Source organism: Aplidium turbinatum, chromosome 3 (assembly GCF_918807975.1).
Source record: "Aplidium turbinatum chromosome 3, kaAplTurb1.1, whole genome shotgun sequence".
Lineage (NCBI taxonomy): Eukaryota > Metazoa > Chordata > Ascidiacea > Aplousobranchia > Polyclinidae > Aplidium > Aplidium turbinatum.
In genome coordinates, this window is record NC_137474.1 from 46,229,803 (window position 1) to 46,296,543 (window position 66,741).

Consider the following 66,741-nt stretch of genomic DNA (forward strand, 5'->3'; position numbering starts at 1 on the left):
TCGACCAATCATAATGATCGATTTCAACCAGATGGGCGGAGCTTCAATCAACTCGGAAATGGATTGGTTGATTCCCATGTGGGTCGTTTGTGCAATTTAAACCAATCACCGACTTCTAATAACAAATTCAAAGGTCAAAGGTCAGAACTATTTCTATTTCAAGGTCTGTTACTGACGTTACGCAGGCACAATGACAAAGTTAATCTTGAATGCAATTGTTTTGTGAAGTCATAGTTGAAACAATTGCTGTCTGAAAGGCTTTTAACTTTATTTTTCTTCACAAACAAAACATTCGAATCAACTTGATCCTACTAATTTTAAGCCGTTAACGTTTATCAGTGTCTGCAAACATTTTACTTTTAATGGTTTAACTTTGGTCCCTGGCTAAAATTCTCCCAGGATATTGTGCTATTAAAATTGTTCCTACTCAGGGCTTAGCGAGGCTTAGCTAGTGTTTGATTTTGGATGAAATCAACAATAATCGCATTAATTGAGGATTTGCAATACAAATATCTTCTCGCCTTCGTGTTCTATATTGACCTAATGATTAATAAGCCCCAGCCCTCATAGTCGGCGTGGTTAGTCACCCAAAGTCAGACATGAAAAGCTCACAGCAAGTCAATGACAACATATGGTCGATTTTACAGCAAAACAAACATAGCGAAAAGTTAGAACTACGTAAACGACGCCTAATTTAGTTAACAAAAGTTACTTTCGTTAGAGCTGGCGTTTGTTTTGTCGCACTTTGTAAGACATTACCATATATGGTTATTGAGAAGGGCACTGGTGGATTCCCATAATGATGATGTACTTGTGGCGTCAACAATAAATATCGATCGCTAGACACTTGAAAGTTGAATGGAATTCTGAAATGAGAAGTCACTCGGTCGCTTGGTTGTTGAAGTGGAGAGTATTCTGTGAAAGACAAACATAGCGTTTGGAGAATAAATCAAGTTTATTTGATTCGTTGTAATCTTGGAATAGAAATCTTCAATTTTCGGTTAAATTTTTGTGAATCAAAAATTCTTAAATAAGCTGCGAGCATTGGGAGATGTTTTGGCCCTTCCCCAACCCAGCTGCCCCATTAACCCCAATCGTGCCCTCAGTTGAGGACTCAAAGGTTGAAGAGTGGACGGTTGAACTAAAATTTAGTAAAGTTTGCAGGCTCGATTCACGCTTGATTGATCACGCCGATGAAAGCGCTTAGTTCGCGTCGGTCAATTATTTATTTTTACCCCAATTTGCTTTTCGTATAAACCACAGCAAACGACCCGACGCCACCTCATTCGTCTTCCACTCATGGTGACGTCACTATTGAATCAGACAGGAACAATGAGAGATGTTGCTGATTCATGAAGAACACCACGTGGATGATCGGTGGGTTGCTGATTTATTGCTTCTCTACGTCGATCAAACGTAAGGCGAATTGGCGGCAGTTGTTGTCGAGAGCGCGATGGAGTGGACTTATGTGACGTCATAAACAATGTAACTTGTGTTTTGTTTGATGTGAGCAGAGGAAATGTTTCGCTGAAAGGCCGATATGGAAGCGATTGTTTAATCGAAATGTGGTTGAACAAAATTTCAATTTTTTTTCCGGTTCCCGATTGGCGCACACGTGAAGCCATTGAACATAATTATTGTTCCCACTGCGGGTTCCGACAGACGCGAGGACATTGTTTTAACACCCAGGTCCATTGAAGGATAAATCTCTTCACGATAAATCTAATTCAGTTTTGTACCAGAAAAAATGTTTTTGAATTTTCAAATTGAAGAAAATAATAGAAACACAGAATTCAAACTGTGAGCGGTCCCACAATACTTATATCAACTTAAACATTTTAAAAACGTTTACACATGAACAATGAACATAAGTTTAGTATAGTTTAATTTTTGGAATGTAAAAAGAAACATTATTTGAATGTATCTTATCTTCTTCAAAACTTATTCCAACAAAAATTTTTGTTTTGTTTGTCTATCGTCACAGTTGAATAAAGCCACAAAAAGTTGTTCAAAAGTTTGCATTGGTGCATGCGTGCGCGTATGTGCGCGCGGTGGGTAAAAATAACAAGTGAAGGCGACGGTTGGAATGATTGTGTGGAACAATAACATCATTTCGCGTTTTGGTTCAAAACATCATAAATCATCGTTTCATTCGGAAGCTAAATTGATATTGAAAGCAAAAAGATCTCATCTGGCATTACTTCTATCCCATTTCAATTTGATTATTTTCAATTATCGCACAACATCGCTGCAGTTATGACCTTATTATGACAACGTAAGTAACAGATATCCATTCATGATTTACTTTCATCAAGCTAATCCGTAAGAAAACTTACTAATCTCCCCTGCAAATTAGCCAGCAGTGAACTCATTACAAGTCGCATCTCAAGTAGCTGCGCGCTGTTGAGTTGTTAAGTTGATCCATTTAATCCTTTTTGCCACCAAGGCTGACACATCCAGCAGTCGTCGTTCAGCGTTTGTGCGCGATTTCGCGTAATTCTTGTCGCTTATTTCGATATTGCAATGATAGTTGTTGTTATATTGTTACGTTGGGTTTAAGTTGATACGAATGTTCACGTTATTACGTCACAAAGGAACTATGGAAGCAACTAACGACCGGTCACGGTTGAGTGGCGTTTATAATCCAGGGCTTTAGGGGGATTTAGAAGGTGATGTTGTTGTGTTTTGTCCTCTGTGGATCGGATACCTATTAAGTGGGAAGGATTAAATGCGGTTTTCAGTTAATCCGAGGCCCACGAAGTGGAGTGTGAATGACAGTCCTGATAAGTACGTAGTTTTTACGTTAGAAAATATCAAGTTAAAGCAAAAAATTAAAACAAATCTATGAAGTGCTAGGAATGCCACTATCTAACATACAACAATAGTGCTTACTTTTTAGAAACAACCCAGCAAGGAAATCAAACATTTTTAGATTGATTCCATTCAATGCATAAAATAACTGACTTGAAGGCTGGAAAAATCTACTTTCAAAGACAAATTATAGCTTATTGTTTATCGAATAAAAATGCGTTTAGATTGAAAAGCTATTCCAGACGGTGGAATAAGCTTTCTCCGCCTAACTATGAGGCTTAAAAGTGATATTATGAGATGCAAAGTTATACAATTTGTTTTGTTTGTTTTTATTAATGGTTACTCTATCAAAGCTGTGCAGGGTTCCAAAGATAAAAACAATTTTAAGCCATTTTCAAATTAAACGCCAAAATTATTTTCTTTAAAAAATCGCAACTGGCATTTTTGGATCATTTGTTGCTTTATGTTTGCGAAAGCTGATTGTAATTTGTGACATCATAATCATTTATTGTAATTAATGCCACGCGGCTTCCAGGGGGGAGGCGGTCATTGTTTGAAGATGCATCGTTTCTTCAGACTGGAAGAATTAAATATTGATAAAGCAAGTTGTGAGTAACACATGCATCACTATGATCACTAACAGTCACCACACAAAGAGTACTAGTGTGATGTCACAATAGCAGGTTGGAGGCATGATGCTTCCACTAATTAAGCTCTCTAGAATCAGCGATTGATAAGTGAAAGTGTGAAGAGAGTTCAAAACAATATTTTTAAAGATAAAAACTAAAGTATGGCTGACAACACGAAAATCAGCAAAAAATTAATTGCTCAGAAAAACCCTGCGTTGAAATTTTCAAATCACTTAACAATTGTTAGCACATTAAAAAACAGAACTGCCACCATAATTTACACAAGCAAAAGAGAGGCAAGTAATCAGCATCCCGTTTGGACTAAAAAGAAAAAACGAAATGATTGCTTTGTACTGTGTAAAGTGTTGATGTTGTTTTGATATTGCTTTGTACTGTGTAAAATGTTGATGTTGTTTTGATATTGCTTTGTACTGTGTAAAATGTTGATGTTGTTTTGATATTGCTTTGTACTGTGTAAAATGTTGATGTTGTTTTGATATTGCTTTGTACTGTGTAAAGTGTAGAGTAAAGTGTTAGTTTGTATTCGCATGTAGTGTTAGAAAGCGCTTGTATTGCATAAACTAAAGCGAGCATTAAAATTGGTGACTTTATTAACACAATTCATAAACATTGTAGCTTGATTTGATGTAAACGAACGTTAAAACTATGCAAGAACTCTGCATGGTTCCCTTGATGGATGTGAAGACGACCGGGCGCACACCTTGGGTTGACCTTTGGCTGTACCTGGAGGTGATGGGGCAATCAAGGATTAATGAAATTCCAGTCAAGCAAATTCTTTGGTTCTGCTTGGGCCACCTGTTCTATACTGCTTCAACGATGAACGCGCGCTGCACGCAGGCTAAAATCAATTGGGAAAATTTTGTGCATTTTGAAAAAAAATGTTAGTCTCCAATCAACAGTTCTGTTGTTTATGGTGCTTTGAAATTTCTCGATGCCATTCACTATTGTTGTAAAACAATAAAGCACGCGGGAACTACTTAATTCCTTGTGAGATAATCGCTTTGTGGCGGGGAAGCGCGTGCTGTGGGGTACATGGTCAACATACTTTCCAGCAACCGACCTTGCCATTAAACACCCTCCACAATCGTCATCTTCATGCGATTGTGATGCAACAATGCCAACTCTGCGTTAACGAATTGCAATTGTTGAGTAGGTTAAGAATTATCAACATGAAGTTTTGTTGAAAAGTTGTTTTGTGGCAACTTGAGCAACCACGAAGCGACCTTGCAGAAAATCGAAAATATTTTCCAAAACTTTGCAGGAACAATAAAGAACGTGTTTCGTAACAATAACCGAGCTGCGGACGATTGTTATTTCGTTTGATAACATTCGTTGTTTTCACTATTTTGTCACAAAGTCAATCTAAGTTATGGTAATCGCTTGATATCACGTCCATGGGATTTATCAACAAAGAATATCAACAAAGTTTCAGAAGCTCTTCCCCCGCCCATCAATTGCCACAAATGTACCGTTACAAAGCTCCATAGCTCTTTCGCGCTCACTAAGCGGTTTTTACGGTTTAATTCGTCTTCAGCAAGCACTATGATCAAATAAACCAATAGTTCATCTTCGAAATGTCAGTGATGCTTTATTAGCCACGTTTTAGCTTCGAAAGAAGTCGAGTGAATATTTGTTCAGTTCTGCTGGGGTGAACGCAAACAGAAGAAACTGCGCTAATGAAGTCTCCCCTTACATCGGCACATTGTCCTCTCCATCACGTGTCACAAGTCTTCTGCATGCGTTTATGACCTCACAATTAAGCAATTTGCCTTCAAGCCCAAACACTTGTGAAGCGATAAAGAACAAGTATAAACAAGCGGAAGAATCCTTAAAAGATTGGGTTTGTGCATCAGCCTTTACAAATGAACCGATAAGAAACGCTTTTCTCAGAAAATCATATTTGCTGTTTGAGCAATCTGCTGGACTTTCTTCCGAGAATTAATCACAATTAAGACACAGGTGTACAAAGAAAGATATTTCAAAGAATATTGACCAATCAGAAGCTTCTGAATTAATGAATCGAAACACTGGAAATGATGATAATAAATGGGAAGAAAATAAAAAAAATGTTGATTTATTATCAGATTACGTCCAATTGCTGTAAAGCTTTTGTATCAAAAAGTTCAATCCATTTTTCTTCTTGCTGTTGCTTTCACTTTCTATTTGCTCACAGTACGTGCTTGACAACTGATTAGCTATTTTCACATTCATTCAAGGTGTGAGCAGGGGGTCACATTATCTTTGCCTTCCCATGAACAGTGATTGAATGACAAGTTTGATCTCTTGTGCCGCTTTCTTTGATCCTCATCTTGAACAGCCTACCGAATGAAATTTATAAAGTTTCTTGTAGGCAAAAGAATTGAGAAGCAGTTGTTTTGCGGCTTTCGAAGAGTAATTTGGTGAAGACGGAAGATATCGAAGCATTAAAACAATCTTAGCTCATTTAGGGAACAAACTTTCAAATAATACTGTCTACTATTAATAGTGCCCTTGTTACAGCTTAAAAGCTTAACTACCATTGTTGCATTATTACATCATTGCCAGTATTGTACTATAATATTGTCTGTGTTGGCAAAGCATTAAAAGAATGTGTGTTCTGCCATAAAGTTTATGAAGTGATAAAATTTAAATCTTGCTAAACAAGTAAGTAAATATTGAGTGACAATAAACATTACTGTTACATGTCTTCAGCAGATGTCTAAAATTTGATGGAATCTGTTAGAGGGGCTCAGATGATGTTGAAACAACATTTAACGTTTCAGAATATTTGGGGCATCTGTCACTCACGGTTGTGCTGTTTGAAAGCGCCTGGTTATGCTCGAAACCAAAGAAATTCTGACACAAGAGGCGGCGAATGGCAATTCCGATTTTTGTTGTCACTGATCCGGACACAGTTTGTTTGTATTCAGCAAGTTGCAACCCTGCTCTTGTCTTGTAGTTTGCAGAATTTCTGGGGTGGCGATGAATCGCACATTTTAATCTAATAACATGAGTTTGTTTTGTGTTACCGCGTCAGCAACATGAGACACAGCTAATCGATCATTATAAATTTAATATCGGTTTGTGGTCATGCAGGGAGATAATTATTTGCTCAGGTGTTGAGAGTCATGTGCAGTCATGCGTGACAATGTTGAAGCACTCAGAAAGGTTTCAAACGCATTAGAACAGACACAAACTTTTTATTAGTTTTTGAGCTATTTTGTTTGGAGGAGTATCAACCATACAAAGATAAATTGCTGAGCAGTCTTTTAAAAAATCTCAGAAACTATCTTCGACTGTTTCAAATGTTGATTCTGTGTAACCTACATGAAAACTCGAAGTACCAGCAATATATCAGACCAATTTATGTAATAGTTCTTCTAAATAGTCTTCATGATTAGAATTATATTGCACGTTTTTGTTTCAGAAAAAATCGAAACATATGGGCATGGCCAACCACTTGCTGTAGCAACATCAAAAAGTAGCAGATATCCCTTGTTGCTCACTTGCAAATGGTTGTAAGTTTAGAAATTGTGTTAAAATGAAACGTTCAAGAACTACATCATCATCATCATCATAATCCATCGTCGGTTTGTTCCCCACTAGTGGGGGTGGCCGATTGTTTCCGCGCAGCAATTGTTTAAATCAACAGCAACTGTGAAAGCGCCGGCAGCTTTTTTTGGTCAGACACTTGATGGAGCTCAAACACCCTTTACTTGCAGCATTCCTACCACCTGCTGGTCAGTTTGAACAAGGCCGTATTGGAAATGTTTTTTTGTTAAAAAATTTGCAAGGAAAAACTTGTGTATTGTTTCTATTGATTAAAACTTTAATGTTGAAATGAGTCGAAGTAAAGTTATATTATGCCACGCAAAGTATTAATTTAAAAAAATCGGGAATAAACAGCTCAAACCACCATTTTGACACACCCCATTAACCCTGATGGTGAAATTATTGACCTTTATCGTTGGTCGTCATGGAAACTACTGGTGAAACAACCTTTCATTTGTTTTGCGAATGTCATGTTGTAAAGAATTATTGGGAAGATGTTTTTTCTTGGATATCAGCAAAACTGAGATATCCTGTTATAGCTAATGACCAGTTGATTCTGTTTGGAACTGTGAATTCTAATTTGTTGAATTGTTTACTTTTATGCGCAAGATATGTTGTTTATCGATGCAAATATGCCGAAGCTAACCCGACGATTTCCCAGTTTATTCAAACGGTGAAAGAAACTCGGCAATCAGAGCGAGTGATCGCCGTAAAGTCTAAGAATTTGAAAAAACACCAATTGAAATGGAACCACATGACATAGATAGTTTGTGAACTAGAACTTGCATGCATCTTGTTGATGTGCTGATGAGTACAATATTTTTGTGTTTGTTATCTGTGTTGTTATTGTTGTGTAATAAAAAAAAAAAAAAAAAAAAAAAAAAAAAAATATATATATTTGTTATCTCTAGATCAGAGGTTATCTTTTTAAATTTACAAACTCACTCTTTCTTTTTTGATTCAGATTATTGACATTTGTTGATTCTGCAAGGTTATGTTTTATTGCAACTACACTTGCTTTTCATATTTTTTCAGTGTTGCCGATTCAAACTTTCGCTTTTCATGACGTATTGGCAGAAACACCGCTTCCTGGAAAATAAGTTCATGCATGAGTAATCATAAATGTGCTAACTTTGAAATAATTCTTCAAATTATCAATTAACTATCCAGCTAGAATTGCATCTGACACAAAATTTCTGGCAGGGACAGTTAAATATTTGCCAACCACAAGCGGTCAATCGGCATCTGGATCTGGAAAACTACGCGGGAGTTTTGTGACGTGATGGAACATAATGGCCACACGACCAAGGCGTGTGGATTAATTGAACAATGAAATAAATAGACTTAACAGGGCGGGCCTCACACTCTATCATATAACGATGGCTTCCGAAATGAACCCAAAAATAAACATATTTTCTCAGGTTTACACTCATCCAAATAGTTAGGTTTACACTTTTCCAGGAACATTCTTGAGCTGCTTCAAAATACAGTGCGGTCATTCATAAAAGCTAAAGCATGAACATATTAATACGAATAATGTTGTCAAAAAGTTTTGGTATAAAATATCTCACGCATACCTGGAGCAATGAATCTTGTAGAATGACGTGAGTAACTATAGAATTAAAAAAGAAAACAAAATATGAAAATCGGATTTGTTTTTATTTGATATAACTGCCCTTAGATATTTCGACCAACAAACAAACCTGGAGGCCCAACTATGCGTTGGAAGCGCAAATAAGGAAAACTCTGTACTTCGACACATAGAATATGACAAGTGATGTCGGAACGTGTAGTGGAGTATAACTCGGTGACGCATTGCGGAATAAAATGACCAAACTCCTGTCAGTCAACCCAAGTCCAACGATTTTGGTGGAAAGTTCTAATCAGGCAAAAGATACTTTTAAGATTTGATTGGCTTAGGTTGAAAGCCATAATGGCTGCGCGATCTATTAGGTTGAGCTGGAATTTAATTTAAACTCTTGTCTCCAGGGTACCATTGCTTGGATGCCATTCTCCGCAAAGCTGGAATCGATTTAAAGGATTTAAACTAAAGATCAACCTGATCCTGTGCTTTGACTGGATTAGCTTGGTGTAAATGTGTTTACTCTTTACGGTGTGTCAATGTAATTTAGCGTTAGATAGACTAAAAGAGCAGTAGAAAGCATATCACTGATGACAGATACAAGGCCTTGGAGATTGAATGGAATCTCCCAACAGTGGCCAACCTTGGGTTGCTGGCAGACATGTTGACAGTTCGTCTATGAATAAACAATTGTCACCTATGAGGCATAAAAGAAAAGACAACACAATAATCTGGTTTTTAAATTAAACAAAAATAACAACAAACTTGCATGAAACTGTTGTACCAAGAACAAGGTTGAACGGAGATTATGTCAGATGCTTATTCAATGACACTCAAAAGAAAAAGAACGTTACCTGATAAAATAGTTTTAAAATATTTTATAAAAGCAAACTGTTTGAAAAACATGCACTAAATGAAAGAAAAGTAATTTCTGAAATTGTTTCTAGTTTGTTGCTGCAATTTTGAGAAAGAAAAACCTAAGCAGATGTGGGTAAACCACATGGATTAAAATCTTGCACTTCAAAAAAAAAAAATATATATTTAGATGGGCTATATAAACTTTTCGGTTAATCTTTTGATTTTAAATCTGTACTAAAAATATTATCAACGTGCGTTTAAACAAAGGTATAATCTATCGAACATTGTTGACAATATTTGTACAAATACCAGGCAAACGTTGACATTAGAAGGTTTGCTCTGTCTTGAAGCCAACTACGGTTTGTGTTCAAACCATCTTCAGTTCGCTTAGAGGATTAACAATCGCTGTTGCAAACAAAAGATTTTATACCCAGGATTAATAAAACACGCAATTCTCTTGGAAACTTTGTATGGGAAGACCAAGCCACTTATGACCTCTCAATGGGCTTAAAACAACAAATGATTTTTCTTGTTTTGCCCACTCTTACGAACGTGACGTCACAATGTAATCAAAAGTCTTTGAACGCCACACAAGGTCGCTAAAGAGCTACTGTAACAGTGAAACTATCAGGATCAGTACTTGCAACGGAAAAGTTGTTTTGGCTTATGAAAATTCCGACTATTTTGAGCTAAGAAAAGATAAGTTGGCAAAGCAATGGTTACACGATGCAAATTGCTAACCATTGAATAAATGCTGGAATGCTAGTTGGAATAGTATTCGTCATACAAAATATGTATTAGAGCTTCGCTAGAGAGTTTGTCTTGTTGAACCATAGGCATACGAAGCCGAGCAACGTGATCAAGTTTAACATCTTCAAGTTTATTACATTTACATAAACATAAAACTACGCAACAAATTAAGTATCGAACGTTTTCGACATCACAAGATGTCCTCTTCAGGAATAATATTCATACAACTTAACTACATCGGAAAAAATACAATGGTTAACTAAATCTATAAACAGAAAAAGACAAAAACTGCACAGTACTTCTGACTAGCTCAAACTCAACGATATAGGCTCCACGAGAATCAAAGGTAACTGCATCAAAAGGTGTTAAACAGATCACATGATATGGTGGAAAGGCAAGGTGCGAAAAACCTTTGATGCAGTTACCTTTGATCAGTGCTCTCACTTTTAGGGATTTAGTTCCAAATTGGAACTTTTAGCCTCTTTTAGGGACACATCTAGGGATTTTGATGATCTAGGTATTTTTTAGGGATTTTTTTCAATTTCTTGCAGATCGTATTGTATAATTTGCTAATCAGTAAATTCTGTTTTGTTTCATTTTATGTGATATGAATGTGATTTTTGAAATCATGTCACCATCACTTGTTTCCTTGTGGTCAGTGGCCTGTTTGTTTCTTTTTTCGCCACTATACACCAGATACGGTAAGGTTTGCTTTTAGACTAGTGGCCCAGGGTTGACCAGCAGCACCACTATACCAGGCGTTTATTAAGTTGCCTTATCGCCAGTGAACACATGCCACAAAGTGCACCAATGTTGTGAGGCAAGGAACTGATTAGAACTGATTAGAAGGGATTAGAACAATTGCTGCGCGGAAACAATCGGCCACCCCCACTAGTGGGGAACAAACCGACGATGGATTATGATGATGATGATGATGAAGAAACTGATATGTACGTTAATAAAGACAAAATTCAGCATCCTACCGGATGAAACTACGGATGTTAAACATCCGCAAAACAACTGGGCATTGTTGTAGTCTTTTGTGATGTCGAAGGTATGTTGGCTTGGTTGGTTTTGAATCTTTATCCACGGACTGACAAAGCCTTGATTGGTTATTCCTGGTAGTTTCGCATACTGGTACTTGTAGAGGCTCTTGACACAGGGCCGGTTACCGAGATTAGCAGAGTGAAGTTTTCCGATTGTTGAAGTGTTGTTACCGGGGAATTATTCCATTCACTAGGTGCCGCTGAATGGAAAGCAGTCTCGAAATACATTGCTCAAGCGCACACCCCGAGAGTCGAATAAGCACCAGGTGATCTTGAGCCCTGCGCGTAACCACTGAGCTAATGGGGCGGACAATGTGTGTGTATGTGTGTTAAAACCCAGTTCTTTGACCTTGGAGAAGTTAATAACAGCACAGCAAAAGGCATATACAGTAGTGCAATCAAGCAGTCACTGAATGACAAAGGCATACCAATGTGCAACATTGTCGGATACACATCTGACACTGCTAAGTAATTTTTGGCAGCAACAGTGTAGTTGCCTTATTAAAGAGAGACTATCCCGATGTTGTGACAATGAAGTGTAGCTGTCATATGATACATTTGTGTGCAACTGTGCATCATATGCATGCCGAATTGAAAATAGTGTTGAAACGATTGAATGAAAGGAAATGCGGTGGGCTACATTTCATTTGAAATCCAATATAACGCGCTAATTATGTTTAGGGATTTTTCATGCCATCTAGGGATTTTTTGACATAGCTTTAGGGATTTTCTGGTTTTCGTTTGTGAGAGCCCTGCCTTTGATTCTCGTGGAGCCTATATCGTTGAGTTTGAGCTAGTCAGAAGTACTGTGCAGTTTTTGTCTTTTTCCGTTTATAGATTTAGTTAACTTATGGTTCTGATATAGTTATGATAACTATAGCTTATGATGACCCCGTTTTAGGGTGACACAGGCTGTGGAAGCTTTATAGATTAATAACTATATTAGATTATGTAATTTGCTCTGCTTGGCTTTTTTCTTGACCTTGAGCACTTTTTGTAGTAATAATAATGTTTATGCGTATTAATAGTTAAATGAATGAGATTGTTTTTGTTGTTTTTTATTACACAACAATAACAACACAGATAACAGATAACAAACACAAAAATATTGTACTCATCAGAACATCAGCAAGATGCATGCAAGTTCTAGTTCACAATCTATCTATGTCAAGTGGTTCCATTTCAATTGGTGTTTTTTCAAATTCTCAAACTTTACGGCGATCACTCGCTCTGATTGCTCAGTTGCTGATGTTTTGTTTTGTGGTGTACATAAGCTAAATTATTACAACAACATATGGTGGCGCAGAGAACTATGCTGCTGCTAACCGCCAATGATGCCAATTATATTGAGCTCTTTTACAATTGCGAGCAGGTTTTACTTGAATAAAAGTTACGCAGAGACATTCGGATGGAAAAGTGGAAATCATAACGTGGCTAGCTACGTCATTGATCAAGTGACGTCACACGCTGCAATATTACTGGCATCAAGAATTATCATGTATCTCCTTATGCGTGGAATGTAATGTTGGAGTACCGGTAATGGAAAAAAAGTGCAACCATAGTCTGAAAACGTTATTTTTATCATATTTGCCTTGATATGGTCTAGGCTTTTCACCCCTTGCTCCTATTAATAATGATGGTTTTTCATTATAATTTTTAAGTAGAGTTGTTGAAAGTAAAAAAAGTTTTAAGGAATTCTTTTCCACAAAAGATTTTTCTTCTTGGTAACTTTCGAGTTAATTCTAGGACAAAATATTTCGTTTCTTTAATAAGATGCTTTCATATTGTCTAAGTACGCTAACAATATCACTGCCCTAAATTATCTCCATTGCTCTGCCTTAGAACAAATAGCAATCGGTATCACTTTAAAGTCTTCGGTACGACCCAACCAAGAATCGAACTCAGAAGTGACTCCAAACGCAACGGCGCGCCACCTAGGGAGAACTTCTAAAACGAGCACAATACTCTTTGACGATGCTTATACGTTATTGTTCAGGCATTTCAACACAAAATGAGCATCTTTGAACAGATTAAAAAGACAATAAATGTTTTGACTCAAACAATGCCATAATTGTCGCCAAAATTGAAGTAAAGTCCTTCAGGGGCAATTTTCCATCTACCCAGTTAGTTACTGCTGCGGAATGCCTCTTCGCAATCTTCAAAATGCTTTATCTCTGCACATCTGCCACGATCAATGCGTTATTGCCAACATGACCACATGCCACATCTCATATCGCATATAAAGAAATAGCTGATACATGTAATTTCAGAACAAAAAGCAATAAACTTTTGTCCTCCAGCTTTTTATAACTTCCAATCTAAGATAAGATCATGGTTATAAAGGTTGTGTCAAAAGTTTACAGCAGCGCCTATTTAGAAAGGCAACCTTTTCATTAATCGTTGTTTTTGAAATAGAAACACTTAAAGTCATAACCCAGACATTGAATCAACGTAAAAACAACAAATTATGCTGTCAGGAAATTCTACAGCCAAATGTGACGTCATAAAGACTATTCTTAGTTATCAACTCTAGGTGTCGCTAAAGACAATCATGGCACGGAAGAAAAAGGGAACAAAACAATTCCGATTCACCTCTTGTCGCTTCTTCTATGCATGAATTATTATCAATCAATACGGCGCAAACAACATAAAAAAAATCACAACTTCCCAAGAAAACTTTGCAGCAGCCTGTTGCAGCCTTTAGTTGGATACAAGCAGAGAGATGTGACACTGAAATAAATTAAAGTAAATTGCTTTGGCTAGTTTCCAGCAAGAACAGCAAAAAATAAGCCACCAGCAGCAGAGCGCAAGCATAACAGAAGATGCATTGCAATTGCATGGTTTATGTCCGCCACGATAGCTCAGTGGTTACGCGCCCGGCTCAAGATCACGTGGTGCTGGTTCGACTCTCGGGGTATGATCTTGAGCAACGCATTTCAGGATTATTCTCCATTCAGCGGCACCTAGTGAATGGAATAATTTCCTGGCAACAACACTTCAATAATCAGAAAACTTCACTCTGCCAATCTTGGTAACCGGCCCTGCGTCAAGAGCCTCTACAAGTATGCGAAACTACCAGGAATAACCAATCAAGGCTTTGTCAGTCCGAGGATAAAGATTCAAAACCAAATCAACTAACCATGTTTGGTACGTTTTTTTTACATCAACAAAGAAGTGAACACAATACGGAGCAATATGATACAAACTCTTCCAGGGTTGCTACAGCAAGCCCAAAATGAGTGACAACGTTGGCAGCCCACAAAGTCATCGGGATACCAGTGCCATTCTTGCACATACAAAAAAAGTTTGACAATCTCTTACAGCAAGTCCAGATGGAAAATGCCAACATACGGGCATAGTGTGCGCTCATTGGAGTGCTAGGTGGTTTATGTGCTCACTGAACCTTTTTCACCTTTCATTCAAGTTTTCTCCCAATTAGCAACTTTCACAATGCCATGGAATACACAATATTACCACATTATTCTAACGGAACGAATTGCTGTTACACCGTGACAATTCCGATGGGCTTCATGTGAAATCGGACATCACTCGCATGCTTCATTAACTCCAATGACAATATTATTATGACTTGTCAAGTCTTCTATGACAAACCATGACGCTTCATATCGTCACAATTGCATTAAGACGACAGAATTTCAATTCATATGAACAAATCAAAACATAATATTGGAAAGTATGAAGTTTTATTAGAAAACAACTAAATAAATATATGATACGCCTTCTTTGAAATATTTGTCATACTTTTGTAACCTCTCATTTCATCAGGGCACCACAGGACGATGCTACAAGCACAAAGAGGTCGGAAGAATCACCTTCCCATAAAGCGAGTTAGCTTTCATGGAACCATTTTAAACAATATGTTGACGGTTGCGCTTCGACAACTGCGTTAAACCAAACTCATCACAAACAGTTGGTTGTAGCTGGTATGCTACAGCCAACTTTGTGTGGCAATAACATCACTATTTCTAATTTCGAATGGTAAAAATGTCTGTAACGACTAACAAAAAACGACCCTAAATTCAGTTCGAAATGACACAAGTGTTTGCAATAAATTTAGCACATTTAGTATTAGCACAAACATGCAGATCAAAACACATCAGCTGGTCTTCAAATGCATGGATTTGTTTCAAATGTTAAATCGTTTTTGTTTTCCCATCTCAAGTTTGGCAAAAAACTAGCAACCCTGAGTATCGTAAATGGATATTACTGTGAAGAAATAACAAATGGTTGTAAGCTAACATAGTTATTTATAACCTCAATAATTGCAGTTACAACAGCTTGTCCTTCCGTACTGCTGCACATTTTCAACTAAACTAACCTTATTGTTAAGTTTTTGTGCGTTAAATTAACAAATATAATCAGTAGATATAGTTTTGTTTAATTTACTGGTTTCCTTTCCAGTTCCTAAGTGGAACATATCCTCTCTCAATAAAACAATAGTTCCCTACTAATTCATGCGGTCCCTGTTTGAGAACCACAATACTGACTTAGACAACGATGAGTAGATTCGACTTTACAAAACTAACCTGATACCAAGTGGTTTTGCAACATAAAAAGGCGTATACTTTTTAGATCTGAATGTCGCTCATAACTTATGAAAGAATGCTCATGTAAGTATTTTCTATCGTTTTGTTTTTTGATTTTCTTGATTACATTATTCAGGCTAAGTGCCAAAAACCCGACGAATAACAAACCAGCATTTGTTACAGCTTCAATGAAAGAAGAAATAACAATTTTACAGCTCTGGGATTCAAGACCATTCAAAAGCGGCAGTTTTGGTCATTACATCAGCATTTGTGGATGTTTGTGACGACAACAATCTAGAAACTTTGAAGCAAGTCCATCAGACTACAGTAGTCCCTTGGTGGAAGTGGCATGAGAAATGTATTCACTGGAATCTTATTGAAAGCTGTAACTTTATTTTCAAATAACCCCATGTGAAATGTTAGCAATCAAACTTAGATCAATTGTTCAAACTTCAACATCCGAACAATGTAAAGTAAATACTAAAATCAAGTTGTTGATAAAAAATAGTTTTTCACGTTTAAATTGCTTATATTAAGTTATGAAATATCCGCTCTCTATTGCCACGATGTGGTGAAACAACCAAATGAACGTGGTGGATGTGGTAAGCAGACAAAAGTGAATTGGTAAGAGGTAATCTTGATTCTTTTTCTACAGTGTCTAAGTTTTTCTAATTTGATAAAACGCAGTCCTTAATGGAAAGCAACTATTAGTATATCGGTTCTGACAAGCAATTTAGGCTACATTGTTGAATGGAAGATCAAACGATGAAAAATTTCATGAACTGATGGATTAGAAGACTTGATATGTGAAACGGAAAGAATATACTGTATATTGTTGCATCTCATTGTGTATTAATTATTGTTTTATATACCGTACAATAATTATACAATAATAATCTACATTACTGCATGTTATTGTTGCAATTGTATGCATCTATTCTCCCTGATCTATTCTATCCATTCTAACGTTGCTCTTATGCCAAAGTGTCAACGCCAAAGTTGGAGACAACTTCTGATATGAACAATTAGGGACAATTTGTTTGATGTGACGCAATAATCAGTTTGTTTCCTACCACGCAGAAATGCAACTGATCTAACGCAGTCGTTAAATATTGAATGAGGCAGTATGGCAGTATGCAGAAAACAACTTGAAGAATCATCGAAAGTATTTTGCCTACATTTTGTAAGGTGAAGCAAGCCTGTCTGTAAAATCGACAAAAATGTCTTTAAAAATTGAATGAGGCTGTGCACCAGGCATTTAGTTAAATAACATGATGTACGTTCTTCTGGTGCAAATTAAGCTAAACTATCACAAGATGTATGAAGTGATAATCTGCTTGCATTCGGACGTTTTGTCAATCAGATACGATTGACTTCTTCAGGGAGCTAGACCAAGTAGTGACTACCTGTCTATCACGGCAAAACAGAGGACCATGTTGCTGAAATCAACTACATGCAAACATGCAAAATGAAATTCAACTTTTCCACCAAAAATTATCGCGAGAAAATCTTATGCAGTGATTTGGAAAGCCTGTTTCCTCCGAGCAATTCTTGTTTTCTGTTTTTATCTCTCTTTTTGCATTTACCATTATTTGATATTTAAAAGTTGCTAATGTTGCAACAATAAGTCGGACAATTTGAAATTTCTCAAGTAGCCTGATTTGAAGTTTTCCGGTTAAACATTAAAAAATGTAGAAAAATGAAAAGGTTTGCAGCCTTGCAGGATGTGAGTGGACATTAAGCGTTGAGCAATGAGCAATGTGTGAGCAATGAACATGTGCTGTAGTCAGAGAATAATAATATCCAGGTGATGACTTGTATCGGGTGACTGAAGCGAGTAAGGCTATCAAGTAGTGCTCTTAGTTTCACTTTACTACTGCACTACTACAGTGCATCATATTAAGTGTTCTAGGGTCTCACCAGGTCCAGTCTTCATCAGTAAAATGCATTTTCTTATTTTACTGACGTTTTATATGCAGTGACACGTTTTTAATTCGCTTGGCACATTCTCCGAAGCATCAAGGTACGTAACAAAAGAGAATTGTCAGAACAACAACAAACATGATTGAGAAGAAACTCAACGACTGACAAACATCCTGACCAATACGCACAGAAGTGAACTAAAAATCATCTCATCAGCAATCACAACCCAAAAACGTCATGTAGCCTACTACCCCGAGCTAGATAAAATAACAATCTTTGTTGCAAATGTTTCATCAACGCCATCAAGGGCCTGGATATAACAATAGCAGTTTCACCAATATAATGACAGCATCTCAACCATAACATGAAAGCAATACTAGAAAATCTGACGAGTTCAATTCCGAGGTGGTTGGTGTTTCTGCTTCTGGTGTACAAAAATTCGATTCCAAGTAAATTTTTGTGTTGTTTTTGCGCAAAGCAGTGGGGGTTTAGGGTAATAATACAGCTGAATAGTAAGAGTGATTTAAAAACTGAGAAAAACAATGTTGCTAAAAAAACCTTTGGTTGTGGAGTTACAATAACTAAATCTTCTTCGTCGTATGAGCTGTTCTTCCGGACTATATGTTTGGGCATGATATCATCAGCCACTCGACAGTCTCGTCATCCAGGGCCTTCAGTCCAAGCGTTCCATGTGGTGGTTGATGGATTGGGCAGTCATGGACGACATGATCTACTGTCTGGTCTGTGCCACCACACTCGCATCCCGGTGAGGGAGCCAGGCCCCATCTGCACATGTCTGAACGAAAGCGACCGACGCCGGTTCGTAGGCGGTTAAGCCGGACCCACGCAAGTCTTGCGAGGGACATTCCCGGAGGGTGGGGAGTGACGTCGGGTAGGAAATCACGGAGTCGGGAGGTGTTGTTTTGCCACTCCATGTTCCATGTGTAGTTCGTCCAGTGTGCGCACTTATTCCAAGATCTTCAACATTGTTCAGAAGCTGTCGTGCGGCGGGCACAAATGGGCGTCTTGATTTCAGTCGCTGCTGTTCTCCAGGTTGGCGCTGGAATGTACTGTGGAGGAGGTGGTCGGGGTCCAGTGCGCGACGAGCAAGGAAAATCATGGCTCCTTTACGGCGATATTCAGCAGGTTGGATGCCTGCAAGGATGGTAAGGCAGTCCGTTAGAGTGGGACGCAGGCATCCAGTCACAGTGCGTAGTGCGTCATTGATGGCGGTGTCAATGTGGCGGGTGTGAGAGCTGCGGCACCACACTAGTGCGCAGTACTCAGCGGTAAAATAGACGAGGGCCAAGGTAGCTGTGCGAAGGGTTTTCGCATCAGCTCCCTAGCCGGAACCCGCCAGCCGCCTCAAAAGTGCAACGCGCGCAGATATTTTTTTGCGCAGTGACTCCAGTGTCGTCGGTACGTGAGTGACCTGTCCAGGGTTACGCCGAGGTAGGTGGGTTCGGCGCAGTAGGGGATGTGTTCGTCATCGGTGGTAACTGGTAATGTTGATCTCACGTTTTGCTTCCTTGTTGTTTAGATGGAAGGCCGTCGACACTGTCTTTGCCTTGCTGAGCTGTAGCTTCCATTTCTGGAGATATGTTGATATAGTTGACATGTCCTGGCTTAGGTTCCTCTCCATTGACTGCCAATCTCCGGCTGGATGCAGGAGAGCCAGATCGTCTGCGTAAGCATACTTCCTGGAGATGGTGTCAGGAAGGTCATAGATGTAAGTGTTAAGGAGGAGAGGAGCCAGGACAGAGCCCTGTGGGACGCCGTTCCTGAGTCGACGTAGTCTACTTCGTCGGCCGCTACCGGTGGAAAGGGTAAAGCTGCGGTTTTGCACAAGTTCCATAATCATATGGACCATGTGCCTGTCAGGAAGGAGACGGAGTAGTTTGCAGGTAAGGCCGCTGTGCCATACAGTGTCGTAGGCAGCCGTGAGATCGACAAACACGGCGCCAGCCTTCTTTTTTGCCGAAAAGCTATCCTCGATGTCTTAGGTCATCAGAGTGACCTGGGCTACGGTTGACCTTCCGTGGCGAAAGCCGGCTTGTTCCCGAGGGAGCTGAAGGTCTATTATCGGTTCGACACGGGCGTAGATAAGTCTTTCGAGTATCTTTAAGGGGATACGGAGCAGAGAGATGGGGCGGTAGCTCTTCGGATCCCCTGGGGGCTTCTTCGGCTTTGGGACTGCAACCACTAGGGCTCTTCTCCTGCCACTAGGATTCTTGGGATGCGCAGGTGACGCAAGCAGCAGGAAAGGAAGTCTTTTGACCAGGACCTCATAGAGGGAGCAGCTTGGAGTATTAGTTCCGGGCATAGGTGGTCAAGGCCCGGGGATTTGCCTGGCTTTAGGTGCTGGAGGGCGGAGGCAAATTCTTCTGGGGTAAACTCACCAGAGATGTTGCTCTCGACAGGTGTTGGGACCTTCCAGACGTCCGTCATTTCCTTGAGGACGGACTTGTCTGATTCACGGTCTCTCGTTCTGTGCACTGCATTTTTCACAAGTTGTGAGGCGGTGGCATTTGAAGAAATGGGGCATTGGTGACGAAAGGCACGTGATCTGCCAGTGAGGTTGTTGAGTGTACTCCATGCTGTGCGGCTGGAGTGCGTGAAGTCGATTGAGTCTATGGCTTCTGTCCAGCGCTTCTTCCTCTTTGAATCTAATATTGCCAGCAGGGCTGTTGCTGAGTTGGTGGTGACGGTGCCCTGGGGAGAACGGAGGAAGTCGCGGTAGAGCCTGTCGCACTCTACATCCCAGCAAGGTATGTAGCTTTTCCGTCGACCTTGCGGATTGAGTCTTTTGCCGCAGATATGATTGCATCACAGAAGTCCTGGTAGGCTTCATCTACTTTGATGGTGTGTGGAGATGGGAGGTGCTGCGTAGCTTCGTTTATGAGGAAGCTGTAGTATTTCCAATCGACCTTTCTGAAGTTCCATCGCTTGACAGGCTTGCTTGGAATAGGTGTGACAAGCAAAGGGGCCGTGATTAGCGAGGGTCGGTGTTGAGACTTTGTAAACTTCTCTAGCACACGTCTGTCCGGCTGGCGATCATCGGGGTCATCACTTGCCAAAGCCAGGTCTAGGTTCGTGCCAGTGTTCCAACGACCGGAGTGGAAGCTCGGTGCGCCCTTAGGATCGTATAAAAGGGAGAGGTTGTTGTTGGTTGCCCAAGCGGCCAGACTTTCTCCGTCGTTGTTGATGGAGTTGTAGCCCCAGTCAGTGTGGTGGCAGTTAAAATCGCCAGCGTAGAGGCTGGGGTGGGGGAACACTGGGATGGCTGTTGATGTTATCCGCGAAGGTGGGAGCTTGTAGACATTGACGATGTTGTAGCCTGCTACATTAACACAAAGCCACTCGATCTCCGATTGAGCTTGGGATTGGTCAACCAAGGACCAGCTCAGCCGGTCATGGACAAACGTGGCGAGGCCGTGTTTCCTGCTGCAGGTTGCGCCTGCGAGTGTGAAGTTGGTTATTACCAACTTATCCACAGATGTACAGTGAGTCTCCTGGAGGAGGATGATGAGGACTTGATGTTTGGTGGCCAGGTGCTAGATGATGTTGAGCTTGCTGGCCGTGATGCCCTCGGTGTTCAGCTGTACGGTGGGTCGTCGGTACTTTTTGACAGAGCGAGCACCGCGTGCCCTGAAAAGGGCATTTCCCTACCCACCCTGCGCTGAACAGTCTCATTAGCTCTTGTTTGACAAGCTTCGTTTCGCATACTTATTTTGTATAATTTCGTATGTTACTGACGAGGGGGACCACGTGAAGGTGCTTGTCTTCCTCCCCGTCAGTAACATACAACATAACTAAATGATACTGCCATTACCATTATCCAAGCAAAAACTTAGGTAGGAATAATTATCAAAATACCGCTACGGGAGCGCGGATGATGAGCAAATATTCTTTGAAAATCACTATCAGAACGCGAACGGTAGTGGGGTGTAATTTAGTTTCTTTATATATGAAATATGAATTTAGCTTATTTATTATTATATATATGAATTTAGCTTTATATATGAAAATGTAGTTACTTTAACAAAAATCTGACTGTAAACGATAGCATCACCTAGTGGATGGAATAGTCTGCAGGCAACAGCATATAACTTTATGATAAATTTATAACCAAACAGATTTCTAAACCTGTCAATCTCGGTGACTGGCCCTGTGTTGGTGAATATATATAGTGGTCACTCACAATTGCACATGGCAATCCAGAAGCTTTTTTATTGCAAACACTCAGATTAATTCCACAACATTCAAATCGATTGCAAATGACTGACTGCGTCTATCAGCTGAAAGTCTCTAATGCAGCCATGGCTCTTTTAACAATAACTTTCAACTAGTTGAAATGATTACGTCACGAGTTAAAAACTTAAAAAAACTCTTGCTGTGTATTTAAAATTTTGATTAGGTATTGCACTTTGTTTTGTTTATATTTTGCACAAAGCGTATCATATGTTGCTCAAATGCTTTGAAAATTTAACTTCTGTGCCAAAAGACCTTGTTGTGATTTTTTAATAAAATCATTGAAACAATAATTTATAAAACCAGATAAAACAATAATTTAATAAAATTACTTGAGTTTTGAGTAATTTTCAATAACACACCTAGCGCCACCTAGCGTTTATGTATTAATATAAATATTTAAATACGCTTCAAGATGCAAGTAGATGCAAATAAATGTAAGGTCCCAATCCCAAAGGATTCAAAGAAATTAGCACAAGACTTCAATGACTAACTTCATCACCTCAATTTGATAAATGTTCAATAGCCACCTGTCAGAACGAAGCAATGAAATTAAATTGGAGGTTAAGTTAGGTTTCATAAATTTCTTACGAAATGAACAATTTGTCTTTTTGGAAAATGTTAAGTAGACACTTGCAATTACTTTACTTCGACCTCTAAATTGAAACGTGGAGACGAGGGTGGTGCCTTTCTAGTTCTACCAATACTAACCTACCTGCCATAACAGTCACAAGTCAGTCTTCAACAGAGTTTGCAGGAGCAAGACAACTCAACCAAATTACTCTATTTTGATTGCAGAAACTAAATACAAGTGATCTATTTTTCATTTCCACAAAGTTCACAAGTTTTCATCGAACATGCGACTAAATAGTTAGAAAATACGATAATAATTTCCTTTTTTTTTTTAGTGTGAAATAATTGTGTTTATTTCACTGAACACGATGTCGAACACAAAAGCATGTTGATGAAGGTGAAAGAGAAATGAAAGTAGATAAAAAGCATCATCAAAGCACAGTTTGGTTGAGGCACACTAGTCTTAAAACATTACCTAACAACAATAGTCCCAATCGTAGGCCACAGTCCCAATGCAAAAACTTCCAACTAGAATGAAGCAAATATGAAGTTTCTTCGAAAGTATCAACAAATAACTCCATCGACATTTTATTGAAACATTTTCTGCAAAATTAATGATTTGTTATTTAATTTCGTGATTTGATATGTACAGTAAATTCGCTTTTGACAACATGTACAACAACACCGTACCACGTGATAGCACTACACTTCACCACCAACAAGGTATAGTCAGTGCTGGATGAGGGTAAGCTAAGGCGAGTCATTATATCACGTTATGGAAACGTCTCCATATGTCGAATGAAAGGTAAGTTAGATGACTGCAGTCGATTAAAAACTGAATGATTGAGGGTTTGTAGGCAGAAGGATTAACTTGAAGACACACCGAGATTGCTCAGACGATCCACAGCCAGCACTTTCAATTCATCGATTAAAGACGATCATTTCACGTTGAAACAACGCCGTTTAACGTTATTTTACTGCCAGCTACGATAATAATTTTGCTTTGCTGAGTTCTACTTGGTTGTGGTACGAGGAATGTTCTACTGGAGATTATCCGAACAATGATTCTGATGTAGCTCACTTATGCCAGCCACCCTCTGGTAGTTATGGAACCCAAGCACGTGAAAGAGCTATGGGTACGATCAATGTAAGGTCCCATACGGTCTTTGCATCATTGCATTTTATCTTACATCAATAATATTTCAAATACAACGTAAAATATTTGATGAAACAAGCACTCGCTCCAACACAATAAGCTCACAAAACATAAACATAAATAAGAAACTCCTATGTTGACGCAGCAAGAAAATAATTTCAAAGCAAAGAGATAAAAACCATAAACAGACTTAACTCAGCAACAACACTACATTTAACATTATAAAAACAATAAGCGAACGTTTTCGGCTAGTCATACAGCACCTTTCAAGACTATAAGAAAATATTTAAAAAAAAAATACTAAAGAATCCTACAGTATCACAGCAAAAATATAGTCAAATGTAAACATTTGAGAGAATTCCAAAACAAAACTTCGTTCCTAAACTTCTCATCAAATTTTCCTATAATTCGACTGATGATCCACTGGGATGCACAGTGCGACAAAACATTTTAAATATAGTAAACAATATCACACCAAATCAGAAGAATCGGTTTATTTAAATACAGAGCTTTCACCACACAAGTGTGGCTTCATCAGTATAAACTTATTCAAATAGAAACCTATTTTTAAATAATTTTATTTAAATAATTCTATTTGAATAAGTTTATACTGATGAAGCCACACTTGTGTGGCGAAAGCTCTGTATTTAAATAAACCGATTCTTCTGATTTGGTGTGATATTGTTTACTATATTTGAGAGACTCACACAAAATGATAACTGAAAAAATTACGCAGCACAACGGTAGAGATCAAGTATTTGAGAGGTAAAATTAATTGTTCAGAGAAGGTCTCAAGCAGATATAGTGGCACAAAGCAAAGCAAAATACGAAAAGCACAACACGTGACAATTCAATCAAAAACGGTTAAAAGATAGGAGGCTCCACCAGCAAATAATTGCCTGTTGAGCCCTGGGTTAAAAGATTTGATGATGCTGTATGATGCTGTGACGATTCCTTAGCATTTCTTTTAAAATAATTTTTCTTACAGGCTTGAAAAGGGCTGTATGACTAGCCGAAAACGTTTGCTTGTTGTTTTTTTTATAATGTTAAATGTTGTATTGTTGCTGATTTATGTCTATTTATAGTTGGTTTAAAAAAAGGTACCTCTCTTCCCAAATTGTAAGACATAAAGACATCAATAAACAAAGAAAAGTGCTTTTCTCTCCAAAAAACAAACATATAAGTACCGTAACTAAATTACCAACAAGCCAATTGAAAACTAATGCACAAATGAGGAAAGGTTTCGTTACTGGCTATCACCACAAACAGATTATTCCTCTTTCAACGACTGCAGGCCAGGCTGCTACTGAATGATGAACACAACAAGCAGCATTGCTTTCAACGTTTTGCCAGTAAGCACAGATGACTTCAGTTCTGACATAATCTAATTCATTTCGTTCTACTCTAAAATTATACCAACGCAGAAACATATGTATGAAAGTATTTGCATTATTTCGTATTTGCATGTTTGAAAAGCAGATGCTATGCCATCTACTTTAGCTTTTTGTTAAAGCCAGTTCTGTTAGTTGGTTAAAATATAATTCTGATTTTTTAAGTGATGGCCAAACCTCTGGTCCATTCTTCCACAACATAACAGTACACTAACAAATCCCACTTGCTCCACTGGGTGGTAAGCTTGGCACACATAAAAAAGGTTCCATTGTATGGGTGTCACCAAAGCATGTAATTGAGTCCATGTTGTACTCCCACTTCAGCATTACACAATTAGTACGGCGTATAGAGTCGGTTAAGTATTTTCTTAGCTGAAGCAAACTTCGAGAAGTATAAAAGCCCATCTTAATGCTATGGTATTTGAGTTGTTCAGATGACACATCACGTGAACTTGATGGGCGTCAAACCTGTTACCTCCAGATGCAAGTGAATACTTTCTCTATTCATCTGTCTATTCCTGTTCTCTGTACAATTCAACTTCAAATATCTTTCTTCTCACCGAGTCAGATCAACTTGCAAAGGTTAAATCATGTCATGAATGCTTGCTTCAGTTTTCACAGCACAGCGCTAACGTTTTGTTAGGCTCCATTTGTTACTTTATCATTGTTAAAGTGATCTACTTAAGATGCAAACATGCTCTTTAAAATATTTCACATCCAATAAGAAGTCCTCAAACCCACCAAGCCATTAAGTGAAACTAAATACAATATATCTGCAACTATTTTATCAAACTACTGCATATCCAAAGTAGTTTATTTCCAATGAACTTCCAGCAGTACGCCTGTATGTAAGTTGTTCTTCTGTATCACGTTTTCATGACACAATAGCTAAAATTTGATATTGACAGAAGACATATTTTGGCATTTTACTTGTTACAATTTTTACAACAACTTTTACTAACACTTGGTGGAGATAAAGAGACCAATAGCAAACAAAACTTCAAACAATGAATTTACAATCAATTGATGCGAATCTGCTCAAGATTCTGCGGCCACCTTCTCCAAACATGTACCAACCTTGGCAAAATACAAGGAATTATCTAATTGCGACGTCATAGTTGAATAATCAAGTTGAGAGAAAAGTTATTTCGTTCTTATTATTTATCACAAATATGCAAGAAACTGGTAATGTATTAACTGGAATACACTTAAAGCCGCTTTTCCATTTTTTCCAAAACTTACTTATTTTAAGTGAAGTATAAAAGCTGTGTATAATTATGATCAAGATACCAAAATGCACGAATTTTGATGTATTTGTTCAACTGCAACACTTATATTGTTAGGCCACACAGTACAAAAGCTATCTGAAAGAACCCCCATGGGGGTATGTTGCTGAGGTACCAAAAACATACATTTCAACTCTCCACACAAAGACGTTGTAAGGGAATGGTACCACAACTTTGTCCTTCAATTGCTTTTGTTATATCAATTGTCACAAAAATTAATTCAATAAAGATTTTTTCCGGTTAGTCTTTAAATAACTTTTATTTTACAATTGACCTTCGAATACCATCGTGTTGCCATAACAACAATGCCAACATTTCTATGTTTAGCTTCAAACGAAAATCTGTTATCAACTTTATGACAAACTCTCAGTGATGTTTTTATGTTATTGTGACATTACAAAGCTTCGTGGAAAACGTAGTGTAAACAAAATGGCGAATACACATTGTCGTCTGCGCTTGATTTCTGTTCTAGATCTTCAGAGGACGCTTCAATTGTCAACAACAACAAGCTGATTTTGCGTCATTTGCAGTATTTTAAATGCTTTGTGGAAAAAAATTAATGAATATTAAAGAACTGATCAGCTCAATGTGAACTTCCATCATGACGGAGCGCATGGAGGAACCAAATGCTGTTATTCAGCTCAAACATCATCTAATATTTCATGTGAAAAACTATCACCCATCAGCTGTTAAGGTTGCTTGCAACCTGTTAGTAGAAGTAACATCATCATATTTGTAATGTTATATACATGTAGTGGTGTTTCCAACTTGTTATGTTATCACCACTTATCATCGTTCAGCAGTAGGCTACCACAGATGAAAATAATAATAATCAATTTTATTGTATTACAATGTATAATAGTTTTAGATTAAGCTGTAGTCTAATTAAATGACATGCTATACGTTCTTCTTACTGTTAGACTATTGGTAACTGTATTGTGTAGTCATATTAAGAATGGTTCGGTTATTGGTCAATTGTGACGTCACATAGATTTATTATGGTTTACAATTGTTTTTTTATTTATTAAACAATGGTCCATTGTTAGACTTGGTCAAACCATTTAAACGTATAATAGTATTTTGTCAATGCAAAACGAATGTAAATTCATAAACATTTACAAAACCGCAGCTTAAGTACAGAGCTTCACAACAACACTGAAAAGTTTAAAATAGTTTTAATAATTTTCACTTTGAACTTAATTTTATTGCATAATTGCTTATCACGCAACAATTGAGGCATTATTGGACAACAAAGTCTGTCTGAAGCCGCTTCAAGGCTACGATAAGGTTATCGCGGCGTTGGTGGGCTGTCATTTTCTCATCAGATTACAAGCTATTAAATAAAAGTGTCGATCTTCAGGCTTTTCTCGCAAACACAAAAATGTACAAAAAATAATGGTCTACCAATAATTTCCTGTTTATTCTTCGTATTATGATGGTGTACTAACGTAACATTAACCATGCTATAGGTTAGCCGGTTACTGGTAAGATTATGTTGTCAGAAAGCATAATTGTGACATCACCCAGCAAGAGGGAACAAGCTTCAATGGCAAAAACTTCTCAGTTTTTATTGATGCTAGATTAAGATGCTACAAAAAGTCATGGATAAATTTTAATGTATTTGCCTGCGCTTTGTAATTGTCGTGTCACGTTGCCAATCGTATGCTTGTCCGATGACATTTTACTTCAGCTAGTGAAACATCGAACAAAAAAGTGATTTAAGTTTTTCAAAGCAAAACTGTGTGACCCCTTTCTCTTGCTATTGTGTCACGTGCACTGTTCTTTAAGTCTGAGTTGGAAACTTTATTTTAGAGTTGGGCCAGCCAGTGAAGTTCTTGTTATGAACGATCATAAAACTTTTAAAAGCTATAGTTTTTTCAAAATAAAGTTTGCTGTTTTGTGTGACGATGACAAGCGCAACTTTTGTTTTGTCACACCAGAAACAATCGGTACTCAGCCATCTTGCTGGAGAACCAGGGTTTAATTTTATTGAATAATTTCATTCGAAAGCAAACCAGAAAAGCGACATTTGGTTCAATTAATCAGATTTGTCTTCCTGTCTTTGATTTCCAAGAAATTCCTACTTACCGCTCGGAGGCGGGGCTTAAATAGATTTACGAGTTTTAACAAAAAAAATTTTGCATGTTCAAAGATTGTGGAATACGTGATTAGTTTCCCAAGCTAGTTCCCTCGGCAGAGTGTCTCTCTGTTGCAAATTAGCCCATTAGAAAATCAAGGGATTAACTTTCGGGCCTGTTAGAAGCTGCGCGCTCATTACCAGCAAGCACTTCTGCGACGTAACAATGCATTTAATATGATGTCATAAAAATTTTTATGTTTTAATAATGCCAAGACAACAACAGCAACCTATCAGCATATGTTGCTGCGTATTCAGCTTTAGCCTTAATGGCAAGCCACGAAAAATCGCGTTTAGGTTTTTCTACGCCTTTTAAGAAACAGGCAAAGTGCAAGCACCGAAACGACGATGGCTAAATTGCTTATTTAAGCGCAAAGAACGACTGCACCACTCATCCACACAAAAACTAACCAGCAGACCATTTGGGGAAATACGAAGCTGCAGTACTTGCCACGTGGCAACTTTGCACCACTCATCGTTTGTACAATCAACCAAGCACAAGTTTGAAACGTTCACTCTGGTTATAAAACTGCACAAACTTAAAAGAGCACCAATATTGATCCAAACAAAACATGTCAAATATAAAACCGATTTCTTTACTGTTTGTTTTTCAATGGCGTTGCTCACTTGGTGTCAAAGTCACAAAAATACACATTCATAAACGAAAAGTAGAAATCAGAAAATGCGATGCTTTCTAGATTTCACAAGAAAGTATTTTATTCTAACATCAAATAAAAACACAATAGCCATCAAAAAGAGTTTAGCAATATATTAACCAACTGTGCCTCTTACCTTGATAAAGACTTCTTAATTTGTACTTACTTCTTAATTGTAGATCATTTCACCTAAGTTCATCTTCAGTGATTATATCTATTTCCCACCCTCCTTGCAAAAATGTTTTTCTATCTACACATCTATACTACAGTTCAATAAACTACACATTTTCAATGATGAGTTAACATAAAAGAATTCTTAAAAACCTCAAAAAGTATCTCCCTTGCTGAATAGAAAAGAGTAAAACAAAATTAAAAGTTTTAAATTTCTGTAAGATTTGTGTGTAACCTGTAACATTGCACGGTAGCTAGACACGGATACTAAGAGAGAGTAAACTGGCAGTTCTGAAAAGAACGGGAAGGGGAATTGTAAGAGTAATGAGTGGGGTAATATCCAAAAGGAAGAAAAAGACTGAAGAACTGATAGATAAGCTAGAGGTGAGGGAGACTATAGACCAGCTGCAAGGGAACATGGAGTAAGATGATTTGGGCATGTAGTAAAGAAATTTTTGGAAGGGAAAAAGTTTTCTTCAATGGGCATTGAATTTGAAAGTAAATGGGAGGAGGAAACGCGGACGTCCAAAACAAAACATAGATAGAACAGGTGAAGAATGAGGAAGATCAGGTCAGATTGAAAAAGCAAGATGTGATGGACAGAATGGGATGGAAAAAGTGGGAGTAGAAACAGTTTCTGCACGGAAAGAGTTAGCCACCCTGCGCTGGTGCAGACAAAATCAGTTGGGATGAAAATCAGAAAGTTATTTGCTTTGAAGGGAGAAACACAAACTTTTTAAACTAGTTGCATCATATCTATAATACCTAGTTTGTTTGTTTTGAAATGTAGTTGAAGTTATTGAACTTGTGTTTATTTTACTGTATGTTCAGATCGAATGTATGGCGTGTGAAAAAGATGCTTGTCGTATACTAGAGTAGATTTTTTGTTGCAGAACATCACTATCCTTGTTTGGTTTAGGCTTAGAAGGTGGTTTGGTGACGTGCAAAAATTGGATTCTTTTAGACCCAGACATGAAAAGCTTGAAGAAGTATTGGAAAAAATTTAGAATTTGTATTACCAGATATTGTTACGACCAAATGTCCTTATAATAGAAATGTTAAATCCTATCATAGCAGCATGTAGCCTACATGGGTTGAAGACAAAAGTCACGTGGCTAGGGCATAAGCAATTCAAGCTGTGACAGCATAAAAGGATTACATATCTCCAGCTGTTCTATTCATGGACTCAGCCTGAGATGATGGGATTACATAGAAAACCACAGGAGTTCAACATAAACGGAAGATGTACATGGTGTTAATCCTTTCCGCTGGAGCTTAATCCAAATGTAACAGGAAAACTTTTGATAGGATTACAAATGTAAAGAAACTAAGTGTTTATAGAGATAATTAAAAGTTTAAAACGTTTTAAAAGACGACTTTTAAGGATAAGCGAAATCTGAGTGGTTTATTGGGACCATATAACTGACCCTATTGTGAGGTTCATTCCCTAATCCTCAGTTCATTGTAACCGTGAGGCTTTGGGCAACTAACTGGTTCCACTTTACCCTGGTGGACATGTTCAATGCTAATTCTACTCATGAACTTCTTGCCCACACAGCAAGGTAAATTTATTGAACGAACATATTTTGTACTCAAAGCCAGTGTTTTGCTCTGCAGTGGCTTAGAAATGAACAGCAGCACATATCAGCATGGCCCAATCGGCCCAACACTCCAATGTGGCCATTTGTACTTGACAACCGAGTAGTCTATAATTTCAATGTTTTAATAAAGACAAATTACGTTGAAGCAATTTAGAAAATATTAGGCCTACTACAAAAGGATAAGTTCTTGCCACAGGTCACCAACAATATATTGTTGTTTCTATTTCTCCATCTAAGCTCAGGTGTGGACTGCTGTGTATCTGTCTTACAATGTTGCATGGTAGTGTGTAGAATAAAAAGTTTTAAGCTGGGAGGAGGAAACTGAAGCCCGATCAGCACTGGATCACTATCTTAACACACATAATCAATTCCAGGTGGAAGTTTTACATTTCATCATTTTAATCACCATCTTGTAAAGACAAACGACAGACACTGTAAGAACAGACATATAATCAAACTACGACATTTAAAATATCGTAGTAATAATGCAACAGTTTAATAATCATATGCTTAAAAATAAACCAACATCCATAGCTATCATCTGAGCATTCTATCTTCATCTCGAAGAGTATCTCAAGTTGCAATAAATAATCATAATTTCAATGTACATTTGATGGTTATTATCATCATTTTAGTACGGAGTGATAGTTGCCAAGCATAAGAGAAGAAATTATTAAAAATCAAATAAATCATTGACCATCCACAGAATGATTGTTGTTGAAAGAAGTGTCTAAAAGCTAGTCACAAAAAACACAAATATTCTAATTGGTTGTGTATACTACAGTATTTAGTAACTGTATCACATTAACACAAATCCAATTCTTTTGATGATGATAATCATAATTATGGTCATAAAGGGAATGGTAGAATTAATTTCACATAGATGGATTTTTTTTACAGAATATCAAATTCAGACTTTGCACTTCACAAATAACTTACAAGTTTCACATTTATGAATCATGTCTCTGAACAAAACTTCTACAACATAATTTTATATTTTACCTTTTTTTGTTAACATTGAAACCTACAAAATTGAATGAACTTTGCTGAAAATCAAAACAAACAAAGCAATTTGTTATCAACATGTAAGAAGCACCACAGGTAAGATGAAATAAAGATAAAATAATGAAGTTATCTCGGGATTTTTGGCCCAGAAAGCTGTTATGAGCCACAAACATTTCTTTCAATTTCAACTCAAAATAAATTGAATCGCATGTTTATTGCGTCACAGTTTGATAATGGTTGATACACAACCTGTCAGTTGTTTTTGCATCAGAGAAACGTTAAAAAACAAAAAATTACTTTTACAACTGCAAATTTGCTTTGACTAGTTAAAACAATCTTATTAAACTATAATAAAGTATCAAATCCTTGTTTGAATTTGTTGCTTGTCTGTTCCTGGCTCCTGTCTAAGTCGACAACGTCGCTGCACCAGCTCCACCGAATGCATTGAAGCTTCTGCTCTACTTACTCGAGCGCAATACACAATCGTGTCTACTTCAAACTAAAAAGTGATCCTGCACTGCATTGGGGTTATGTTGCTAAACGCCTTTTCGTTGTTCCCTTAAAGATCTTAACTGCAACTATTTGTAAAGTACCATAGTTTAAAATCGGAAAGTTAATTAATAAAATATGCGAAAGCTAAACATTTCGTCGCAACGCAGGCTTATAATCAACTGTGAAATCACTTTGCTAATTGACCAATGTCGGGCGCTTCTCTGTGTTCAGGCTTCGAGTGTACGGAGGCTACAGCCTCAACATTCAGCAACGAACAATTGAGTGCGCTGCGATTCATGACGTCATAGGCAGTTGCGTTAAATGGCTGAAGTGATCGTTTGGAAACCGAAAAATTTATCTTATCGAGACTTAACTGCAAATACCGAAAAAATAATCTTCAAGTGAGCTTCTTCCTAAAGCTTATTTTAAAAGAACAATCTAGAAACAGAATCCACAATTTTATTTTTAACAACAAAAACTGTGTTTTTACTTAAAAGCAATGTCATTTATCGTTTCACTCAGTTCACACGTACTGTAGTATCTGATAAATAAACTGTTTGTATGAAACAGACCAAGTAGATTCAATGTCTATTCTATGTAGAAGTATTTAAAGACAATAAAAAACGTAATCAAGTTCAGTTTTGTGAAGTTATGAAATGTATAACATCATAATGTGCTAACCCTCCAAGGAAAGAAGTTCTTTTGCTCAGACATTCTAACCATGCTTGTTAGTATGGAACTTCTCAAACAGCAAATCAGTCGTCTGCAGACGTTGTACTAACTTAGAAACGTAGGACTACCTTGCACAATATTTTAAACTGAACTTCACTCTTGCGCCTAAATTGAATAACATTTCGCTAAATTGACTATGTTGCTTTCTCATAGAATCCGCCACGGCCGCCATTTTGTTTCTTTGCTAGATAATGACGCAACAACGCCTAGCAGAAACCTGCGGCCTTGTGTGATGTCACCATGCATGCTTGGCGGGACTAACCCAAGCAGCACCTAATTATAAAACCTAACTGGAACCAGTTTGAGTTTAAAAACTCAAACAGAGATAAATTTGATAATCCCCAAGTGAACAATTACCAATAAAAAGTTCGTATTTTCGGCTTACAAAACTGTATCAACCAAAATTTGTCGCTAAACTCCACCCACGGTATCTCTGCTGATAACAAGTTAAAAACTGAACTATACAACTATCAAACTATTTGAGAAATAGGTTTCTTGTACAATAAAAGAACATGATGCCAAAGTTTGAGACGCTGAGAATGGAAATACCTGAGGAGAATGAAATGCTAGGAATTGGTGAAAATTACAAGTTTGGAAACATTTTTCAATCACAAATATCAACTTCCGAATGTGTTGCAACAATACTCATGCATTGTGATCAGACAATATAGTTTCAGATATGAAATGAGACATTGTTTTACTTCACCGGTCAATTGATATCCGGATAGCTTAGACCAAGCACCTCGATGTCTGCGGCCATTCTTTTTGGTACGTTTGATGGTGGAATCTCATGATGAACTTTTGACTTTAAGAGCTCCTCATCCATCTACCTGGCCATGCCCTTTTGTTTGATGCCCTTGTGACGTCACAGTAAACTAGAGCGGAATATAATTGTGTTTGTTATGGTTTGTTTACACGCAATGCGAGGTTCAAAGGAGTCAACAAAATATTTACATCTACAGCTTGTACTAACATGTTGTTTAGTTACCACGAAAAAATGTTTCGGAATTCTGTCGAACCAATGATATGGATGCAGCAGGCGATTCGGTGAACTACAAAATCAGCTTTGTTTCAAAATGGTTTTACAAGTTTGTCATCAACGTCTGTTGACATAAGATCGAAGTAAAATGGCTTGACGCTCTTCGGAACCAATGCGTGTGCAAGTAGAAATTTGCCAAGTTGAAAACTTATCAAACAGTCAACTTTTTCTAAATTTTTTTTTTCAGTTTTACTTTCACCCAATCGATATCAGTTGTTGAACCTCAGCACGTAAAACGACTAAGCGCACATTATAAATTTGATGTTTGCTGTGGTTGTATTTTGGAAAATACGTTTTTGTTGTTCATCAAATGTGAGGAAACACCCATCTACAGTACTGGCGTTAAATAAAAATTGTAAGAAATAACTCTTTTGTTGGCTCTGCGCATGTTGATTGAGCAGTACAGAGGTTTTTGGTTCGATTCCAGTGACCCGCATGAGAAGTCACTTAAAGCAGTTGTAAGGAAGTTTCTTATTTTAAGTCCAACATGAAAATGTAATAAAATGTAAATGCCCAAAATCAAAAATTTTCTAAAAGTTTCTCGATATAATTTCGTGTGGCATAAAAATCATCATTTAAAACACTTTGTGATAATTTGGCTTCAATTTTACCTGAGGAATATATTCTGCTTTTGAATGAGATGCTCAGTGAACAGTCTCATGTCACTTTCAGTATTTTCGAAGGTAGAGTCATAAAATTAGCATTTGGTCACAATGGTAAGCGGTGTACCACTTGTGATGTCATAGCGACCAGGTCAGGTGATTTGGAGTCAACGAGGCTTTGTTGAAGTTAATCTCGAGATTGAGGAAATGTGCTTCCAGTGAATCGCGACTAACATCCCTCGCTAATTCCGACAGAGGTCAAAGTGTAAACAGTCCTTGACACTGCGCTGCTCAAGTTGGATCTAATGTTCGTTTCTACAAAAAATAAGGCATTTTTGTGCAATTGTACGTTAGAATAGCGTTACTCCGATGAAATAGACGGAGTCATTTTCTATCTTAACCTCCAAACATGCAGCATTTGCGTTCAAGTATCCGAAACGCTTGTGATTGATTAAAAGCAACAATTTTAATCTGAATACCTCTTGCTGGATGAAAAAGATGCAGTGGCTCCATGGAGCAGCAGTTGCTCATCTTACCGCGTCTCCATTGTTCAGAGGAGTGAAACCACATTTTTAGAGCAATAATAAACTTGATGGTAAAAACCAAACAAGTAAAACATCGCCTCTGAAAACAACAAGTCTAAATTTAATAAAAACCTTTGTCCACCATGATTGCTTTATTCAAATAGAATCACTTCTGCCAGAAGTTGCTTGAAAAAAGTCAATAAAGTTCGGTTTCTTTACATCATCAAAATACTTTTGAACATTAGATGGATACCTTTAAAGTTAAACATTAGATAAAACATTGTGAAATTCTAATGTGACGCAAATTTTATGCTTCTCTAGAACAAAGACAACGTCGGCTGTCATACATGACCAGTTCGCGTTGTCTAGTTGGTCACGTGCCGATCGATCGAGTGCAACAGTTTTCGTCAATAACACAATGAAGCCGCGTGTAGTATCGAACACGGGACCTTTGGACCAGCAAGTTATGAAGTTGAAAGAATAGAAACAGAAGCTACTAGATTGTAAGTTGATTTCATGTAATTAAAAAAAAAGCTACACACACGATTACTCTCCAATCGCATGGCTCAATGGCACTTTTTGGATTCTAGAACCTGTTGCCAGATTCCGAACTTTTGTAGACCTTCCGCAAAAACAAAGTTAAACAATTGAAGGAGCTTGTTGCTATCATCCCAACACATGCCATGCTGGTGCTCACTCAGAAAAACTTGCCTTGATCAGAAACAACATTGAAGTACCAAACATGTCAGGTACCGGCCATAACCATTGAAGGTACCGGCCATAAATCAACAAGCAATACACATGCAGCCCAGACGCCTTTGAAAGTCTGTCGCTAAAACTGAATTTTTTAAAATTAGCTTTTCGCATAACTGCCTGCGTCACCCCTGACGAGTGTGTTGACAATGATGACACGAAATCGACACACAGCATACAGCGGTGACGTCACAGACGACGTTGTGTATTGGATGAAACGTCACCAGCAATGAACGCATCGCTGCCACAAACGTTTGAGAATGCATTCGTGCGTTTCTCATCAGATTACAATGCTTGCCAAAATTTTATAGTTAAGTTAATCAAATTAAAAACCTCAGTACCTCTTGTTTATCCATAAATTGTACACAGAGCGACAGAATTACCACAATAGACCAAACGCTTCATGTTTTCAAAAGAAATGAAATATCCTAAAAGAACCTTCGAATATTTTAATTCAAAAGAATTAGAACAGTTTTCTGTTATGAGAAGCGTCGGGATTTTGCTTAGCTCATGAAAATAATCATAAATTGTTGAATTTCCAAAAGCTTTCAGCTGAGAGACTGTCTCGCAGAAAACGTCCATTAAAACCATTGTCTCACGTAGCGTTGACTAGGTGCAGGTTGGACAAAGTTTACTAATTCTCCACTTGACCAATCTTGTTGTCCATTGTACGTCATGCGATGTAGTAGAAACGTTATGAATTATTTGTGTGAAACAAACTTGAAACAAAATGATCCAAATGAAAAAAAAAATTAGCAAGAACTAGAAACAAAATGTTTGAACACTTATCCCACAACCGCTCTGTCTCTGTTCTATGCAAACCAGAAGAACATATTGTTATTTGTTTTTCATGATTAACACTTCCGCATGCCCTCCACTACATCAACCTTAGATGATACTTTCTTTGAATGGCTGCAGCGCCGCTCAAATCTAAATCAATTTAACCACATTTTGTAACTTTTTCTCATTAAATTGGAGGCCATTACAAAGCCTTAGCATGACTTGACCTGTATTCAAACCTCGGCCCCTTATAGTTGACTGTTATGGTTTGGTTTTCGTCGCTTTACAACTGTTAAGGTCTTTTGGCGATCCCATCTGTTATTTGCAAGGATCTTTTGACCTAATGTGACCAGTCTGCTTGCTCCCAGCTATCACTTCCTAGCTAGTTTTCTACAGGAAACGCATCATTTTATTTCAATGAGGTCTGATTTTAATTCAATTCCTGAACTTGCCTTGAATTTCCTGCAAATCACGTCGCTTGCTCCTCACGCTGATTGTAACTAATTGAACAAATTTACATCGAATTTGCGTTGATTTGATGTTTGCTGACGTTTAATCTCGAGCTGAGAATGTTCAATTGTGACAGACGTCATGTTTTCCCTGAAGAGATATGAAGTTTCAGCGACGGCGGAGGAATATCGGCTCATCGTGTTTGTTGACGTTGTCAGGATACTCGCGCCCAAGGTGGCAGAAGTGTCCGGTGGGATTCGAACACGATCTCTCTGCCATGATGGATACCACCCACCACGAGGAAGCGACTGGATGATGAAACCAACAACTTCCATGATTCCCTTTTTTCACTTTCGTGTCTGGCTCCGTTGATTTATGACGTCACAATGCTGAATGAAAGCCAAATGACGATTGGCATGGCGGTTTGCTCAAGCGAGGTCGTTTGACAATTATGAAATAAACTCGAAACTGATTCACTGATGAACCGCGGTTTCTTTGTGATAAAAAGATTTCGTTTCGACGCTAAATTTGCTGCCTTGGCTTCGTTTCAAACAGTAGTTATTACCACGGGAAAGCTGCACTTCAGGTTATCAATTCTAACCTCCATGAAATCAAACAGGATTAATCTCAAAGATATTTTTTTCTATTTGGCAACATTAAACTAACGAAGAAATGCAAACTGTTGTCTTGACGAAACCAGTTAGTTTAATAAAATGAAATCAGATTCTGAAGAACATTCACTTTTGATAAAATATTTATTTTCGTGATACGTCACAAGTTGGACACGATTAAAAAATATACGATAACACACATCTATCACGTCATAGAATAACATGATATCAGAGTAACACATTATGCTTCTTATATATGTTTCTATGTACAGAGGAAGGTGCTGTTAAAATGTGAGCAAGAATTGTATCATTGGAGCCTTCAATGAACTTGTGGTTAATAGACAGCAGAGCATGTTTGGGGAAAGTTCCATGTAGGAGACTTGCTCTTACTGATCTCCAAACTCAGTTTCAAACATGGGGCAGTGTTGTGTGTCTTGTGTGGCGAGGACTTGTAAAAACAACACGAAAAATCGGTGTCCGACAAATTGTTCGTAAGCAATTGTTCGTAAAGCAATTGTTCGTAAGCAATTGTTCGTAAAACAATCTTCCTAAAGCATTTTTTCGTGCATGCAGTTAAAATTTGATGTATACGAAAAAATGCTTTACGAAGAATTATTTTACGGATTTCCTTTTACGAAAAACAGTTTACGAAGAATTGTTTTACGAACAATTGTTTTACGAACAATTGCTTTACGAACAATTGCTTACGAACAATTTGCCTATAACCGAAAAATCGATTTGAAATGCATCGATACTGTAACAACTGAAATTTATTGTGGTTTAAATTCTTTCCGGTTAAAAAAAACAACTTTTATCATCGTAAGGTTGATTCAGGAATAAAAAATATTTTTAAGCAACAAACAAGATTTAAGTTTTACCAGAGTAGAGTTATTTGGGCCCTGAGAAACAAACGCTTCAAATTTTTAAAAGCCGAAAGTGTTCAGTCGAGGGCTTGAATACACATGGGAAGCATTTATTCATCCTATGTGCATTTTGGTTATGGTTATGGATGCCTGTGATATCCGTGGAACGAGTTACTATGGGAGTTTTCTATTTTGCTAAATATTTAGACAATGGTAAAAAAAACTCCCTTTGTTACTGGAACATAGATTCAACGGTAAACATATTAACAACGACACAAAATATCATAATCATTCAGTCGTGTAAATGTTCAACTGCGTCGGCAACTAGTTGAACTACAAATCGATAATAAATGATGGAACTTGAACACGACGTTGATTGCCACTGCACGTGGGTTTGGATTGTTTTAGTTTTGAACTATCCATGAACGTTCGGTTCATGATTCAACCATCAAAACGTAATATTCACGTTAAATAACATCAGTTTCATGTAAAAATACTTCGTTACGCTTCAAACGTAAAAATTGAAAACGGATTTTACACTGATTGTAAAGCAATATCACGTCACATTTGGGCCATAACACATGCAACTATGACGCGTGGCGGAACAAAACACTGACAATAGTTGTTTTCTTGGGGCTGGATGAACAGTTGATACGGCGGGTTTAGAAACTTGTCTAGTAGTTAAATGGGTAAGTTGATCTAAGGGGCATACTGGCAAGCTGACAATGTAGATGGGTCTCTTACTGAAGGATAAGGGATGTACGGGGGCGCATGCTGTTTTGCTTTTATGCGCAGCGACGTTATAGATGACGAACAAGCATCTGCTCCTCCCCCATACATGTAGGGTGACCCTGTGGGGTTGTAATGGCAAGCCCCGGTTGGGTTAACAGACCCACTTGGACGCAGGCTGGACAATCCGTTACCCATTGATGGCATAACAGAGTTGTTAGCGATGCTGCTTTGCATGGCATTGCCCGTGGGGAAACCCAAAGTTTGGCTGGTTAGAGGTGATAGGGCAGTGTTCAGACCCCACGGAAACCCGGTTTTGGACCCCAAAGAGTTTCCGGCAGTCATCTTTGAAGCCCAGTTGTTGTATGGGTATCCAGGGTATAGCGATTCGTCGTAGGGGTTCATGAAACCATTGAACTGACCGAATCCTTTAAAATCATTCAAATTGTTTCGTTCCTTCTTCCTCCACTTCGCGCGCCTGTTCTTGAACCAAACCTGCAATGAACAGAAATGATTATTGAAGTTCTCGAGCAACGCGTCATTGCCTGCAACCACGATCGAAGCTGCGACGTGCTGCGCTTTTCCACACCGCGTGATTTACGAGGCAACATTATTACAGAACAAATTGCTGCACATAGTCACCATCTCTGATTATTTAACCAATTTTATTGTTATCAATTATGACGTCACAACAAACGACAGGTCATAAGGTCGTATCTTGTGACAATAATTGCACTCGTGATGTCATTCAGAGACGGTTTTGTGTATTGGTGTGTGACTTGCAGGCAGCTGAGTGGCTGCACAATGATGGCATCTGCAAACTTCATCACATGTTCGCTCCACACCTGGACAATCAGTCGTGTTTTGATGTCGATCAACATCTTAGATATAAACCCCTTTCTCGTGTCATGTTTGTGTTAATCTCGAATTAGTATTAAACATGGCGTTATACTCGCAATATCATATGACATCATACTCTTGTTAGCTCATTTTTAAAACAACTTCCTGCGCCTATGATGTCACGCCACTGGAATATCTGCAATAAAATTAATGGGATAATTTTTGCAAAATAAGTTTTCAGATTTTATTCAGAAGATCCAGCGGACTGATGGCAATCATAGCAACTTACCCTGACGCGGGGTTCGGTTAGATGAGTCCAGTTCGATATTTCCTCTCGCATCGTCATATCCGGGTATCTACGTCAAAACATTTTGACAATAGTAAGTGTTTATCTCATGAAATGGAAAAGCTTTCAGGAAGTTTATAATTCCGATATTGGTTCAGCAATTGGCGAAAGCAAATAATTTGTATCAAGGCGCTCATGGATATCACAGTTTCCTTTTATTATCAAGGCAAGTCGTTTCTCACCTGTTTCTTGCAAATAGCGCTTCAAGCTCGTTCAATTGTGTTGAAGAAAAATGTGTTCGTTGTCTTCGTTGGCGTCTTTTGTTCTTTTCCTCGCCTTCCGTGCTTCCTTCCTCATTGCTGTGGTTCTCAGCGCTTGATTTCTTTTCCTCCCCATCTTTTTTGCTTTCTCCCTCCCCACTAGGAGATCCCCCGTTAGACACAGTCAGCAATTTAAACTCATTGGTTTGTTTGTCCATGATTTCTGTAAAGCAGATGACATCATAATTATATTGTGAGACACAGTACACTTCCATGTTGCCTTGATGCGGTCACAATCTAAACCACAAACATGATTGTAGTGTGATTGTGGACAAACTTATACACATTGTATCAATCAACAATGTCTTGTGATGTAAGAAAGCAATATCAAAGTTGTTGTAATGATGGTGTACTGTAAAGTCCACTGTAAATTTATAGAAAATCTATCAAGTATAATTAACTTTCAAGATTGGGGGTTGACAATAAAATTTCAAACAATTGCTCTTTTGCTATTTTTTATCAACAACTTTAAAATAATTTATTGTTGACATGCGATTATTATTTGACAAATAACAGTTGTTAAAAAAGAATTCTTTCTATGGCAACCGGTATCGCGCGTAATCAGCAACGAAACACGAACACGGTAAGAAGATTATCCGCGTTTAGTTCCGAGAGCAAGATAGGCTACCTGACACTTCCTTCGAAATTAAGGTGTTGACTTCAACTTGAAAGGAAGATTAAAGAAATTAATATAAAGAAATACTTTTGACTTTAGAAATATCATAAGATAATAAAACTGAAAACATGAATGTCCCAATAAAGATTATGCAACAAATCCAGCTTGAAAATTTTGTTTTCAGTTTTACACCAAGAAAGTTGTCTGTCTAGTATTGTTGTTCTCTCAAAGAACAAGTTCTATCAGAGTCGCGATGCACGTTGGGGCCACAAGCGTTTCAATCTTAGTTCAATTCAATTATTCTTCGATGGTTTTTACAAGTTTTTTATATTGTTTAAAAGACAGTCATATAATATCGTACCGAAGACAAGACAATTTTTCCCGAATATTTACAGCTATAACAACCCCTTCTCAATAAGGGCAAACAGCCACTTATTCAGGTGGCAAAAACACAAGGTCTAAAGGGTAAATTTCTTGTCACTGAGGTCGAAGGATAGTGAATATGTTTCTTTGTTTAGATGCACAAATGATCGATTAATATTGCAGTCGTACTATTACACTATATGTTTGGTTTCGTTATGTTACTACATTTTTGCTTTGGTACAAAGTCACAGGATTTAAGTGTGCCCGCCTCTTAGCAAGATAAGCGTTTTAAAAGTGAGGTGGTAACAGAAAAACTGCAAATAAAAACCCAGACTTTCATCTCGAATATCTTGACATTGTAGAAGGTTGAACCTCAAGATCAGGTGGAAAGGTTTAGGGAAAAACAAGCTAGGAAATTGCGATAATCCAAAACAATATCTTAATGCGGCTATTTGCCTCCAGTTTGACCTACAACACTTGCAACCTATCGGTATATCTTAAATAACGCGGTTGGTATTAAACGGATGGTAATTTTATCTGTATAAGCCCGACCTCAGTAAGCCATGGAAATTGGAAGGCTTTCTTGGGCCACTCAGTAAAACATTAAACATTGCTGTAAATAAAAGAAAAATTGTTTACTTTTTTACTGACTTTTCAAGAAATTAAAGCTGTCGGTAAAAGCTTCATCGAAATATTACAAAAACTGCCGAAGCTGACTGATTCAATTAATGTTTTAAAAGTGCTGTGCAAAGTACAAGGTAATCAATTAATGTTTTAAAAGTGCTGTGCAAAGTACAAGGTGATTTACCTTGTCTAGTTGTAAAATTCAATTACTTTTTTAATTGTGATCTCATAGATTAAGATCTAATCAACAGGCAACAAGAGATCCAATAAGAGACCCGGAAGGAAATTCAAAATAACGAATCGTTGTAATTCAACAGTCATGGCATCAAAGTTTGTTTCACTGGACTATATTTTTATCTCTTAATTCATTTTGATCTTTCTCTGATAAAAAGGTTGAACCCTTTGCTCGTTGTATACCTTCCGCTTTTTGCTTGCAGCTCATCAACAGCAAAAGGAAATGCTTCACACGAACTGAGCCTCACATTCAAATATAACTTTATAGTTTCTAATTGTTTATATATATTGCTTTTATTTAACGAAGATTGCTTTTTTGGAAAATTGTAAACAATAACTTGGCAACTTTGCTAGCAATATATTTTTAGCATTCATGCTCATTCTGACCTCCTGGCTGAAGGGTAAACAACAATGGTAAATTAAACACAATGAAAATTCGTTAAAACGCTTCGAAATTTTAACATTTTTTTTTTTTACAACTTTTTTCATATCCTTCTGTTGTTTCTACACCTCAGCGACAGCTCAACTGCATCCAGCCTGCAACGAGGCTTTGTGTCGTAATAATGGAAGAGTCAAGATTACTGCAGTGGTGACTAAGAGCTTGCGTCTGCACCCGCGGTCTTAGAGGGATTAGCAAATAATGTAGAGAGATGGATCGTAAATCTTTTGAACTTCTGCAAAGAAACGTTTCTAATCTTTTAACAAAAATGTAAGAAAATGTCGCAGGCACTGGTAATGGAAAAGAACAACTAGAAGACAGAAAAACGTGATTATAAAATTCTTTGTATTAACAATTTGTCTTCTCTACATCGCGAGAACGTGTCGTAACATTGCTTTTACGAATTAGATGCTTGGTCGAAAATATTACGATAATATTTTAGGTCGATTAATTGCCAAATGGCTTGTGCTTTCGGGCGGCAAGAAATGCATTTAGTTTGTAAACATGACTTTTAGTTAATCTCAATAAGACGAACTGGCGGCAATATTCAAATCATCATTTCTAACAAAATAACTTCAGTGATGACGCGATGGAATCATTGTCTTTTAAGAATAATTATTGTTGACTTGGTGGGAGCGATGTTGATAATTGAAAAGTTTTAAATCTTAAAATCGTTTCAAAAGTTCACGAACATGAACCACAGATACAAAAACTTTCGTTGTATTCACCGAGATTTTTCTGAAATCAAAAATTCAAGACATTTTGTTGTATTTTGCGATTTAAAATCAATTCCACAACATCGAGCCACTTGTCTATCGCGCTGTTTCTTCAACCAGGCGGGGCTTGTTGAACCAGCCAGCGCATGACGTCATGGTGATGACATAATGTCATGGTGCGTGAAAAGTTAAGTAAGCAAGTGTTTAAACTGGCTCCAGATCCTTTTAGAGGGAGGTAGAGGAGCAAAAAATCCCTGAAGAGCTTCAAACTATGAATCGCGTTATGAGAACGAACGCGTTACAAACCCCATCATCTCAAGAAGCAATTGATTGGCAAAATGTGTTACTTGTTACGCCAAAAATATAAAAAATTAATTTGTTCCATTATGTTTTTTATTTGTTATTTTGTCCTTGACTTGAATACCATGTCTGTTTTGTTCTCAAAAATGAATTGGATGGTGTGAATTTCAATCATGTCCATTACGTAAGTTTCATGCTTTATAATGTAATTATTCAATCGGCAACCATAATAACCGATGGATCGCGTTTAGGTTAGTTTGTTGACAAAATGTTTCAGTTTAGAAATAAACAAACATTGAAGACAATGACTGAAAACATCTACACGTATTCGGCCAATAAGCTTTATGACGTCACTTTAATTTCACTTCTTGTTCTGCTTTTTTGGCAGAACAACCATTGTTGCTGTGTATACGAAGTCTATCGGTGATATTCAAATTTTATCTTGGAACTGGATTTAGAGAGCGGCCGTGTCTAGTTTGCTATTCATGAAATTATTCACAAATTCTGAAACGCCTGCCCTAATATTGCTGACGTGGCCTTTCTGTCTATAAGAGGTTCAAAATAAATTTTAGATGGAAGAAACAGCAGCTTGTTAAAAACACTAGTATTAAAATATTTCATGCAAGAGTATGCTTTTGGTGTGCATGAACCCATTGTGCTTGTGACACCTATGAAGCCCGCCATTTTGTAAAAATCATATCGGTTGTTAATCGGAACGTGGGCGGGACTACAGCATTAAAACACGGCCGAGGTTGATTATTTACCTTCAGTTGATGAATTTGCAGAATCGACACTTTTTCTTGGTGAAGGAGAACTGTGACATTCTATTTCGTCTGCCTTAGTGGAAAGATTTTTGTTCTTTTTGCTTATTTCATCATAATAGTTTTTATTATCTTCTTTGTCGCTGGATTGTGGTTGAGATGAATCATGAGTCCCAGTTTCTTCCCGGAAGGTTTTATGGGATGGATAGGTTGATCCAGAGGCGACTAAGGATGCAAGACCGCTTCCTGGATATATTGGAGACATATTGCCTGATGGTGGATTAAACTTCGAAACTCCCGTTGATAACTTTCCCGCGTATCGTAGCGATCCAGCTGAAAACGGCGATGTTGACGTCATAGACGGAGGAGTGTATTGGGTCGCGGAAGAGCCCCCGAAAAATGAGGAGGAGTTGGTAGTGGGTGAAGACGAAGGGGACACTCTTGCCATGCCACTTATGTATGCTCCGTTATGATAATGGGAATAGTTATAAGAAGACCCGGCCTGGCTGAGGTAGGAATGATAGGGCTGGTGAGCGGCCACCGCGGCGGCCGCTGCGGGCGACAGGAAATTATCGGCTCGATATTCCATTGTTAGATCACTATCTGCTCTTTGTTCGATTGTTTCTCTTCCAGATGAAATTCTTTTCTTTAAATGTCCGAAAAGAAATCTGGGAAGCCACAGTTTGACAAGCAATTGTGTTTACTATTTTTCTTTATTAAATAATGTATCTGAAATGGCAATTAGGATTCAACAAATCTCGAACAGAAAATTTCTGAAATGCTTTGAACAACAACGTTAAACGATTCAGTCAACTTTCTTCAGAGACACAATTTGTAGTTTCGAAATCTCCTTGTCTTAAAGTCTCACTGCTCACTTATCACTTAATGCTCAAACATTAAGTTTATAGCTTCCTAAGCTTTCTTACAATGCTTTGTTATCATCGCGATGTCGCGCGACCTTTTTCTATCCGATGCTTGTATGGAATGATGACTTGCTGCAGGAGGCATCGAGCGTTGATGTCGCTTATCACCTTTTTCTTTTCAACTGCTGCTTGCCTGGCGAACGCGGATGGCAATTAACAATGCGCCTGCCGTCTATCAAACGCGCCGCGGCTGCAATCCACGATGTTGATTCAGATTTAATCAGCGATGGAATAATTTTAATCGGAAAACGTTTTAAAAGATTACAATGATGGATATTTGGACTATATTGTTTTGAATTTAATATTGCCAAGTGCGAGTGAAATTTTTTTATAATCTTTTTGCAAATTAAAATCATCGGGTCATTTCTGCAAAAAATAGTTTCCGTAAAAGGAAGAAAGAAAGCAGAAAATCAATAATCGCAAAGCTACAAAAATTGATGCATTTTATGATGATTGACAAAATTTTCTTAAAGTCCCCGATTAACTAGAAAGCATTATGATCACATAAAGACTATGAATTCCATGCGATTGAAATACTCAAAGCAATAACAACGAATATAAACAAACAAACAAACATGTCCCATCACTCTACAGGTGTCATGCGGGGTTTCCATGGTGACTGGAGACTACTTTTAATATTAAATAAAATAAAAATTAAAAAAATTCAGACTTTAACTTGGCTTACATGTTGTTTGCTTTAATGCATTTTTTAGACAATTATTTCTTTCAAAAGAAAATTTGTTTTCAAAGTGAAAAAAAATGTTTGAATAGAAATAATTCCAGCCGATCGAAAAAGCGTTAAGTATTCCAGAGTTTAAATTACCCAGAGGCTAAGTCATTTAGCACTCCATCGTTTTGGAAAGCAGCTAGTTCATTCCACAGGATGCCTATAGATTGGTGTTTGGCACTTCTGTAGCAAATACTGTATTTTGAATTGAGAGTTCGACAGGGCCGTTGAGAGCTCCAAAAATTTCACCGGGCCTGGGTTTAAAATTATCTCCTGCACTCCCCTGTGAACTGGAACTCAAAAGTGAGGTTTGATTACATCTAAAACTACAAGTCCTTCTATTGCCTTGCTTAAATGGTTAAAGTTTAAAATGCCACATAAAAGTTGGTGTCTTACCTACTAATCTCTTTTAAAAGTAAATAGTCCTCGCCTGTTGCACAAGACATAAAATAGTTTTTATCCAGTTGTTAACCATATTCTATTGGGTAAGACTGAGGTCAATTAACTCAATTATTGCGTCTGCAATTGGTGAATGATTACAGAGTTAAGCTTGACACATCTCACACCACAGAGCACATACCTTACATGCATACACCACAGCTGGGATAACTGACAGGCATGCCTAAGAACTACTGCTTTCCTGTCAACCTTTCCAACGTTTTTTCACGTCAACATGAAAATCGTTTTTAGTAAAATGAATTTTTAATTTGAATTAAACATTTGAAACAACACAACTTTGACCGCATCAACACAACTCACTCACTGAGCCAAGGTTGCCTCAAAGTTCAACTCCACTCGCTCAGACTGCCACCGCTGTCGCGTCTCGCGCGGTGCCGAAGCGTGAACTCGTTCGTATCTGCTGCTCAGTTATTGACTGAAAATACCTTTTGCAATAATCGCATTGGCTCTACTTTGCCTCTAGTGGCGGCCTATTACAATGGCTTACTAGCGACATTATGAGGATGTTTCACAAAACTTATTCTCCACATCACAATTTGAAGAAGCTGAAAATGTTGATTACGATTGCTGCGAACTCTCGTTTTCCCAATTGCAATCGCTACATATGGATGTGAAACTTGGACATGCAAAAACGTGACAGTTAAAAGATAAAAAAGTTTTGAAACGTGGTATCACAGGAGGCTATTACGTATCAGCTGGATGGAACGAAAAACAAATAAATTTGTTACACAACAAAAGACGATGACTGGAGTCTGATTAACAATATTAACCTCAGAAAATTAAGATATTTCGGACATATAGCAAGAAGCAACTCGTTGGAAAATTTAATGTTGCCTGGGATGGTGCAAGGCAAATGAATAAAAAACGACAGAAATGAAATATTTTGACAATAGCAAAGAAATTACGGGAATGCAAAGCATGCCAGAAGTGGGGAAGTGCCAGAAGAAGTACTAAAAACAAATGACAGAACAAAAATGAAGGGAGTTTATAAAGAATTAAGAGATTAGGTAATTGTGCAAATGTCAACATCGGATGACAGCAGGTTAGCTTTCACAATCAATCACGGCAAAACAAATATCACTTAAAAGGTTCATCTAAGGTTCTAAGCTTTTACCCTAGCCTGACCTAAGGCTCCAACTCCAAAGCAACTTCCATGTTTCGACTGTTAATGAGAACAATCTTTGGTGGCAGTTAAGATTGAGGAGTACATGGAATGATATGAACAATTTTGGAAGGTAAGAAATATAGAAACTTCATTTACATTGAAGTTCCATAGTTCTTATTCGCGGAAGAGTGGATTGAGTGAGACAACAACGACAAGCCAACCGGACGGTGAGGGTTTGAACTCTGAACATTTCTTTACCAAGTTCCAGTTTGTTTAAAAAATATTTCAAGAATTTTTTTTAATTGAAAATTTTGTATTGTTTTATTGCTTATTACGGTTTTATGCGTCATCGTCTCTCTTTTCCTTCATCAACGCAACTTACTTATAGTTTTTGTGAAAATTGAGTTTAGTAAGCACGTGTATGTGTCATCATACAGCAATTATAGCCAAGAAGTTACCTGCAAAAAAAAAGGAAAGTTGAGTAGCTGGTGTGAAAATCTCTACATTGTTTGCTTGCGTATACAAGTTTAGTGAGGCTGCTTGAAAAGAAAAGGCTAGTGTGAGAACAGGTTATAACCACCCGATTGAATAACCGGTCTGCTTTTCGCTGATGGTCTGTTTTTTAGAAGGCAACAGTTTCCACCGTTTGATTGGCCAGCATGAACAACTTTTATGTTACGTTGAAATGTTTTTAAAATTTGGTTAAAATTCTTTTATTTTCTTTGATTTCGAGATCATAGCAATTTGGTTTCTTTGTGCGCTGAAAGAAATATGAAATGCTAATGAATGAACATCTTAGCCTATAAGGTAGAAAGCGGCAACAAAAAGTAAAATGCGTGGGATTGCCTAAAAAGTGTTTATTCTAAGGTAAACTGACTGCTTTCACTTAGAGATGTTTCAAACAGGACACAACGTATGTCAACATTTGGTTTCTTTGGATAAATAAATAATAATTAATCATAGGATTTGTAGAGATTTTTATCACCTTTAACCAACCTGCTTCTGTCGCAAAGTAAAAGCAAAGCATTACAACAAGTATTTAAAATTCCTTTTTACTACAAAATGCAATCTTAATGTAACTCAAACAAAAAAACGTCTTTGTACTCCATAAGACTGGCCAAGTTCTGATGAATTGTATTCATGATTTACATTGCATATTTCCATTGCCCACTAAATCAACAATTTTTTAACAAAAAATCAGTAATGTTAGTGAAGCTTTCTCGACCATCTCGTTGCCTTCATCAGCAATACAATGACAAGTCTACGTTTTGTAATCTATCTTAGGCATAGCCTCCTTTCGCTTTTGCCGTGAAGTAAGAGTTGGTAAAATTGGTCACATACAATTTCTTTTCAAACCCCTCCAACATGAAAAATTTCTGCGCACGCCTCTGAATTCAGGCAACATCTTCCAATCGCTGCAACCAGTGCAATGTCTTCTTATCAGGGTCTGGATGACCAACATGCGGTCTATAATTGCTGCACCCCATGGCTGCACTTACTACAAACATCGAGAAAAAAACATTAAAAGAAAAGAACTGTATATTTTTTCTCAAGTTGCGGTATCGTTGTTCTATGTTTATGTTGAATTTTTATGTTTAAAGAACCCACAAACACTGCATTGCAGTAATTGTCACGTTGTGTTTAGATTTTACAAAATGACATCTCCGAGCAATTTGAAAGCCGCTGATGATGGAAACAGTTTGTGGCAATGTTCCAATGAGTCGTAATGAAGCACAACAACGTACGTTACTGTGTCGCCTACTGTCGTACGTAACGGTCGTATGAACCTTTGAGATTCATACGATGGCCAGACATTCAGAAGGCCTATCCTATAGCCTATGCTGACGCAATGCTGCAATAATAAGCTGTTACCAGACAGTCAGACTGATAATTAATTTAACGGTATTTTATGTATTCATGTAGCCAAAAGTTTTCATCTGTACTTTGCAATAACAACTTAATATTACCGGTTTTTTCTTTTTCATGTTTTTAGGACCTTCTGATTGGTTGTTTGTTTGTTTGTCGTATCCAGGCTTATACCCGGTGGTTAAAGATTTAGATTAAGTGGACGGGAAGGAAAGGAAGCTAAGAAACAGGCTGTTGCTTTGATAATAGCTACTGATTTCATTGACTTTTAATGGTTTACAAATTTCAGAGCGCTATTGTAATTGGGTATCAGTGTTTGGCGATGACTAGCAGGTATTAGGAGATAGATACACGTAGTTTTAAAGCAAGCCCTACTGACTTGTAATTACACAAAAGGAAGGTACAGTATTACACTATTCTATGAAAAAGATTTGTCAATGCTGACGAACACTTTGCGTTGTTTAGCGGAACTAATCCATGGATATTTTCGTCGTATGTGGGCGCACCAGCTCTGATATAATCATTTTTATGCATTATTGCGCTCAAAAGAGAGGGTGGTCTAAGTTGGGAAATCATCTTTAAAATTTAATATTTTTTGTTAGAATTAACCACTTTGCTACGTGTTTTAAACGTTAATCGACGATGATTCTATTCCTAGTGGAAATTCATAAAAGCTTCATCAATATAAAGGTTTCACCTAATCCAGTTCAACGATGTGTAAAGCATCACATATCCCCCTGGTTTCAATCTGGTAAATATTTAAAGTAAAACCCAACCTCTTGTGCAAGAGTTCCCAGCAGACTTTTGACCTTATATGACGTCATAATCACATGTTAAAGACGTCGACATTTTTAACTCATAATTGTCAAAGGAAAAAAATTAGCTATTTAGATTCTGAAAGACAACGAAAATCTACCCAAGTTCAAGTTGGGATTAAAGGATTTGTTTGGCGTTGCGACCAAGTGAAGCCGATGAATAGACAATTTGTTTATCGCAAAAAATTTTTTATTTAAAGCCAGTTCAAATGTATGCTATTTGGAAAACCCCTGGACGTAATTTAAAGTTTTAAGGCTTTGAAAAATACTTGAACAGTGAATATATTTGGTTTAGAAAATGTGTTTCCATAAAAAGCAATCTGCTTGACACACACTTTTTTGAAAGCTTCAAACATGTTATTTCTAACTTAATTTTCTTTAACAAATTTGCTGCCATAGAATCGCAAAAAATGAATTTCGCACAGGTGTATAATCGCTATCACAGGTTTAAAGTGCTGCACTTTAAAAGAAAAGGGAAATGACTATCTCCTTCTAAACCAAAAACAATTCAGAAAAAAAAACTAAACAAAACCACAACAAAATAGACCTCAGATTAAGAACAGCAAATACCAATAAAAATAATGTTTCAATAAAATTCTTTATCAACAAAACTGTTCAAAACTTTTCTCTAAACAAAAATGATGCCACTTTGAAAAGACGTTAAGAAATGTTTCTTGGTAGACAAATGCCAAGTGTGTTTCGTTTTCAGTTTTATTTAAACTCACAAGAACTCGTTCTCTTTAAAAACTTTTAATTGTTAAGGAACTTTACCGCAGAATGCTCAAAAGAAATTACTTCTCTACGTGGTCTACTGCAAAGCAATAACAGAACAAGGCAGTGCTGTGGCAACATTGTCCTGATATTCGGACTGGATTTCTATGCGAAGTATTATTACGTCACAATTTACAACAAAAAAGGGTAAAGGATCACTGGATCAGTAGCCAATGGGTGGTCGGAATTTGATGTGGGATGGTATTGCGAGTTTGTTTGCAAACAATCGTATGTTTCAAACAATGCGTTTTAGAGGATAGTTAAGTCGTAATCAGAAAGACTTGTTCTTAACAAAATGCTCACAATTATTGAAAGAATAATTCGTGCTCGGTACCAATGCTTTGGGCCCCAAATTAAAGCGCTTCTATAAAAAACGCACTAGATCCAACAAAAAAGTTTTTTTTTTCAAGTTTCCAAGCCCTTGAAAACGTTACAAGCCCCTAAAATCATCCCTGCGGATCCAAATGTATTCCCCGGATCTCCTGCCAACGCTGCTGCTCATAACAATACCAGATGATATTTCAAGGTTAGAAATATTTACATTTGTAACACCACAAAGCAATCACATCACATCAAAACTACGTTGTTTAAGTAGTTTGGGAAAGGTTTTGCAGGTCTATGAGTTGGTTACTTTACCTTGATATTTTGTACTCACCAATTGACCAAACTGTGAACTTTTATAATTTTTTGCTCAATATTTTCGATTCTTTTTTCGATGTAGTGAGGCTACAGAGAGCTCCACGACGTGGTGTTGATATTACATCTTTTGACGTTTCGTAGCTTTCAATTGTTTTGTGAGTTTGTGAGTAAGGGAAATATTTCATAATTGCTTTTGAATCTTCAACAAACTGGAGCAAACGAAATGAGCAAGTACTTGTGTGGAAATTTGACCCAAGGATTGACCTCGATTCGCTTCAGTAAACACGATAATCTTGTACTTTTTTTTTTGAACAAGAGGTTGTTTATTAAAATTACCTAGATAATTGGAGGGAAAGCGACTAAAGATTCTAGTACGGCAGGGAAGAAAATTGCCAACCTTCTTATTGTGGCGGGGATGCCGTGCTCCATTTAGTTGCGTTGCTCAAACTAAGGTAGTTATTTCAAGCTTCACTGCACAAAAACGTCATAAATATTTTATTCTGACTTCCATTCAAAGTTAATTAGACAGGTCGGTTGGAAGAGGCATTGCAATATGCTAAAAAGTTGTCAGTCATTTGAGATTTTTCCGAAAAATGTTAAATTTTTTTTAAACCAAACAAAAGTAGAGTTTATCTATGATCACTTTCCTGTGGAACGAAACCTACTTTCTCGTTGATGTTTGCCATGGCGTGTTAACCTCTGGAATACCTTTTGTAGTGACGCAAATCCTACACACTTTGTTAATATACAACGACAACTGAAAACCTACTGACTGATCTTTAACAAGCATGACTCTGAAGACCTTGTGCCAGAAATAGAAAACAATGTGGCGCTTCTTGCCTTTTGCTTTTGTTCAAAAACTTATTTCATTGTTTCATCATAAAAGTCGCTGAAGATTTGTTTTGGTCACGTGATTCATTCATCCGCAGTATGAACTTTCATCAAATTCGAGTATTTTACAGACAAGTTTTGATGATTAAATATTTTTGCTTTGAAATTTAATTTGAGTAAATTCACATGGCAGCATTGTGACGACACAAGTGGCTTTGTGGGGCGGGACTCGGAGTCTGGCGCCCTGACTTGTCGCTGGCTTGGAAAGCTCAGCTCATTGTCAAACACTCGACCGCGATTAGAAGGATTTGGAATTCATAGACATCGCAAAGAAAATTCATTATTTTATTTGACTTTTAACATCAATAGTTCACAACCAAATTTTCTTGTTCAGAAGTTTATGAGAAAAGTTATGATTGACAACGATTTGAAGGCTTACAAACAAAATGGCGAAATGCTTCCAAAATAAGCAAAAAGATCAAAAATGATTTGATGTCTTTTCGTATTGTGCGAGAGCTTAAAATTTATTTTTCATCAAATATATTTCAACTTTGTAAAAACAAAGTTTATGTGAATTTTAAAAATTTAAACACATTTTGATTCCAGCAATACCAAGAACGGTCACAATATGTCGCACGACTGTTTGTTAATGACGCGATGCTACGCGATTAGGGTTTGTAGTATCCACTGCCATTGTCTGGATGATGGAGAGCAATAGTTAGGCTATACTTTATAGATGGAAAATGAAACAAAGTTCGTTTTTTGTAAAAGAACAAAAAAATGGACAACTTTTATTGGGCAAGACAACGCGGTTAGCTAAGATACCCATTGTCAAGATTTGAAATCATTGTTACTTATACAATTACAACTTTCAATTAAAACAAGTTGTTATCATTTATTATTAAGAGTTGCTATTAACACAACAAACTTAACTTTAAAGTTGTTATTGCAAGCAGGTGCTCTGCTTCGTTTTTATATTTACAAGAATGCAACAAACAGTGTCAATTGTCAAATATTATCCAATAGTGCACTCTGGAACTGTGACCGATAGCAGGCTATAATATTTCCAAGTAAAAATCTCATCGGGTTAGCAACATGAAACACACTCAGTTCAGTTAGTTACAATTATTCCCAAAGAAAATTTATGTTTTGAAAAACGGAAGTTTAAAAAGTGGTCACTTCTTATATTTCAAGTATGTTCAAAAGCTGGTAAGTAATCAAAAAGCCTTTTCATCGCTCATATATCAATTGCTTGCGGATTACCATCACTAAGTAATTTTACAAGAAGATTATTCGAAGCCCCTGTTAATCTTCACAACAAGATAGATACCAAACCAGCTAAGATCATGTCCAACAAAAGTTTCGGGACCTGCATTGTTGTCACCATCAGCGCTACAAATCGAGTAACAGGAGTTTCTGGTAATCTCACCTACATTATTGCCACAATTCAACTTAAAGCCCAGTAATTTATCTCATCTGATTTTTGGTAGGTTACTGAATATGAAAACAGTATAGATTTCCAAAGGTTTTGCTAAATATAAATGTAAGCTTTGCAATGAGAGATTTGTATCTTTATCTTATATAATGTTATTGAAAAAACAAGCATTTTTATTGACTTTATCCAAACTAAAAAAGCTTGTTTCTACAGATTTGGCTTGTTATATTATGAAACACATGCATCAAGATTATTGCATGACAAAAAATTATGTCTTTTCAACACTGGGAGCGTTGGCAACATTAAAAAAGTCAGTAGTGACAAAGCTGTGTTCTACTGGCAACAAAGTAGAAGATTGTTGCTTAATGGAAGTAAAATTATGGAATTTACTTTTACTTCAAAGAATCAAAGTGACTTCCAGTAACGCAACTTGGATTTTACGGCAGCGAAAAAAAATTTTTGTATTTATTTTGTTATTCTTTAAAAAGTTCTTTACTTTTTATTTATCATTCATGGTAGCCTACAACTCCAATGGCAATAATTAAGTATATATGCAATTCATGCAAATTTTTAAAAGGTATCAGGGACAGTAATAAAAAGTCTAAATATAGCCTATAAATATTGTTTGATTACAGACGCTTTTTGTGATGAAACAAAGAGAATCTCATTATGAGATCACCGTGGGGCGTTGGCTGTGTTTAGCATGGCCTGAGACGAAACAAAATGGCGGACTTCAGATTGGTGACGCAGCTACAGTGCGTCACGACAAAGCTGTAGTTGTCACCAAATAAGGATGCAACTGAAGTCACTGGTGTGGAGCAGCACATTTGCAAAACTTCTTTAGGACAATCGATAAAATTGTTTTATTTCTAGTAGTCACTAAGATAATTATTACCGGCACACAAAAAGCATGAATGTATTTCACTTATTCCTGTTTGAGTAACAATTTTTGCCCCTTCAAGCATTGATTGAATTAAATTATTTAATTGTTATTCTTTTAAATTATTTAAATTATTGTTAATTAATTATTTAATCAAACAGGTTGTTGATTCCCGGTATTGTATCTGCTGCTATATTACCGAAGTGTGTTTATTTATGTTTCTTCATGTAATCAGGCTACTCCCTATTGTTTCAGAGCTGCCAGATTGAAAATGATGAAGTTTATAAGACTTGGGCAAACTTATGTTTTTGATGTGAAAATTGTTTTAAATTTAATCAACACAAAAAATATTTGTTTTTTGAGCGAATATCTTGATACATCTTGTGTTTATTTTAAGTTTATTCATATATGAATTATTCATATAAAATATTCATATAAAAACACATAATTATAACATTGGAAAGAAGCTGTAGCCAGCAAGAAACATGAAATACCTTTTGATTGAGGCTCCCCAATAATCTGGCTTGCGGAGGCCTGCGACGTTTCGTACGCCACCTGGTGGCCAGAGTAATTAATGGCACTGGTGGAAGGAAGTAGTGGATAATACTGAGTGGTTGCTTGGTAGGGTGTGGCTGGCGTGCTGGTTTCTGATTGGATATACCCGACCTGTTGTGGCCTGTACATTTCCTGGTACGATTTAACTTCCTGTTTGATCTGGGGTGGACTTTGGAAGGTGCTTGGAGGATCCATGGTCTGCGTTTGGAAGTTGAAGAAGCTGGATGTTGTTTGAAGTTTATCTTGCTCTGTTTTGCAGATGTTGCCTTCTATCTTGCACTGGAATCCCACTTGCTGCCCGTGGAGTCCTGATAAGGTTGGTGATTGCAAAGGAGAAAAGATATCTTCTTTTTTGACAGAAATATTCGATTGTTCTGTGACGTAGTAACTGGAAGGGACTGCTTCTTGTGACGTAATAAACGACGATAGTGATGACTGTGGTTGATTTTCAGTATTTGAGGGAAAGCTGTTTTCCATAATTACAAAGCCGCAGACATTCAGAAGTTTGTTATCATTTGACTTCGTACAAACCTGCAACAAAAAGTACAAAACGTTTTGTTGACAACTTAAAAACCCAGAATCTATTTCATAAAAGTTTTGTAAGAATAAAAATATAATGTTGAAACATTTTTGCTGAGCGAGTTTTCCTTCGTTTTTTTTTTTGAAAATATGGTTTTGATTCTTTTCTGGTTCTTAAAGTAGCTACTAATCATCAGATCAGAAAGTTTAATTTTTAAAGGAATACCGCCTCAACCTTGACAGCTCGTTCCTGAGTTCCTGGGCGAATTCTCTGGCTGCACTATAAACACGATATTACCAAATATTTCGTGGTTGATCAAACAATGTTAATTTTTGGATAAAAAAAATCATGGTTTGGCATTTGAATCACTCAACAATATAACTATATACTTTGTTAATTCACATTTTTATAACTATATACTTTGTTAATTCACATTTTTATAACTATATACTTTGTTAATTCACATTTTAATAAATACCTTGCAAAATTAAAATTAATTAGTGTTCACTATTGGAAGTCATCATAGTTTTAAATGCTTGAAAACATTTACTCAATACATTTCTTTTTCAAATTAAGGATTAAAAAGCATAAAATTACCCAACATTTACTTTCGCATTTTCTAATCAAACTGAATCAATACACAAGCTAGTAACAAATTAAAAGTGCTTTCAGGAAGTTCTTAATTACAAAAAAATACATTTTGTACTTTTCAGAATTTTACAAAAATTTTCACGTCCTTCGCTTCTGGTGCAAAGATTTACAATGTAGGAAGCTGGAGGCGTTGGTCGCTTATAATCCCAAAATGGCGCGCGAAAAAAGACGCTTTCGGTTCCTTTTAACCGATCTCGTCAAAGGCTTTGTTACGTAATAACAGAATAAAGACAGAAGCGAGATTATCTCACAGGAGTTACGCAAAACTTCTATCAAAAGTTCTTTTTCTCATCATCACCTAATGCCTGATCAGTGCGGTCTTTGGGGTGTGCAAACCGTGCGATCGCACAGGGCCCGCAAATTAGGGGGCCCGAAATGGAAAAATTCAATTCGATTCACAAGCAAGCACCGGGATCCTTGAAGTCAGTTGCGGCTTTAGGGTGAGGCAAGTAGACAAGCTTACATGCTTTTAGGCCACCCACGACATTTCACCATGTGCCAAGTAGTTAACATTGCACTGTGACAACAAAATTTTGTTTTGTGGCAATTGCATTTAAATAGAATACATGTTACTTTCAATACAAAACTATCGCTATTATGTCATATATATGTAGTTTCAAAACTAAACATTTAAAGGGGCTCGGATTTTTTAAACGCCATGTATCAAATTGCTTAATACTCTATGAATTCAGGAAACTTCAGTCTTGTGAAAATTTAAATGCATGTTACTTCCAGTAACTATCATTATTATGCCCTATCCATGTAATTTTTAAAATCTAATATTGAGGGGCCCAGTTTTTTTCAAAACGACATGTACCAAATGTTTAACATTGCTGAGTGGCAACAGAAACGAAAGTTTTCAAACATTCAAATACCTCAGCCAGGAATTAGCAACAAGAAAACATAGAGACTTAGCTTTATTTCTGAAAAATGCCAAAGAAAACATGATTTTATCCTTTTGCTATGCCACCGGACAACACCATTTTATAGTAATATTCATACCCAAATTTTTGTTGAACATGCTCTCAGAATGCACCAAATTCAAAGTAATTTTTTGAAAGTTTATGGGAGAGGCCTCCCAGACCCTCCACCGCTGGGTGAGGTCAGGTTTCGCCCGCCGGCCGTCAAAACCCCTCCTCTTTCAAAATACCAAGCTACGCTACTGAATTGGATCATTGTCATTATGGCCCGGAAAGCATATTCCGCACAGGGCCCGAAATACTCTAAGACCGGCACTGTCCTGATTCACAAAGGGAGAGGTATCTAAACTACAAGGCCTGTTGTACACGCACTGCGCATCCATGCCACAGCACACATCTTTCACCAATGTACTATGCGCCGAGTCTTCGTAACCTTAACTGGCACCGTCAACAAGATCTTGGGTTGTCCACCAATAAAAAGTATTGAGAACAAAATGTGCCAAAACTGAAAAGTTTTTGATAAAATTAAAAAAAATAATAAATAGGATACTTTACTGTGATCTTGCCTGACGTTGTGAAAAAACAACGTTAACCAATGTGTAACTTCCCGAGGAAAATTAAATATTTTTAACAATGTGCTAAATTGATAGGCAACATCTAGAAAGAAAATTCCTCTTCAAAACTTTAAACTTATTTAATCTGCAACATGCTAAATTTTCCTGATAGCAAATCAATCGTTTTTACATTGATTAAACTTCTGCAGACGTGGAATCAATGTAGATTTGTTATCTGAGCTGTTGATGGGTTTTTTAAATCTTGCCACTTGCATCTTCAGAGCCTTCAGCTCCCAGTCTGTTTAACTTTGAAACCTTCAAGGCAAACAAGAAGTTGTTTTGTGAATTAAAAGATTTTCTTTAATCAAGTTCTCAGTTTTTTAATCATTCAATGTCCAACATCGAATCTTTGCCGTCTCTTGTACTTAAATATCATCCCTCTATCAAATCCTAATAATACGATTAAATCAATGGAACAATCCCGGTTTATTCAGACTTATCCCGCCACGATGGCTTCTAATCCACTGCAGAATAGCGTACGCTTCTATAATCCAATAACTTACACTTTGCCAGCGATTGGCAAGCTTTACTAGCTTGGATGTTGTTCCATCATAATGACCTTTCATACATCACAGTTAGATGCACTTCAAGGTGTCAATTTATAAGTTTTAAAGGGATACTCTCCAAATGGGATATATTTCTGAAAAAAAATGCATACAATATTTTTATAATTTCTAAAATTTTAGGGTTTTAGTCAAAACATAACATCAAACTTTAAAAAAATTTAAAACTTTGATTTTTTTAAATTTTATTTCCTTTAATATCGGACAGCGACGTTGTACCTGATTGGCCCCTGTCATCACTTGCCAACAAAGCACTTTGAAACGAGGCGTAGTAATAGTCAACAGCTATCAACAAAGTGTTTCCAAATGGAAATACCTTATTCTCTATTGCAGTTTACAGTACACTATATTGTAGCATATATATTGTGAAAAGAATTAGCTTTTATTTTAGCAACAAGCAGTTGCTTCTTGGGTTCCTTGTTAAGGTGAAACACATAAAGTGTTTCTTTCGCCTTTATATTTGTTTTGATTTTCCATTTACGTTAGAATGTAGCCTTTGTAGATCCTTCTCTTGCACAATTGACAAATCCGACAGATGATTTTTAGGTACATCTTTTTTTCTTACAACTTACAGACACTGTTGCAAAAAGTGTATCACTCACCCAGTGCCGGTCTTAGGGTATTTCGGGCCCTGTGCGGAATATGCTTTGCGGGGCCCATTTACTGCAACTAGTATATTTCAAAAACTTAGAAATTGAAGAATGCTTTGTATAATTGCTCAACAACTCTTTTTTAAATCCTTTTTTTTGCTCCACTTTTATAGCTAATGGATAAATCACTAATGGTATTCTATTATTGAGTTCAACAACTTTTGCTGGTACAAAAATTGCATTGATATATCATCAATCAATCACAGGATTATGTTACTATTCAGAGAAAAAATCCAAAATATGAATAAATGTAAAATGTAGCCTAGCACAGAGCGGTGGGATGGCGCAGCGGGTAAGGCGCTCGCTTCCATTCAAGTATGGGACTCACCTTTCACTTACTGCACAAACTGTGTCTAAATACAATAACAAGTGTATTAAGATTTAAAAATTGTTTAGGTTGGATACTACAGAGTAATCAACTTGAAACAATTGAAAAAGATCCGGGCCCCTTTAAATGTTATTTTTAAAGCTATGGAATAACAATGACATTTTAGTACTGGAAGTACTGAGCAATGTTAAACATTTGGTACATGGCGTTTTGAAAAAAACTGGGCCCCTCAATATTAGGTTTTGAAAATTACATGCATAGGGCATAATAATGATAGTTTAATACTGGAAGTAACATGCATTTAAATTTTCACAAGACTGAAGTTTCCTGAATTCATAGAGTATTAAGCAATTTGATACATGGCGTTTAAAAAATCCGAGCCCCTTTAAATGTTTAGTTTTAAAACTACATATATATGGCATAATAGCGATGGTTTTGTATTGAAAGTAACATGTATTCTATTTAAATGCAATTGCCACAAAACAAAATTCTGTTGTCACAGTGCAATGTTAACTATTTGGGACATGGTGAAATGTCGTGGGTGGCCTAAAAGCATGTAAGCTTGTAAAGGTGGCCCGACGCGACAATCTCAGTACTTGCCTCACCCTAAAGCCGCAACTGACTTCAAGGATACCGGTACTTGCTTGTGAATCGAATAAATTTTTTCCATTGGAAATGACAAAAATTACTGCATTTTCTGAGTAAATTGTGGGCCCCCTAATTTGCGGGCCCTGTGCGATCGCACGGTTTGCACACCCCAAAGATCGGCACTGACACTAGTGATGCAAGCCGCGCCGTGCCGCGCCGCGTACGCGGCCGCTTTTGACTTTTTCGCCGCGTGCCGCGCCGCGCCGCGTGGAAAATTGAAATGACAAAGCCGCGCCGCGCCGCTTGCCGCGTAAACTTTCAAGAAATTAAACTTTCGTAAACGTAAACTTTCAACTTTTCAAGAAAATCAGTTATGAAACTCAAATTTAAATTGGAAACACAGATCAGTTTTTTTTCCCTTTGGAAACCCTAAGCTGGAAAGCTATGCAAATTGCAAATGCAAATTGCAAATGCAAATTGCAAATGCAAATTGCAAATGCAAATTGCAAATGCAAATTGCAAATGCAAATTGCAAATGCAAATTGCAAATGGCTTGCGGTTGACAGGGTTTTGGGGCTGGCTGGCTTGTCAGGGAAGCTGTACGAATGTTTTTGGTTAATAGCCTAGCTGATAAGCTCAGCTCCCAGTTACCAGGCTATAGGCCTAGCGCAACTACCGCATTAGTTACTATAACAGTTAGCCCAGTGAGTTCAGGCTATAAGTTTAACTCTTGTGTGTGTAGTTCATATACGTACCTAGCCACTGACATTAAAATTGCATTATTGCTTACAAAAAGTGTTCAAAAGTCCTGATACTGGATCCAGGAACATTGTATAATGTCTTTGTTTGTATTATGTCGTAGAACTTAGATGCATTGCTGATAAGAGAATATAATCTGGTTAGCCTAGCCAATTAATGCACAACTGTACTGGTACCGTACCGCAGGTTACCAGTTATATGCCATGGGTGCTTTTTGCTACAATTGACTTTCTAAAAATTAACGCGTTAAAATATTCTTTAAAATTTTTTTAATTTGCGGTGTGCGGTGCGGTGTAGTGTCAAAGTTCCAGATAAATTGCGGTGTGCGGTGCGGTGCGCGGATAGATGAGTCAGTTGCGGTGCGGTGTGCGGATAGAAATTTTGGGTTCGCTGCATCTCTAACTGACACACCACGGCTGCTCAAAATTCAAGTATTTTTCAAAACGAAAAAAATGGTTTTGTTTCAACTTAGACTTTCTTGGTTTTAACAAAAAATCACTTTGAACAATTCTGTCAGAAACAAATTTATGAAAAGCTCGAAAAATGAGGACAACTTGAAACAAAATGCTTGTTAAGAAATATTGGCTGTTTTATCGAGTTGTGTGATCGAGAGGTTGTGGGTTTTATACTTTACGAGAGCGCACAGTTGTTTCTAAGGGGAACAATTACTTATATGCTTCAAAATTGACAGAAAAGTTGGTAAAAAAATTGACACAACCATCACGTGCAACTGAGGACTAAAACAACATTATCAAGGTTTTTGTGATAGGAAAAAAGTTGCATTTTTACCGAAAGTATTTATTTTAAACAGTTTAAAAAAATCAGGAATTTTTCTACAGGAACACCAAAAATTAAAAGAAATTCACAAATACCAGAGTTAGGTGCTTTTGCGTCTCGCTGTTCCTCGATGCTTTAATAACATGTTCGTGGGGTTAACAACAGTGTGCTTTGATGGAAGTCTGAGGCCGCTTGCTTTGTAAAAGTTCCAATTTAATCCTTAAATTATTGCTCTGGATATCTGGTGGCGTCTACCCGCCTCATCGGCCCGTTTAGGTGACAGGGAATAGCGGAATAGCGACTTGCAGCATATTTGTAGTGTTTTGTTCAGTCAAGCATGATTTTGCGTTGAACTGACGCAAAAAGCGATGTAAAAATCACTGTAAAGCATCTTGTGTGGTCGTCGGCGTACCTGTAAAGTAATGAAGCGCTATATCTCGAGGTAATACCGCGAATTAATAGTAATCGCGGACATCCTGCAATACACTGTCCGGTATAAACTATTGCGAAGATTATTATGACGATCTAATGATTCACAAACATCATGCAGATTACGTCATTGACTCATCAAGACTTTTTGTGTGATTGTGACGTCACACGTCATCCGGCGGAAGAATATCGAAAGACAATTCTCTGTCGCGATGGCCAATCCATTGAATGATCTCGTCCTCTGGCGACACAGGCTGCTTTGAAGAATCCCACCATAGACTGGTGTATTATCGCCGCTTATGAGGACAATCAAGTCGCGCTTACGCCGCCTATCTCAGATTGTCTCACCTGCGCAGGCCATTGTGACGTCGGCAACATGAAAGAGGGATAATCCTAATCTACCTTGTTTCGATGACGTCGACTATGACGAAACAGTAGAAATCTTTTCAAATTCGAATATTCTCACAAATGAAATGACTGGTAAATTTTCACAAATCTGACGGAAAAGCAAAAATTATTTACAAAAAGTAGGCAAGAGGCAGAACGTTTAACTATTAAAACTATATAATGTGATGTCAGAACATTAAACGCATTTTGTTGTTGGTATCCATCGCTCTACAATACCAAGGGTCTCTTACTCAAATTGCGCTGAGGGCCAAATGAACACTTGTAAATTCACCTGAAGGCCGCAATACACAATAAGAAGTCAATAAAGAAAATAGCACAGTTAAAACGCAATAAAAAAGTAGTAAGAACACATCAAGAACGTTACACCGCAAGAAATACGCGAACGAAAAATAAATAAACTAAACGAAACGACCTGGAGAGGAAAATCTTGCAACCAACTTTCCAAAGCACGGAAAAAACTAAACCCTTGAAGAACTGACTTCAGCAAATACCAAGATTACAATTGCGAAAATGATATAATAAGGGAATAGGTGTAATGTGATTGTGATGATACGAGTTTTTCGCATGCATTCAAATGGCGCGACTGTTGTGTTAAAAAGTCGTGTGAAGTTTGATGGACATTTTCAAATTGTTTGAGCAATTTTGGAGTGAATGTTATCTTTCTAAATCTATAGAAAAACTATGTATTGCAATCAGGGCCTCCGAGAGAAATCATGACTGGTCGGGAAACAATACTAAAAGTGGGCCCTAAAAAAACATTTTTCAGCAAAAATACAAGTGACGAATTTGTATCATGCCTTGCATCATGTGTCTTAAGCCAAACTTGGCTACTCTCCTTATCGTGAAATTGAATTCCTTTAAAGTTTCGATTAACAGCGTATATATTTATATGAAAAAACTTCTTTCAATCTGAAAATCAACAAAAATCACTCGACTACACTTGCAGCAAAATTGCCATTGTTGCTCAATATTTTCTCTTGAAAGAATTGCAGTGAAGTTATACTGTATGATGTTCACATGCACACCTCATACATGGTGCCTTTGGCTATGACCGTTGGGAGGATAATTTAGGTCCCGTACCAAAACGATTCTCTGGCCCCAAGTAAAGACACTTCCAAGAAAAATGCACCATATTTAAAGAATGCAGTAGTTTGTGCAAACTCTCTGGTGCTTGGGCAGTGTGGGCGTGTTTGGTGATGAATTCTTGTCTGTTTGTTGTGTGGAATCCTGGAAGAGCCGCTTTTGGGTCGGTGATAACGTCTCCTCCTTTAACAAGTCTGCGTCACTGCATCTGTGTTGGCTTCAGTCATGTTGTGAATCGAAATTGTTATAGGTGGTAATTTTAGTATAACTTTCAGTAGATAGAGGAAGAATTGTAAACACACAGACACAGTGCGGGCAATAAAAATAGCTCAAAAAGCATTCAATCTATTTTGAACCTTTTGCAATGCAAAGTTATACGGATCACAGCATCAAATAATAAAGATTTTGAAAGGTTTAATTTGATGCACAACATGCATAAACTGTTCACTCAGTTTTGAGTCGTGGTGGAGCGTAAACAAATCTTACAAATTTCTGTGTGCTAAAACCACGTTTTCAATTTGCAACCGTTAGAGGTAGGCTACTGGTTTACGCAACAAATTTCCAGAGCAACAAAAATATTTGGAAAAGTGTTTCGAAAGCTGCAATCAATGATTTCCTTGAGCAGATATCATGAGCCTGAGGACTGAGGTGATGCGTTCCGGTTTGCAGCTCAAGTTTGCCGGGTAGCTTTCTTTCAAAAGTAGCGTACAAACTCATCTAAAATGTCATTGTTATATAACTTGTTTAAATTTGTTCCACATGTTTGCAACTACACATCAGACATACAAAGATATTTAAATAAGACTTCAAACTTATCGATATTTTTGAGTTTGTTGATACATTTGTGAATAAACTATACCAACAGCTAGCGAATCCTTTGCAACATAGCGTACAATAGAATAAATTTTGTTTGTAAGATTGAGCTGGTGAAGCGGAGTTGTTGGAGCGTTCCGTCCCCAGAAAAAGAAAATCTTTTTTTTAAATTCATAGTTCCCATAACAACTTAAGCTTGCGAGTAGTCAACTCTTTTCAACTTTCTGCAACTTCGATTACACCTTCCTTTAACTTCATTAAATCCATCAGCTATTGTCCATTCGTCGTCGTCGTGTGGGCCTCCTCTGGGGCCGAAAAACATTGCACAGTTCTTTATTGCTGCATAAATAGGTTAGTAAAGTGAATCTTGCTTTGGACTGTGATCTACATAATGCAGAGAAGCACAGGTTTGAAACTGCTCAGGTAGGCTGCTTGGAAATGGGATAACTTTCTTTAAATTTCCTATCTGGCTTGGCTGCAATTGAAAATGACATAGGCTTATAGTCGATCAATTAGACTACTCAAAACTGATATAATATTTGGACAACACTGCACACCATGAACTCCAACTCTAGTGCATTTAAGCAATGACATCCTTAAGCAGAAAATAGGCAAGAAGGGTTTACTTCCTTCAATCTTGCTTGGACACTTTTCCAAATATGTTGGGTCCATTATCATATGCCTGGCAAACGCAGTTTTTCATGTCAAGGTACAGTTGGTCAAGCAAACATAATACACGCGTAGCCAAAGCAGCACTAGTTTTCAAGTTAGAACAAGATAAAACATTCAGTGATAGCCTACAGAGATCAGCAGGCTTAACAGCAACAGATTCCACGCGTTGAATCAGTTTAACATAGCCGGACTCAATACGAGAATGGTTTGTTCTTGATAAGAAACATCTAAAGTAGCATCTACAATGATCGAAAAATACTTGTAACTACGCATTTCATTCAAAAATTTGTTTATTTTTAAGTTGATAAATTTTTATTTTATTAGTAAAAATGGGCCCCCCTCAAAAGTGACAAAACGAAAAACTACTCGTTTTTCCTTTACAATGTTATGCTAGGGGGGAAAGTAGCCCGACTTCCCCCCCCTCTCGGAGCCACTGATTGCAATTGTTAATTAGTTCAAAGTTTAAAAATGCATCGCTGGCTACACCAAACGTCTTTGCGGACGAGTGTTTGAGACTCTTGTTCTACATCCAAGCCACGTAGACTGTGCATTAGGGTGGCTCATTTTCCTTGATGTTCTTTAAAATTTTTGTCAGTTTGGAATAATGTTCCATTTTGCTCACTGATATTTGTAAACCAAAAATTTTTGTTGGGTTTTGACCTTTGACCCTGGTTCACCCAAGGAGAAATTCTGAATTTTTCTGAAAAATGAGTAAATTTCGAAGTGGTTTAGAAGTATCTCAAGAGAGGATTTCTCAAAATTTGACCACGTGATTTTGACGTCACTTCCTCTGTTAACTTCCACGTGGAACATCTTCACCCTACTCCAAGTCTGAGAGTCACTAATAGTGCATGCTTTTAGTGTCATTTTAGTTGATTTTACAGCCTTTTCGCAGTCAGTGAATCTATAACGTCGTAGACCAACAAAAAAATTTGGCATAAAAGATGAAAGTCATTTTAGA

At 37.3% G+C, this 66,741-nt stretch overlaps 1 protein-coding gene across 1 annotated transcript; it reads right to left on the reverse strand.

The window, feature by feature from the left end:
• Positions 1-38,026: 38,026 nt before the first annotated feature.
• LOC145766356 (uncharacterized) lies at positions 38,027-45,588 on the reverse strand. The gene is made up of 4 exons (XM_082578051.1): positions 45,003-45,588; positions 40,869-41,109; positions 40,630-40,696; positions 38,027-39,995 (listed from the first exon to the last, which is right to left on the reverse strand). Exons 1-4 carry the CDS (start codon positions 45,586-45,588, stop codon positions 39,471-39,473), a joined length of 1,419 nt encoding a protein of 472 aa, XP_082434177.1. The 3' UTR covers positions 38,027-39,470.
• Positions 45,589-66,741: the final 21,153 nt, after the last annotated feature.

Excerpts from the sequence above, each read along its gene's own strand:
- LOC145766356 (XM_082578051.1), bottom strand. The coding sequence starts at position 45,588 with ATGGAATATCGAGCCGATAATTTCCTGTCGCCCGCAGCGGCCGCCGCG. Across the intron at positions 40,697-40,868 it reads GCGCTATTTGCAAGAAACAG|ATACCCGGATATGACGATGC; the intron begins GTGAGAAACGAC and ends GTTTTGACGTAG. Across the intron at positions 39,996-40,629 it reads TAACCGAACCCCGCGTCAGG|GTTTGGTTCAAGAACAGGCG; the intron begins GTAAGTTGCTAT and ends TGTTCATTGCAG.